This window comes from Oncorhynchus tshawytscha, linkage group LG06 (assembly GCF_018296145.1).
Source record: "Oncorhynchus tshawytscha isolate Ot180627B linkage group LG06, Otsh_v2.0, whole genome shotgun sequence".
NCBI lineage: Eukaryota > Metazoa > Chordata > Actinopteri > Salmoniformes > Salmonidae > Oncorhynchus > Oncorhynchus tshawytscha.
In genome coordinates, this window is record NC_056434.1 from 9,173,761 (window position 1) to 9,237,892 (window position 64,132).

Sequence of the window (64,132 nt, forward strand, 5' to 3'; positions counted from 1 at the left end):
ATGTATTGGTCATGTTCATGTGATTTCATGCACTGGCTGCATACCAGTCTTCTCACAGATGATATATCAAATTGAAAAAAAATTGAAATATTAAAAAAATGGCACCCTATTTCCTATAGTCCCTGGTTAAAAGCAGTGCACTACAAAGGGAATCAGGTGCCATTTGGGACGTATCCCATATAAAAGGAGCAAAGATAGAGCAGGTAAATTAGGTTGTTACCCCGGTACCTGAGGTTGTTACCATGGTACCTGAGGTTGTTATCATGGTACCTGAGGTTGTTACAGTACCATGGTACCTAAGGTTGACAGCATGGTAGCTGAGGTTGTCACCATGTTACCTGAGGCTGTTACAGTACCATGGTACCTAAGGTTGTTAACATGGTACCTGAGGTTGACAGCATGGTAGCTGAGGTTGTTACCATGGTACCTGAGGTTGTTACCATGCTACCTGAGGTTGTTACCATGGTACCTGAGGTTGTCACCATGGTACCTGAGGTTGTCAGCATGGTATCTGAGGTTGTCAGCATGGTACCTGAGGTTGTCAGCATGGTACCTGAGGTTGACAACACGGTACCTGAGATTGTTACCATGGTACCTGAGGTTGTCAGCATGGTACCTGAGATTGTCAGCATGGTACCTGAGGTTGTCAGCATGGTACCTGAGGTTGTCAGCATGGTATCTGAGGTTGACAACATGGTACCTGAGGTTGACAACATGGTACCTGAGGTTGTCAGCATGGTACCTGAGGTTGTTACCATGGTACCTGAGGTTGTCACCATGGTACCTGAGGTTGTTACCATGGTACCTGAGGTTGTCAGCATGGTACCTGAGATTGTCAGCATGGTACCTGAGGTTGTCAGCATGGTACCTGAGGTTGACAACACGGTACCTGAGGTTGTTACCATGGTACCTGAGATTGTCAGCATGGTACCTGAGGTTGTCAGCATGGTACCTGAGATTGTCAGCATGGTACCTGAGGTTGTCAGCATGGTACCTGAGGTTGACAACACAGTACCTGAGGTTGACAACATGGTACCTGAGGTTGTTACCATGGTACCTGAGGTTGTCAGCATGGTACCTGAGATTGTCAGCATGGTACCTGAGATTATCAGCATGGTACCTGAGGTTCTGTCGTGTAAAAAAAGCCTGCTGATCTAGACGTAAACATTAGATCACTCGCAATGTATTATTCTGTCACGTTAATATGAGGATGATTCAACTGAATGTGTCCCAAATTGCACCCTAATCCCTATATAGTGCACTACTTTGGACCCTTGCCTATATAGCTCTGGTAAAAAGTTGTGCACTATGAATAGCATGCCATTTGGAACGCATCCGTAGTCTTAGGCAGCTGTCATGGAAAGACTGTTTTAATTGGCTCATTATATAGAGCGCTCTGTTCCTTCAATGCTATCCCCTTCACCGCTAGATATTATTTACTGCATTAGCATGTCAAGGACCATACAAGGAAGTCAAGCTCTGTGCAACCCTCAAAATTGAACTCTAGCCTACAGTATACTCGATTGACTACGCAAGCCACACTTAATACCCTGTCACCCCTATGTACCTACTACACTGAATATGTTTACATACACACTAATAATTCAATATTAAACTGATTACGGCACTAGGCCGAGTATGGCATTTTTTATTTGTATCCTTTATTTTGCGCAAGTGAAGTGAGTTCGAAAAAACTTAAAATATCCATCTTAGAAAAAGTTTCCACATACGAACTTTATATGTCCGAACTCAGAATCAAATATGCTTCCCAAAAACAACACGATCACTGTGGAAGAACGTCTATTGTGATTGGCGATTTTCTGCATTTATCAACGTCCCATCAGGTAGCCTGATTTCAGATGTGTCCATGTAAACAGGATTATTAGGAAAATCATTCTTCTTGCAAAGCATTTAACGTTTAAATCAAACTGTTATGTTAATCTGACTATTCACAAAAATCGTATTATTGTGTGCATGTGACCATACTCACTATGTCTAGTGTGCCTAACATTCTGCTTAGAGTTGAAGTGTAGCAATTGAGGGGCGAACAGCTGGCAAGGGAATTGAACCAGTAACAACTATTTTACATGGACAGGTGCTCCCCTGTACCATAAGAGCCCAGGGACTTCACAGTATGTCTCTGAATATGAGTGCTGATCTAGGATCAGTTTGACAGTTTAGATCATAAGGAAGTTAAGTTTAAATTGACATAAGGTACTGATCCTAAATCAGCATCCCTACTCTGACATGCTTTATGAAAACAAGCTCAGACAGAGACTGTAGTCACTTACATACAGGGAGCCTACTGTAAGTTTCATTCCAGTCACCTCTCTTAGGTGACTCAGCAATGCACAGGCTAATTCAGATGCCACCAACAACAGTCAAACCAAGTTGATCCCTTCATTGCACAATCTGGGAATTATAATGCGTGCTGGAGGGGACTCCCATGCATTACCTACTAATTGCATCGCATCTCTTCCCCCCGTCAATGCTTGGGATGCGTTAGCAGCCAATTACCGGTGACCTTCTGTCTTTAGCAGCCAATTACTGGTGACTTTCTGTGAACTTTGAACTCACCTCATCGGAAAAGATTTGAAAACACTGGGTTTCTGTTTTAGCTCACGCTGCGAAGCAGGGTTTACAGTGATTTCATTTTGATCCTCTGTCAGTCCCAGAAGTCGACTGGTAATGACTCAGGTATTTGTGTGTGTCCTTGTGGGGTTTTTGTCAGTCAGATACCAATATACTCTGTGTATTTTCAAACACAAACAATTCAGACAGTCTTCTCAAGGTTTTTCACTCAAAAAAGCTAACAAAATCAATCCCAATAATCCAAGGATAAGCGTATTGGTGATTTTAGATACCAGTTCCTCTCACAGCAGGGGGCAAGCTTGAATTGAGTTGAATATACATCATCAGTCCCACTTCCTGTGTATCTTTCAGTCTGAGCTGAAGAAACAATGAGGTGTGTTACAAAGGCAAAAACACACCGATGCCATTCAAATGTCAATAATGATACACTGTGCTGTAACAGTTTGTGGTGAGACTGAGGCATTCTCTGCCATAGGAGAACAATGTGACAAAGTGCCGAATGCAATCCAAGGAGATGCTGGTGCCATGTGAATTTATAGAAAAATACAATATTATTACCATCCCAAAAACATTGGCAACCTTGTCCTATTGCTTCTGCAGGGAGGCCGCCGTTCCGCTCAGTTCTTTCCCAACAAGCCTCTGGGGAGAAAGTGTGACAAATTCCCCCCTCAAAAACAGGAGGCCGCTGGCTGTTGTCTGCAGATAGAGAAAGGGCTGTTTATATGATCATTGTCTCTCTTAACAACTTATCTAGTAGGTTCATTCAAACAATTGTCCGGGGTTCTTCTGGGGCCCATGATTTCACAGTGGACCACAATGCCTTTATGGATATGTGGTATTAGAAAATACATAATTGCACAGTCATGTCAGCTCATCCCATGTCATCTCCCAATCTAATTGTGTTGGTTTAATTCACTTATACTCGTTGTCATTACAGCTGCACAGCATTGTATATTTCTATGGCCTGGTAGGTAAAGACCTTTAATGAAATGCCTGAATTGTATTACAGGGAACTCTGAAATGCTAATCTCTTTGGCAACAGACCAATAGCTGCACAAATAGACAGACAGACAATTGGATTAATCAGCATCTGTCCCTGACTACAGTATTAAATAGGATTAAATATTTTTTTTTTTTTTACAAATCTTACCACTGTGCAATTAGAGCTCCCTTTCTTTTGTGTAGAGTGACACATTTACATTTGAGTCATTTAATAGACAATTTACCCAGAGCGATTTACAGGAGCAATTAGGATTAAGTGCCTCTCACAAGGGAACATCAACAGATTTTTCACATCGTCATCTCAGGGAATTGAACCAGCGATCTTTCAGTTACTGGTCCGACACACTTAACCGCTAGGCTACCTGCACCCCTTATTCCCTATGTAGTGGGAGCCATAGGGCTCTGGCCTAAAAGAGTGTGCCATGTAGAGTGGGGTGCTATTTGAAACAGAGGAAAGTGGTGAGTGATTCATATCTTCTCAGTGCTAGAAGGGGTGTTACAAACACAATCTGTGCTATTTACATTTACAGTGAGCTCCAAAAGTATTGGGTCATTGACACATTTATTGTTGTTTTGGCTCTGTATTCCAGCACTTAGGATTTGAAATGATACAATGACTGAGATTAAATTGCAGTAAGACTGTCAGCTTGAATTTGAGGGTATTTTCATCCATATCGGGTGAACCGTTTAGAAATCACAGCCCTTTTTGTACATTAGTCCCCCCCATTTTAGGGGACCTAAAGTATTGGGACAAACTCACTTACAGTGCATTCGGAAAGTATTTAGACCCCTTGACTTTTTCCACATTGTGTTACGTTACAGCCTTATTCTCAAATAGATTATTATTTTTTTTAAATACAAAGCAAAAACAGGTTTTTAGACATTCTAAAACATGTACTAAAAAAAATGAAATACGACATTTACATAAGTATTCAGACCCTTTACACAATACTTTGTTGAAGTACCTTTGGCAGCGATTAGTCTCGAGCCGTCTTGGATATGACTCTACAAGCTTGGCACACCTGTATTTGGGGAGTTTCTCCCGTTCTTCTCTGCAGATCCTCTCATTCTGTCAGGTTGGATGGGGAACGTTGCTGCACAGCTAATTTCAGGTCTCTCCAGAGATGTTTGACCAGGTTCAAATCCAAGCTCTGGCCGGTCCACTCAAGGACATTTAGAGACTTGTCCCAAAGCCAATCCTGCATTGTCTTGGCTGTGTGCTTAGGGTTGTTGTCCTGTTGGAAGGTGAACCTTTGCCCCAGTCTGAGGTCCTGAGCACTCTGGAGCAGGTTTTCTTCAAGGATATCTCTGTACTTTGCTCCGTTCATCTTTCCCTCGATCCTGACTAGTCTCCCAGTCCCTGCCACTGATGCTGCCACCACCATGCCTCACCGTACGGATGGTGCCAGGTTTCCTCCAGACGTGACGCTTGGCATTCAGGCCAAAGAGTTCAATATTAGTTTCATCAGAACAGAGAGACTTGTTTCTCATGGTGTGAGACTCCTTTAGGTGGCTTTTGGCAAACTCCAAGCTGGCCACTCTACCATAAAGGCCTGGTTTGTGGAGTGGGGCAGAGATTGTTGTTCTTCTGGAAGGTTCTCCCATCTCCACAGAGGAACTCTGGAGCTCTGTTAGAGTGACAATCAGGTTCTTGGTCACCTCCCTGACCAAGGCTCTTCTCTCCTGATTTCTCAGTTTGGCCGGGCGGCCAGCTCTAGGAAGAGTCTTGGTTGTTCTTCCATTTAATAATGATGGAGGCCACTGTTCTTGGGGACCTTGAAATGTTACCCTTCCCCAGATCTGTGCCTTGACACAATCCTGTCTTGGATCTCTATGGACAATTCCTTCAACCCGATGGCTTGGTTTTTGCTCTGACATGCACTTTCAACTGTGGGAAACTTATATAGACAGGTTCCAAATCATGTCCAATCAATTGAATTTACCACAGGGGGACTCCAATCAAGTTGTAGAAACATCTCAAGGATGATCAATGGAAACAGAATGCACCTGAGCTCAATTAAAATTCTCATAGCAAATGGATCTCATTGTATAACACGTGATGTTGTCAAAAAAACTCCACATAGCAATCATATGTTATAAGTCTATATAAATCTATAGATTTTTTTTTATCTGAATGGAACACGTTAGGTGTCCAGGATATTGCATTTCTCATCACTCTGTAACCGGGTGTAATTTGCCCAATATTATGCATGTGTATCCATTGCATTACACCTTTTTTAAATGTGGAGATGTATTGTCTTTTACTTTCTAATACATGGGTAAAATGAATATGTGGTGTTTTCTGTCTGGACTGCATTGAAAACAGGTATATTTGGGGGAGAAGTGTCTGGTGTTTAGACTTGGTAACAGGATTCTATCTGTTTTTTTTTCTATTTCTCTTGATTTGTTTGTCTTTCGATGCAGTGCACCCAGTTTGTGACCCAACTCAAGAATGGAACCCTGGCAAAGTAAACCTTCAATTAGAGCTGGCAGGTCGGAGACTTGACAACAAGCGAGAGAGAGGATAGACTGGTCTCGTCTCGCCTAACAGTTACAAATGAAAGAGCTGAGCTGTGAAACAGTGATCCATCCCCTTAGATTCCACTTCCCGTGGCACAACCAGAAGGACAATAAAGAACCTCCCCATTTTTGATCTCGCTTGTAGTCCCCCGTGGATATCACTACGCCAAGGGGTCTCTAATGCCTGCGGCGGATAGCCTAGTGGTTAGAACGTTGGGCACATAACCGAAAGGTTGCTGGATCTAATCTCCTGAGCAACGTAGTTATTCTTTTTTAGCAGCTGGTGTCTTTTTTTTTTTACATTGAGGAATATTTCACTTTCTCTGGTCATAGAAGTAACAACATCAGTAGTTGACTTGGGCAGGAGCTCACTAGAGCTGAGTACCGGCACCTCAAATATTCTACTGCTTGAGCTCTAGTGCCTCAAAAGTAATTCAACAAATGCTCTATTACCAGTGTGATCATATACCATTTTTTTTGTTTATATATAATTTCTAAATTATCTGAGAAGAACAACATTGGCAGGGCAATGAATGTATAGCCAATATGCAGTGATAATATATTGGGCCTATAGCCTACTGCACTAACCTCATTGCTACAGAACTGTTTTTAATTGGTTAATGTTGAATAGGCTTATGTTTTTTTTAAGTCATGTTTTAAACAAATCACAGCGGTAGATCTCGGCTTGCATTTTGACTCAGAAAGTGATCTTGACTCAGAAAAGGTTGGTGACCACTGTATTAGCCTCATGACAAAATGCGTATGATAGTATAATAATAATATAAAATATTCATTTTTTTTGGCTGATACCTTCCACCCTCCAACCACCCCCCCAAAAAAGGGGAAGTTTTATATTGCTATTTTACACTATTTATCATGAGGCTGAGAGAAAATGTAGCAGTTTTAAAGCTAATTTCCTGTAATTCTACACTTTTTGCCATGGGGCAGAGAGAAAAATACCCTGTGGCCCCAAATGCAGTCATCCGACCCTGAATAGCAGTAAAGACAAGAGAATAATACCAGCTATGTCATTTACATCCATTATCTAGACAGTGTAATTGTTTCTGAGTTGTCCTACTCCAAGTTGAAGAGCCCAATTTCCCTTTATATTGCCACTTACCGTGACCGCCCCAGCGTGAGGTCAACCCTAAATCCGCCCTGATACCACAAGCAGAACTCCTTTAAAACATTGAGTGAACACAGTCACATTCCACGTTTGGCCACTAGCAAGGTTTTTCACCTGGATCAATGAGTCCTCATGGGTCAAGTGGCTCTCACTCTGAGGTAGTGGACTGTTAATCTCTTTGGGCTCATATTCAGTTTTCACTGCTATGTACTCTCGCAATTAACAACCCTAACCACAATAAACAGCCATTTTGAGAATGAGAACAGTAGAAAATGTCATGGGCTGCGTTAACACAGGCAGCCCAATGCTGATCTTTTGCCGAATTATTGGCAAAAGATCTGATCATCTGAAAGGCCTATTAGTTGCAAAAAGATCAGATTTGGGTAGCTTGTGTAAACATAGCCATGATGTCATCCACATCAGAGAGCTGAGACCAGTATAATCAGATATCGGTCCCTCTTTCACATCATTTGTAAACATCTTCCACAGCATTCTTTTTCCCCCCTCATTTTTAAGGACATGACCTTCTGGAAGAAGTATCTTTCCGACTGACATTTCATTTCTGATGCGTAATTAAACAGTTGTCAGAATCCCAAGAAGCTGTGTGGTTCTGGCCTGACGTTGCCTTTTACTCGCGGGAATTGAAAACCCCAGGCGTCTAGACGCCTCGGAGCTCTCATTTTGGAAGACTGAAGAACCAGGGTTTTGATTATGGAAGTCCTTTCAGTACAAGTCTTTTCTTCAGTTTTCACATGACATATTGTCCTGCCACAGGAGCATTCTTCATTTCCACCCCACCAAATGTGGTATTGAACTTTTTGATGCAGTTACAGTCAACCCTATGTGTATTGGCTGCAACAGTGAAGCTAAAATATTCAATTTGGCTCTATACTCCAGCATGTTGGCTTTGAGATTGAATGTTTCATATTCGGCGACACTACAAAATGACACTTTTTATTTGAGGGTATTTTCATACATACTCTATCTGTTTTACTGTTTAGAAATGAAAGTACAGTATTTGGTCCCATATTCCTAGCACGCAATTATGCAATTATTACATCAAGCTTGTGACTCTACAAACCTGTTGGATGCATTTGCAGTTTGTTTTGGTTGTGTTTTGCCCAATAGGAACTGAATGGTGACTAATGTCTTGTGTCATTTTGGAGTCATTTTTATTGTAAGTAAGAATAGAAGATGTTTCTGAACAAATCTACAGTACATTCATGTGGATGCAGCCATGATTATGAATAATCATGAATGAATCGCGAACAATGATGAGTGACAATGTTACGGAGGCACAAGCTGATCATAACTCTCCAAAAAATGCTAACCTCCCCTGTTATTGGTATTGGTGAGAGGTTAGCATGTTTTGGTGTCGCCTCTGTATCATCCTCACTCTCAACTAGACTTCACTGAGCTTCCTGGTTATACATTTAGACAAATACTCTGAATTCTTCCCAATCATCGGTCATGTCATCAGATGACTGCTCTGTAATCATTCTGATCCAGGCTGTATCACATCCGGCCGCGATTGGGAGTCCCATAGGTCGGCGCACAATTGGCCCAGGGTAGGCCATCATTCTAAATAAGAATTTGTTCTTAACTGACTTGCCTAGTTAAACAATTTTTTAAAACAAAAAGACAGTGGCCTCATGTAAGAGGTGTCCCTCCTCCAGAGCCTCACGCTCAAGGTCCTAAACGACATCATAACCGCCATCGATAAGAGACATTACAGCGCAGCCGTATTCATCGACCTAGCCAAATTTTTCGTCTCTGTCATTCACCACATTCTTATTGGCAGACTTGACAGCCTTGGTTTCTCAAATGATTGCCTCGCCTGGTTTACCAACTACTTCTCTGATAGAGTTCAGTGTGTCAAATCGGAGGGCCTGTTGTCCGGGACCTCTGGCAGTCTCTATGGTGGTGCCACATGGTTCAATCCTCGGGCCGACTCTCTTCTCTGTATATATCAATGATGTTGCTCTTGCTGCTGGTGATTCTCTGATCCACCTCTACGCAGACAACACCATTCTGTATACTTCTGGCCCTTCTTTGGACACTGTGTTAACTAACCTCCAGACGAGCTTCAATGCCATACAACTCTCCTTCCATGGCCTCCAACTGCTCTTAAACACAAGTAAAACTAAATGCATGCTATTCAACCGATCACTGCCCGCACCTGCTCTCCCATCCAGTATCACTACTCTGGACGGCTCTGACTTAGAATACGTGGACAACTACAAACACCTAGGAGTCTGGTTGGACTGTAAACTCTCCTTCCAGACTCACATTAAGCATCTCCAATCCAAAATTAAATCTAGAATCGGCTTCCTATATCGCAACAAAGCATCCTTCACTCATGCTGCCAAACATACCCTCGTAAAACTGACCATCCTACCGATCCTCGACTTCAGTGATGTCATTTTTAAAATAGCCTCCAACACTCTACTCAACAAACTGGATGCAGTCTATCACAGAGCCATCCGTTTTGTCACCAAAGCCCCATACAATACCCACCATTGCGACCTGTACGCTCTCGTTGGTTGGCCCTCGCTTCATACTAGTCGCCAAACCCACTGGCTACAGGTTATCTACAAGTCTCTGCTAGGTAAAGCCCCGCCTTATCTCAGCTCACTGGTCACCATAGCAGCACCTACTCGTAGCACGCGCTCCAGCAGCTATATCTCACTGGTCACCCCAAAGCCAATTCCTCCTTTGGTCGTCTTTCCTTCCAGTTCTCTGCTGCCAATGACTGGAACGAACTACAAAAATCTCTGAAACTGGAAACACTTATCTCCCTCACTAGCTTTAAGCACCAGCTGTCAGATCAGCTCACAGATTACTGCACCTGTACATAGCCCACCTATAATTTAGCCCAAAAAACTACCTCTTCACATACGGTATTTATTTATTTATTTATTTTGCTCCTTTGCACGCCATTATTTCTATTTCTACTTTGCACATTCTTCCACTGCAAATCTACCATTCCAGTGTTTTACTTGCTATATTGTCAAATCAAATCAAATCAAATTTTATTTGTCACATACACATGGTTAGCAGATGTTAATGCGAGTGTAGCGAAATGCTTGTGCTTCTAGTTCCGACAATGCAGTAATAACCAACAAGTAATCTAACTAACAATTTCAAAACTACTGTCTTATACACAGTGTAAGGGGATAAAGAATATGTACATAAAGATATATGAATGAGTGATGGTACAGAGCAGCATAGGCAAGATACAGTAGATGGTATCGAGTACAGTATATACATATCAGATGAGTATGTAAACAAAGTGGCATAGTTAAAGTGGCTAGTGATACATGTATTACATAAGGATGCAGTAGATGATATAGAGTGCAGTATATACGTATGCATATGAGATGAATAATGTAGGGTATGTAACATTATATTAGGTAGCATTGTTTAAAGTGGCTAGTGATATATTTTACATCATTTCCCATCAATTCCCATTATTAAAGTGGCTGGAGTTGAGTCAGTGTCAGTGTGTTGGCAGCAGCCACTCAATGTTAGTGGTGGCTGTTTAACAGTCTGATGGCCTTGAGATAGAAGCTGTTTTTCAGTCTCTCGGTCCCAGCTTTGATGCACCTGTACTGACCTCGCCTTCTGGATGATAGCAGGGTGAACAGGTAGTGGCTCGGGTGGTTGTTGTCCTTGATGATCTTTATGGCCTTCCTGTAACATCGGGTGGTGTAGGTGTCCTGGAGGGCAGGTAGTTTGCCCCTGGTGATGCGTTGTGCAGACCTCACTACCCTCTGGAGAGCCTTACGGTTGTGGGCGGAGCAGTTGCCGTACCAGGCGGTGATGCAGCCCGCCAGGATGCTCTCGATTGTGCATCTGTAGAAGTTTGTGAGTGCTTTTGGTGACAAGCCGAATTTCTTCAGCCTCCTGAGGTTGAAGAGGCGCTGCTGCGCCTTCTTCACGATGCTGTCTGTGTGAGTGGACCAATTCAGTTTGTCTGTGATGTGTATGCCGAGGAACTTAAAACTTGCTACCCTCTCCACTACTGTTCCATCGATGTGGATAGGGGGTGTTCCCTCTGCTGTTTCCTGAAGTCCACAATCATCTCCTTAGTTTTGTTGACGTTGAGTGTGAGGTTATTTTCCTGACACCACACTCCGAGGGCCCTCACCTCCTCCCTGTAGGCCGTCTCGTCGTTGTTGGTAATCAAGCCTACCACTGTTGTGTCGTCCGCAAACTTGATGATTGAGTTGGAGGCGTGCGTGGCCACGCAGTCGTGGGTGAACAGGGAGTACAGGAGAGGGCTCAGAACGCACCCTTGTGGGGCCCCAGTGTTGAGGATCAGCGGGGTGGAGATGTTGTTGCCTACCCTCACCACCTGGGGGCGGCCCGTCAGGAAGTCCAGTACCCAGTTGCACAGGGCGGGGTCGAGACCTAGGGTCTCGAGCTTGATGACGAGCTTGGAGGGTACTATGGTGTTGAATGCCGAGCTGTAGTCGATGAACAGCATTCTCACATAGGTATTCCTCTTGTCCAGATGGGTTAGGGCAGTGTGCAGTGTGGTTGAGATGGTTGTATGGCTGTTGCTGAGGTCCTGGTTGGTTGTAGTGTGGAGGAGGGGGTCCTCCTCTTCCTCTCCCTCTTCCTGGTGCTCCTCCACGTCCTCTTCCTCTCCATTGTTGTTGCTGCGGGGAGAGTGGTTTCCTGCAATCTCTGGCAAAGTGACCGGGAATCCCGCAGTTATAACACTGGTAGTTTCCCCCTCTGTATGGTCCAGTGTAGGGGCCCCGTTGATACTGCCCTTACGGAGTCGTTTTTTGGGTCGCCGCATAGGATCCATTCCGTTGTCCTGGTTGAAAGGCAGAACACAGGATCCGCTTCATGAAAATCATATTCTTGGTCGTACTGATGGTGAGTTGACGCTGATCTTATATTCAGTAGTTCTTCTCGACTGTATGTAATGAAACCTAAGATGACCTGGGGTACTAATGTGAGAAATAAAACGTAAAAAAACAAACAACTGCATAGTTTCCTAGGAACGCGAAGCGAGGCGGCCATCTCTGTCGGCGCCGGTATTTACTTCGCCACCTTGGCCTTTTTTTTGCCTTTACCTCCATTATCTCACCTCATTTGCTCACATTGTATATAGACTTATTTTTCTACTGTATTATTGACTGTATGTTTGTTTTACTCCATGTGTAACTCTGTGTTGTTGTATGTGTCAAACTGCTTTGCTTTATCCTGGCCAGGTCGCAATTGTAAATGAGAACTTGTTCTCAACTGGCCTACCTGGTTAAATAAAGGTGAAATAAAAAAATTTTAAATGAAAAATGTAAGACGTGTCCCTCCTCCAGAGCCTGATCTGATTTCAACAAAATCAGCTATCACTCTGCCATCGCCCAGCCTTCTGTGCGCACAACTGTCCTTTAATAAAGGTGAAATATATATATATATTTTTTAAAGCTCAAACATGCCCATTGAGGAACATACTACATACTGTATAGCTGTGGGCATGGTTTATTGTAGTAAAATGACAGACTGTGATAGCGGTCAATACAGTTACAAGTATTGTTCACTATCTAAATCTGTTTGATGGTGACTGAACGCTTGGTTCCCAGCCACCTGCCTTTCCTCTATCCCCTGCAGCGCAGCATCACAAAGACAGGTGTGGAGCGACAATGTGAATTCACAGACGAGGCCGGAGATATCTTCATCAGCAGCACCCTGTGTTTGTGTGTGTCTGTGCGCGTGTGTGTGTGTGTGTGCATGCGTGCGTGCGTGTGTGTGTGTGTGTGTGTGTGTGTGTGTGTGTGTGTGTGTACACGTCCCTGCAGCAGTATGATATAATCAGCCAGATTTGCCATCAAAGGTTATTCAGTAGATGAGACTATCTGGATTGCTCAGAACATTTCTGAGGCTGTTTTATAACACTGAGCATGATGTGACAGAACGGTTTTTAGCTGAATTGTGTTCTGGACAGAATAGCTATTTTAACTCAAAGTGTTCTGGACAGAATGGTTATTTTAACTCAAAGTGTTCTGGACCAAATGGCTCTTTAAGCTCAGTGTTCTGGATGCAGGTTAGCTTTTTTCATCCAGAATATTGTTCTGGAGGCAGCTCTGCAGTGGTCACTAGCTGGCACAATATATCCTAGTTAGCTACGTTCTTCCATAAAGCATAGATAGTTAGCGAAGTAAATTTCACAGTCAGCACTAAACTTTTGGAAACTGCCATTATAATACATGATAGCTACAATCAAACTGGCTAGATTATCTATGTGTGCCAGATGTCCGTTTCACCACAAACACTGCTAGGTAGCCTACGTTTCCTCAACCAAGACCAGCCTCTCACAACAGAAACTGTAGCTATAAAACAAATTGTCTTGCTAAGAAACAATTAGCTATGTTGAATCTTAACCCGGCCAATACAAATGCAAGTAGCACATTGCAGTGAGCGTACATATGCTAGCTGTATATAGCTAACTAGCTAATTAGCTAGATCAACACAAGACAGACATGTCGCTGTTCAAGCATCCAGAACAAATTCCTTATGATACAGTGTATTCGGAAAGTATTCAGACCCTTTGACTTTTTCCACATTTTGTTACGTTACAGCCTTATTCTAAAATTGATTACATATTTTTTGTCTTCATCAGTCTACACACAATACCCATAACGACAAAGTGAAAACAGATTTTTATAAATGTTTGCACATTTTTTATTAAAAAACTGAAATACCTTGTATACATAAGTATTCAGACCCTTTGCTATGAGACTTGAAATTGAGCTCAGGTGCATCCTGTTTCCATTGATCATCCTTCAGATGGTTCTACAACTTGATTGGAGTCCACATGTGATAAATTCAATTGAATGAACATGACTTGGAAAGTCACACACCTGTCTATATACAGTAAAGGTCCCACAGTTGGCTGTGCATGTCAGAGCAGAAATTAAGCCATGAGGTCGAAGGAATTGTCCGTAGAGCTCTAACACAGGATCGTGAAGAATTGAAGGTCCCCAAGAACACATTGGCCTCCATCATTCTTAAATGGAAGAAGTTGGCACCAAAACTGTTCCCAGAGCTGGCCACCCGGCCAAACTGAGCAAGGGGCTTGGTCAGGGAGGTGACCAAGAACCCAATGGTCACTCTGACAGAGCTCCAGAGTTCCTCTGTGAAGATGGGAGAATCTTCCAAAAGGACAACCATATCTTCCCCACTTCACCAATCAGGCCTTTATGGTAGAGTGGCCAGACAGAAGCCACTCCTCAGTAAAAGGCACATGACAGCCCACTTGGAGTTTGCCAACAGTCACCTAAAGACTCTCAGACCATGAGAAACCAGATTCTTTGGTCTGATGAAACCAAGATCTAATTCTTTCACCTGAATGCCAAGCGTCACGTTTGGAGGAAACCTGGCACCATCCCCACCTTGGTGGTGACAGCGTAATGCTGTGGGGATGTCTTTCTGCGGCAGGGACTGGGAGACTAGTCAGGATCGAGGGAACAACGAACAGAGCAAAGTACAGAGAGATCCTTGATGAAAACCTGCTCCAGAGTGCTCAGGACCTTAGACTGGGGCGAAGGTTCACCTAAGCACACAGCCAAGAGTGGGGGAGGAGTGGCTTCGGGAAGTGTCTCTAAATGTCCTTGAGTGGCCCAGGCAGAGCACGGACTTGAACCCGATCAAACATCTCTGGAAAGACCTGAAAATAGCTGTGCAGCGACGCTCCCCATCCAACCTGACAGAGCTTGAGATGATCTACAGAGAAGAATGGGAGAAACTCCCCAAATACAGGTGTGCCAAGCTTGTAGCGTCATACCCAAGACGACTCCAGGCTGTAATCACTGCCAAAGGTGCTTCAACAAAGTACTGAGTAAAGGGTCTAAATTCTTATGTATATGTGATATTTCAGTTAATTATCTTTTTATACATTTACTACAATTTAAAAAAAAAAGTTTTTGCTTTGTCATTATGGGGAATTTAATCCATTTTAGAATAAGGTTGTAACGTAACACAATGTGGAAAAAGTCAAGAGGTCTGAATACTTCTCGAATGGACTGTAGATAGTTTGGGAACCTTCACACAGGTAGCATCTAAACAGGCCAAATCATCATCATCATCATCATCATCTCCATATGCTGGAGGAAGAGGAGGAGGAAGAGCAACATCTGAGGGACATTGCAATTTTAGGTGTTGCAGTGGAGAATACAAAACCCCTGGTGGTGGGGTTGGGGGCTGTGTAGGGGGAGCTGAGGAAGGGATCATTGCAGCTTGGTTTATTTAGTTCCTCATGGAGACTCTGATTAGCTTGGCGATGGTATTTGTCGTCGGAGGCGGTTTTCTTTGTCTGACACTATCTCCCAGACCTTTTAGACAGTCATACAGTGTTTTAACCTTCTCTTTATCACATATCCGTAAGGGGACCTCTCTGAACATTTCTCACAATATTTTTTACACTTCTTATGTTACGCCCCTGAAAACAGGGGAGAAATAATCACGAGAGTGATACGGTGTTGTATTCTCAATTCAACATTTAGTTCAATATTTCACAAAAGTAACACATTACAAAACAACAGAAAACCCATTATACAAATAACACAGCAAAATATCTTATTAACAACGTACATGTTCATTCACAATCGACATAAAATGGCAGCTACTCTCAGTACGATGCTATTCTTCACTTCAACCGAGCAGGGCTAATATTACTCTCTTCTAACTTAGCTCTAACTTCCTCAAGACGTTACTAAGACAGACCTTAAACACTCTTGACATGTTAGTGAGTTATAACATTTAAATTACTATTTTTATCATCAATAAAGTACCTGAAAACAGGGGAGAAATAATCACGAGAGTGATACGGTGTTGTATTCTCAATTCAACGTTTAGTTCAATGAGAAAAGACCGCGATTTTCCCCAGGAATATGGGTGGAGACCAGAGCAATCGATCTCCGGCTCATAGATTAAGAGCATTTCGTAGATGACAGATGAACACTTTTAGGCACCACAAAATAAAGTAATCAATATAACGTTTACACATTACTCTCACAATTCGTACCCTTTGACAGATTTTAACTTTAACACAATTATATGAATGTTATCAATCTCTATCAACTAATACTGAATGCATCTTCTTAACCTTAGATGTTTTAAGATCCTCACATACTATGAACTTACTAATACTTTTTAATGTATAACAGGCTATGAATATTTCCTTTACCCTGTTACACTTACGTACAATATGTGTGAGTGCACATGTTGTTATTCATATACTTTTACCAACTTCATTAAACATGCTCAATCCTTCAATTCACTTTTACCATTAAGACTCGGCTGGAAAACAGACAGTCCCTCACAGAGATCTTTTACCATTAAGACTCGGCTGGAAAACAGACAGTTACTCACAGAGATTTTTAAATAAGGTCTCTTACCTTTTTTTTGTTGTGGCCAGAAATATGTCGGGGTCCAAGCCGAGCGAAACGGGTCATAAAGTCAGGTCGCTCTCATCTGGGTCACGGCACCAAATGTTGTGGAAAACTCGATCCAAAGATTTAGGCAGAGACTAATTTAAATTATAATAGCGATTTAATACAAGCAGCTGCAAGGTAGATCCGTCTCTGATCTCAGTCAGGGAAGGAGCTTGAAGAGTAAAAGGTTCCATGTCCCATTAAAATCAGATTGTAAAGGACTGAAACTTTTCAGTAGTTTGCATGTGGAATAGGCCCTACTGTTTTCATTGTGCAAGCAACATCAAGTGTAGATATTCTGTTTGATTGCAATCTGACAGAAGTGTGAATCAAATCAAATCAAATCAAATGTATTTATATAGCCCTTCATACATCAGCTGATATTTCTAAGTGCTGTACAGAAACCCAGCCTAAAACCCCAAACAGCAAGCAATGCAGGTGTAGAAGCACGGTGGCTAGGAAAAACTCCCTAGAAAGGCCAAAACCTAGGAAGAAACCTAGAGAGGAACCAGGCTATGTGGGGTGGCCAGTCCTCTTCTGGCTGTGCCAGGTGGAGATTATAACAGAACATGGCCAAGATGTTCAAATGTTCATAAATGACCAGTATGGTCGAATAATAATAAGGCAGAACAGTTGAAACTGGAGCAGCAGCACGGCCAGGTGGACTGGGGACAGCAAGGAGTCATCATGTCAGGTAGTCCTGGGGCATGGTCCTAGGGCTCAGGTCCTCCGAGTGAGAGAAAGAAAGAGAGAAGGAGAGAATTAGAGAACGCACACTTAGATTCACACAGGACACCGAATAGGACAGGATAAGTACTCCAGATATAACAAACTGACCCTAGCCCCCGACACATAAACTACTGCAGCATAAATACTGGAGGCTGAGACTCCATAAATACTGGAGGTGAAACCATATGTATTTGGCATAAGTTGTGTTGTTGTGGCCTATGTCAAGCAAATCCACTTTGTTATATGTTGTGTATGTGTGATATCTGTATTTGGGGTATTGGGGAACTGTGGAATACAATAAATTCAGTAATTGTTTGTCTGACAGATGTGGTTTTCTATCTATATTCCACATAATAAGTAATAATAAGTAAATATTACTGTGTACTGAATTGGAGTCAGCCATCATTAGTTCCTGTTTAAATATCAGTGTCAGCTACATACCACATATCCACTGACTATTTTTGTCCCTTAACAGCTGTTTCATCATGACACTTCTTCAAGTATGAAAGGATGTTATTTTAGAGTCCAAAATATGCAATCTACCAGATCACACAAATCCACCAAAAACAAAATAATATTGACAGAACAATACAATAACACCTTTTCGCAAAAGAAAACCGGGAGTGAGGTTTTTATGAAACCAAAAAATTATGTTGGCGTTAAGAAAATAGCATTCTAAAAGTTTTACACGGTGAAGTAGATTGATAAAACCTGTGTTTGTCTGTCAGCGGTGAAGTAGATTGATAAAACCTGTGTTTGTCTGTCAGTGGTGAAGTAGATTGATAAAACCTGTGTTTGTCTGTCAGCGGCAGTAATTCAGTAATTCTCATTTTAAAAAATGGGTCTCTGTAAAAGTAAAAACAGCTATTTTTCAGCCAAACTATTTTTGCCTCTTGTGGTCATGCAGATCTCGGTAGAAGAACAATTATTTCCCATTGTTTTCGTACAGTTGCAGTGTCACAGATCTCATTAGTCAAACGTGTGTGATCTCGGCCTCAGCTTTGCTTTGGTGTCACCACCATTTGAAAAACAAAATCGTGTTTTCCTAACAGACTCAGTCTGGTTAAAAAACATTGAGGTCAGATTACTTTCAATGACTGTTGCAGTTGAACATATGGTGATTAATGCTGCAGGTGCTAGCGCCCCTAGTGGCTAAACCCAGTTTGACCATAACAACCTAACTAACAATTAAAAGGATTGGTTTTGTTAGGCTCTAAGTAGGTCCAGAGTTGTTCCTGGCCAGGTCACATGGTCGGGACAAAACCCCTAACCCTTATCATAGCCAGTACTGAGAGTCATCATTTTTTAATTGAACCCTCATTTGTCAATTAAAAACAAATCATAATTTACAAAGTCGACTATAGAGTCGACTTTGCTACCATGTTGTTGTCATGTTGTGTTGCTACCATGTTGTGTTGTCATGCGTTGCTGCCATGCTACGTTGTTGTCTTAGGTCTCTCTTTATGTACTGTTGTGTTGTCTCTCTTGTCGTGATGTGTGTTTTGTCCTATATTTTTATTTAATTAATTTGTATTTTTAATCCCAGTCCCCATCCCCGCAGGAGGACTTTTGCCTTTTGGGAGGCCGTCATTGTAAATAAGAATTTGTTCTTAACTGACTTGCCTAGTTAAACAAAGGTTAAATAAATATATTTAAATAAATAAATAGAGAGCCCCTGGTAGCAGTGACTGAGAGAGGGGCACGTAGCCAGGCAGAAATTTGACCTCAGGTGCCACTGTGGCACAGAAGAATCGGGCATTGACAATGGAGGCTCCCAGGAGGAGATGTATAAGCCAAGCTCCTACTGATTTCCAACTCTCCAGACAAGGCACCCCTCGACCAGGGGAAGATGGCATCTCTGAGCAAGCTGCTGCAGAGCGGCTCTCTGAGAACTAGAGGGCAGCAGTGGCACGAGGACAGAGCCAGCAGTGGGAACAAACTACTGTTGTTGAGTCAGACTGCCTAATATATCCCTGAGTGTAAAAGTGTGTATACTACCATTTCAGTTATCATTTTTTACTTCACACGGCAACAGAGCTTGTATTAAAATTCTAGCCGCATAACCCCTCTTGAGGTAAGAAAACTATTAAATTGCGTTAACACATGTTCTGGTTTCTGAAAACGATCTGTTTAACATGAGCTAGTAGTAAAACAGAAGGGATGAGCTTCGATCTGCAGCTGAGAATAAGTTTCTGGTCGTTTCCAGGCCTATCACTGATATGTGTCTGTGTTTTATAATTTTGTATTTATTCACTGCAGCTCCATAACTCTAGGTAAGGAGCCAGCAACATTCTGCTTCCCGACGGCAGCCATCTTTCAGCACTCATTATTTCTTTAGCTATAATGAGCTCATCTTAATTTTATGGCCTCTTATGTTCTCTCCCAAAGCCATTTTCACATACAATTATTTGTTCCTTCAAGAATAATCTATTTTTAATTTTTTTTTTAAAGCAGATTATTTCTTGTGGAGAATAAAAACCTTGTGATGCAAAGCCACAGGAGAGGACAAGTTGAGAGCACACAAGATAACTAGGAATTGAGGTTGACTGAGAGCAGGAATTCATATTTGAACGCTATGACTCAAAGTTTCTCTTAGTCACTATGCAAAGTTATTTCTTGTGACAAGTAGGGTCTTGTGACAGTTGCATAAAAGGACACGCCAGTTGTCCTTCTTGTACTTGCTGGATGTTAATTGCCTTGTCAGCCTATCTTGCAGCCTAAATCTGCATCTCTAGAAAATGTGAGATCGACAATATCAAGCACCTCCAATTGTTGTTGTCAGAGAGGAAGAGGCTAAGCGAGAGGTTTCACTCTCGACAACATCTGTCCAAAATAACCCCAATGTATTTTTATGGGCTTATTTTGGACCTAAGCTGGTTGCCTGCCTTCCTGCCTTTGGGACAACGATTTCCATTGTTCGAGGCTGAGACATGAGTATTTTCATCATTATATATAGATCTCTGTTGTTGTGTAAAGTCAAAATGGCAATTTCCTTACGCGACGCAGGCTGGCATAATTGACTATTTATCTTCACAAGAGGCACTTCTAAGGGGATCCATGTAAGCAGCTGCATCTGGACTGCTCAGACTAGGTCATCACATCTGATTACATTTGAACGTCCTTTGCATTGTTTTCTTCAGCTCTGCCCTCTGCCACTTAATCTCTTGAGGATAGCTCTTTTGGATTGGACATCAACGTAATTTTGTCACTTGCAAGAACGTGTCTGACGTGCTGTGCGATCCAAACAAGCTATAACTACCTAGAGATTGGTGTAGACATTTTGGAAGGACAACGGAACCCTGTAAAGATATATCAATTTAAAGGTTTCTGAAGTGACAAATACTACATTCTCTTACTGATTGGTCAGAGTGGGCTTGACTTTTTCAAATGTATTGGTCACCCATCAACTCTAATCATATCAAATCAATTACCTCTTTAAAGGCACAATATCTATCATTCATTGCGCAATCACAATTCCTTCACTCTTACCCTTACCAATTGACATGGTATTATTTGCTATAACTAACATGCTAGCTTCTTACAAGTACAGCATAACCTCTCAGCCCGAAACCATAAGCCTGAACACCTGATCAGCTTGATTTCTCTAAATACTTTGGATAGACATGTGACATGTGACATGTGAGTTACAAAGTCTCTCCTCAATTTCCCAGAAGGCTTACAATGCAGCAAGACGAGTCTAACATCTGTTTGATTTACAAGAACCCTATTACTCGTATAATGTTACGTGTGGTTTTTCTCACCTTTACTGACATCCAAGCGTAAGGCATTACGATGCAGTTATAATGCGTCGTAAGACTAATCATGGGCAATATATACACATAATGAGCATCCTTTATTATTTATCAAAGTCATCTCACAATGATCCGGGTTTAAATAAATAGTATGTTTGACACAATTGAAAATGCCATACATAGAAAGACATGACATGGCCAAATGACACAGATGCTACGCTACAGGACTGTTTTGCTAGCACAGACTGGAATATGTTTCGGCTTCATCAATGAGTGCATCGACGATGTCATCCCCATAGCGACCGTACGTACATATCCCAACCAGAAGCCATGGATTACAGGCAACATCCGCATCGAGCTAAAGGCTAGAGCTGCCGGTTTCAAGGAGTGGGACACTAATCCGGACGCTTTTAAGAAATCTCACTATGCCCTCAGAACAACCTTCAAACAGGCAAAGCGTCAATACAGGACTAAGATTGAATCCTACTCCACCGGCTCTGACACTCGTCGGATGTGTCAGGGCTTGCAAACTATTCCGGACTACAAAGGGAAACCCAGCCGCTAGCTGCCCAGTGGCACAAGCCTACCAGACGAGCTAAATGCCTTTTATGCTCGCTTCGAGGCAAGCAACACTGAAGCATGCATGAGAGCACCAGCTGTTCTGGACGACAGTGTGATCACCTCAGGAAGCTGAATAAATTAATCTTGGCCCCTAAGACCCTCACAAGTTTTTAGAGATGCACCATTGAGAGCATTCTGTCGGCTGTATCACAACCTGGTACGGCAAACGCAGGGCTCTCCAGAGGGTGGTGTGGTCAGCCCAACACATCACTGGGAGCACAATGCCTGCCCTTCAGGACATCTACAGCACCCGGTGTCACAGGAAGGCCAAGAAGATCATCAAGAACCTCAGCCACCCGAGGCAGGGCCTGTTCACCCTGCTATCATCCTGAAGGTGAGGTCAGTACAGGTGCATCAAAGCTGGGAAAGAGAGACTGAAAAACAGCTTCCATCTCAAGGCCATCAGACTGTTAAATAGCCATCACTTTCCAGACTCCACCAAGTACCCTGCTCTGAACTTAGTCACTGTCACTAGCCGGCTACCACCCAGTTACTCAACCCTGCACGTTAGAGACTGATGCCCTATATACATATGCATGGAACACTGGTCACTTTAATAATGGAACACTGGTCACTTTAATAATGTTTACATACTGTTTTACCCATTTCATATGTATATACTTTATTCTTGGGGGTGGCGGGGTAGCCTAGTGGTTAGAGTGTTGGACTAGTAACCGGAAGGTTGCAAGCTCTAATCCCTGAGCTGACAAGGTACAAATCTGTCGTTCTGCACCTGAACAGGCAGTTAACCCACTGTTCCTAGGCTGTCATTGAATTTGTTCTTAAAACTGACTTGCCTAGTTAAATAAAGGTAACAAAAAATAATAATAATTCTAGTCAGGTATATGCTACTCACCTATTGTTGTACATATACTATTCTTTCCTACGTATTCTACAGATCTACAAAATATTCTATTCACATACTGTCCATAATGTCTATACATACATACAGTTGAAGTTGGAAGTTTACATACACCTTAACCAAATACATTTATACTGAGTTTTCCACAATTCCTGACATTTAATCCTAGCAGAAATTCCCTGTCTTAGGTCAGCTAGGATCACCACTTTATTTTAAGAATGTGAAATGTCAGAATAATAGTAGAGAGAATGATTTATTTCAGCTTTAATTTCTTTCATCACATTCCCAGTGGGTCAGAAGTTTACATACACGTTTACATACACTCAATTAGTATTTGGTAGTATTGAACTTAAATTGTTTAACTTGGTCGAACATTTTGGGTAGCGTTCCACAAGCTTCCCACAATAAGTTGGATGAATTTTTGCCCATTCCTTCTGACAGAGCTGGTGTAACTGAGTCAGGTTTGTAGGCCTCCTTGCTAGCACACGTTTTCTCAGTTCTGCACATACATTTTCTATGGGATTGAGATCAGGGCTTTGTGATGGTCACTCCAATACCTTGACTTTGTTGTCCTTTTTGAGGTATGCTTGGGGTCATTGTCCATTTGGAAGACCCATTTGCAACCAAGCTTTAACTTCCTGACTGATGTCTTGAGATGTTGCTTTAATATATCCACATCATTTTCCAACCTCATGATGCCATCTATTTTGTGAAGTGCACCAATCCATCCTGCAGCAAAGCCCCAAAACAACATAATGCTGCCACCCCCGTGCTTCACTGTTGGGATGATGTTCTTCGGCTTGCAAGCCTCACCTTTTTTCCTCCAAACATTATGATGGTCATTATGGCCAAACAGTTCTGTTTTTGTTTCATCAGACCAGAAGACATTTCTCCAAAAAGTACGACCTTTGTCCCCATGTGCAGTTGCAAACCATAGTCTGGCTTTTTTATGGCAGTGCCTTCTTCCTTGCTGAGCGGCCTTTCAGGTTATGTCGTTACAGGACTCATTTTACTGTGGATATAGATACTTTTGTACCTGTACTTTTGTACCTGTAGATACTTTTGCACCTGTAGATACTTTTGTACCTGTAGATACTTTTGGACCTTTACCACAAGGTCCTTTGCTGTTGTTCTGGTATTGATTTTCACTTTTCGCACCAAAGTACGTTCATCTCTAGGAGACAGAACGTGTTTCCTTCCTGTGCAGTATGACGGCTGCGTGGTCCCATGGTGTTTATACTTGCATACTATTGTTTGTACAGATGAACGTGGTACCTTCAAGCATTTGGAAATGGCTCCCAAGGATGAACCAGACTTGTGGAGGTCTACAATCTTTTTTTCTGATGTCTTGGCTACTTTCTTTAGACTTTCCCATGATGTCAAGCAAAGAGGAACTGAAGGTAGGCCTTGAAATATATCCACAGGTACACCTCCAAATGACTCAAATGATGTCAATTAGCCTATCATAAGCTTCTAAAGCCATGACATAATTTTTTGGAATTTTCCAAGCTGTTTAAAGGCACAGTCAATGTAGTGTACGTAAACTTCTGACCCACTGGAACAGTGAATTATAAGTGAAAAAATCTGTCTGTAAACAACTGTTGGAAAAATTACTTGTGTCATGCACAAAGTACATGTCCTAACCAACTTGCCTTAACAAGTAATTTGTGGAGTGGTTCAAAAACGAGTTTTAATGACTCCAACCTATGTGTATGTAAACTTCCGACTTCAACTGTATATTTATACTCCGAACTTTTAGATTTGTGTGTATTGTTGTGTATTGTTAGATATTTCTACACCCGCATTAACATCTGTTAATATGTGTAGGCGACCAATACAATTTGATTGAATTTGATTGCGTTCCCAACGTTAATATTTTTGTTCTGAGTTCTACCCCCGCCTGTCTTTCTGTGAAATGATTCAGGTATGCTTGTTATTTTTTCCTGCTTTCCCGGGTTGGCCTCGTTACAGTGCCTCTTAATTAACTGAAGACGATGTGGGCGATGAAACTATGGAAAGCCATTAATTTCCAATGGAAGATAAGTGAAGTGGAATGGGGACCGTTGGCCGGACCAAGCATTTGCGAGGGTCGTGAACAGTGCGGGACTAAAGTTGGGGAAAGCTGAACTTTATGCAAATACACTGCAACGTTGCGGCGTGCTTAACCAATCGAAGCTCACAATAGCTTCCAGCTCCTACTGGATTGGCTGTTGATACCTAGCACTACCTAGCTTGATTGCTAGCTTGATAGCACCCACATGAGGGCAAAGCGGAATACAAGGGCTAGTTAAAACGCACTGTTAGCAGAGCTGTCATTCACCACTCTGTCCAGTCAGATGACTGGCTATACAGTAGCAAGGGCGCTGGCTACTGTTGTCAGGACAGGTTCAAATAAAATGGACGATATGGAATGGACAATCACAACTGTCCAGGAGTTTCATCCCTTTGTCATGGACAGTGGTTTCAAGTTTGTATCCATCAAAGTTCATCAGAGCGAAAAAGAAAACACTTGGCATTTCCCACTGTGTAAACACATTGCAAATGGGCTCACAATAACTCCTGATAAAGCTGGGAAGCTGATATTCAGAGCTTAAATAGAAAATTGGAATCAGGACTAATAAAGCTAATACAACAGCCTGTTTTACAAATGGTGGGCCTAACACATGGATGGGCGTTCATAAAATTCTGTTGCGTCTGACATGGTAGGCTACACCCAAGTAAGCATGTTTTTATATCACTGCATCACTGAATACATTTATAAAGGCTTGTATAAGGAGAACCTGTCCGGAAAACCTGTTGGTTGGGATTTTTGTTTCAGTTCCAGCCCAGCTGGCACATTTGGTTAATTGGAAGTTGCGGGAGCGTATGTTTTTGGTCTCCCATTGGTTCTGGGAATGTAGCCATGAGTTTCCTGACCGGTAAAACTGAAAGATTTTTTAAAACGTTCTGAGAATGGAAGTGAATATTTTGTCTGTTCTGGGAACATTCATTTCTAGGTTGCAGGGAGGTTCTGAGCATGTTTCACTATGGTTTCCTGAAAGTTTTTCTGGGAAGAAAAGCAGCCAACAAACTGTTGGAAAAGCAATCCAGGTGAAGCTGGTTGAGAGAATGCCAAGAGTGTGCAAAGCTGTCATCAAGGAAAAATATATAAATATATTTTGACTTGTTTAACACTTTTTTGCTTACTACATGATTCCATATGTTATTTCATAGTTTTTTTGTCTTCACTATTATTCTGCAATGTAGAACCCTGTAAAGAGTAGGTGTGTCTAACCATTTGAATGGTACTGTATGTACCTGTAAAAGGATCTCCAAAAGGATCACATTCAAATAAGTGTCATACCCTTTTGACATGTATTGCATGTTAAAGTTGCAATATGTCACTTTTTGGTTGACCCAACAAAATTCAAATAGAAATGTCAGGTATAGATCTGTCATTCTCATTGAAAGCAATTTTAAGAAGCACATAGAGCTGTGCTCTAGAGGAGATCTGCATGGAGGAATGGGCCAAAATACCAGCAACAGTGTGTGAAAGCCTTGTGAAGACTTACAGAAAACGTTTGACCTCTGTCATTGCCAACAAATGGTATATAACAAAGTATTGAGATAAACTTTTGTTATTGACCAAATACTTATTTTCCACCATAATTTGCAAATAAATTCATTAAAAATCCTACAATGTGATTTTTCTGGATTTTTTTTCTCATTTTGTCTGTCATAGTTGAAGTGTACCTATGATGAAAATTACAGGCCTCTCTCATCTTTTTAAGTGGGAGAACTTGCACAATTGATGGCTGACTAAATACTTTTTTGCCCCACTGTACATTATAGTGTGTTGTTCAATGTGCATTTGCTCTCTTGCAAACAAGTTCTAAAAGCTCAAAAGGAAAGCATTCAGATATTAAATTAATTATTAGGCTTACTATCGTCATAATATCCTGAGGGTTACTGTAGCACAATCCTTAAGGGTTAGCAGGTAGCCTAATGGGTAAAGCGTTGGACTAGCAACTGAAAGGTTGCGAGATTGCATAGCTGAGCTGACAAGGTAAAACTCTGTCGTTCTGCCCCTGAACAAGGCAGTTAACCCACTGTTCCTAGGCCGTCATTGAAAATAAGAATTTGTTCTTAACTGACTTGCCTAGTTTAATAAAAATAAAAAAGCATTTGGACCGTCTTGATATGTCAAAACAGATTTGTATTTAATCTATAATTATTATTGTACAACTGCAGCTCCAACTAATGTTTAAACAATACCACCACCGAGTTTTCAAAACAACTGCAGCTCCAAAACTAGAAGTATGTGACCTTTTAGGACGAAATGAGAAGGGATCCAACAATCGCAGCGTTACAGAAATATTGAGAAAGGAAGGAAAGGAAATTTAGTATGACATGGTCCTAGTTCTAGTTCGATTTCAGCGTCATCCACTCCCTGAAACATTTACTTAAAATATTTATGTTGGTCTTATTACTTCCATCTTCCTCAGACCTGACCACGTTTGCACATGCAGAGGTGAAGTTATCCAGCTACGAAAAATCTGGATAACGATGCACTCGTTTCAAACATTGAGGAGGTATGTTGACAATCTGATTTTATCTCTTGTCTGTCTTCTCCCTGTCTGTCAGACCAAGGTGAAGACAGATTCAGGTTGGATATTCGACGGATATTCGCCTGTAGTGTTCCTTACGTCCACGAACAGCAGTTAGGGACCGTCAACATAGTGACAAATCACATTTTTCTAATTTCAATAGCTCTTTAACCATTACTCCTAACACTTTCAAACCTGGTTGTAGCTAACCCGAGCCTTGTCGATTTACATCTCGCACTATTTTATATTATTTATTAACATTTTTGAATTTCAATAGCTCCTTGGTCATGTGACCTACTGACCTCAAACAAACAGGGTTCAGAATGTACACACAGTGGTTCTACACATTGCACACCCTTTAGTTTGCCCATTTTCATCATACATTTTTACATTAATTTAGTAAACATTCTCATTTCAATAGCTCCTGCCTGACCTCCAGGCAGGCCCCCATTGTCCTGGTGACCTCTGACTCCTGGCATCTAGGCCTACACTCCCTGCCCGCCTGCCTGCCCTCTCCCTGGGCCTGAGAGTATAGCTTACTCCCTGAAATTACTAAGACGTTTACAGTCTCACTGTCAGCCACCCTTGCTCGGGCTCTAAGTGACTCACCTGCCAAAAGAAACTATCCCGGTGGCCGAGGTCTCCCACTTATTCTACACCTCTCATGTCTCTTCACAGTGCCAGACTAGAGTCAAGCTCAACAGGGTCTTCTTTCCCCGCTGATTTGGTCAAGCCCGTTGCCTTGGCTGTGGTTTAGCTAGATAGTAGGTAGGGACAGTGGGAATCTCGTTCATCCATTCATGCACGTCACTAATTAGAATCATCCTCTTTCAATCATTTGCTTACCCAGTCAACCCTCCGGGACAGGGCCATATATAACCACCTTCACCAGTGCTTCATCGATATTCCTCACTTTGACATGAGGGGATCACAGTCACCCCACGGATGATTTGAGTGCGAATGCGACAGGCGGGTACACTCCTTTGAATTTCATCAAGTTGACATTCAGTGATCCGTGCCCAGTGGGAACCTAGGCTTCTTCCATCAGTTTTATGGTTCCGAAGTAAATCAATGGGCGTGGATGGTACTACCCACATCAGATGTAGGACTCCCTCCCCAGACAAGCTGGAGATGCCTCTCCCCACTTCATAGGGCATGAGCCAGATCAATGCAATACCCTATCACTGCGGTGCCAATGGGTTTAGTCTCCGCCTCAAGTCTAGTGAGCGTAGAGGAGACCTCCCTACAATGTGTGGGGCCGGCGAGTGCCGTAGCTGGGGAGATCCGAGAGAAGATCGACGCACGTTCAGAGTTGCCGCCGCCAACCGTCAGACCCAACCCCCCACCGGTCCGCCTTCGGCCTGCCGATGGACAACACCCCGACGAACCCCGGCACGCAGCCCCTTGCGAGACCACAAATGAGGGACCGCGAGTCGGGTCACACAACGAACTTCCAATGGTGGCGAGAGGAGGGCGATGGAGAGACTGCTCCCCCAGCCGCAGTTCGAGCCCAGCCCCGCTTCGCACCCCAGCCCGATCAACCCAGCCGTTAGAGCCAATCCTTATCCTGAAGTTACGGATCTTTTTTACCAACTTCCCTTACCTAAATTGTTCTAACATGCCAGAGGCTGTTCATCTTGGAAACCTGCTGCGGATATGGGTACAGCCCAGCGTGAGATTTACACCCTCTTACACCCCCTTACACCCCTTATACCCTGGACATTATATGGTGATCAGGCTGGTTCAAGCAGGCTAAGTTATACCCTGGATATTATAAGGTGAACACAGTGATCAGGCTGGTTCCAGCAGGCTAAGTTATACCCTGGACATTATATGGTGATCAGGCTGGTTCCACTTGGCTAGGTTATACTCTGGACATTATATGGTGATCAGGCTGGTTCCACCAGGCTAGGTTATACCCTGGACATTATATGGTGATCAGGCTGGTTCCACCAGGCTAGGTTATACCCTGGACATTATATGGTGATCAGGCTGGTTCCCCCAGGCTAGGTTATACCCTGGACATTATATGGTGATCAGGCTGGTTCCACCAGGCTAGGTTATACCCTGGACATTATATGGTGATCAGGCTGGTTCCGTCAGGCTAGGTTATACCCTGGACATTATATGGTGATCAGGCTGGTTCCACCAGGCTAGGTTATACCCTGGACATTATATGGTGATCAGGCTGGTTCCACCAGGCTAGGTTATACCCTGGACATTATATGGTGAACACAGTGATCAGGCTGGTTCCACCAGGCTAGGTTATACCCTGGACATTATATGCATCTAAGTAGTAGAAAATAGACAACAAATAATGTCCGTTTACCTGAATAATGTTTGACAATTGGGTTACCACATGTATCAAAGTAATGAAGTGGGTTACCTCAATATAATAGCCATATCTTGAAAAACCAAAGTTCCAAAGACTGGACCTAAAATTGTGTATAAGCGATCCTGCAAGAGCTTGTGCAATGATTCCTATGTCGAAGATGTGAAACATATGTGTTGGTCTAATGTGTGTAATGAGGAACAACCCGACGCTGCACTTGAAGCATTTACTAAACTGGTTATTCCGGTTACTGGTAGGAATACACACATCAGGAATCTTACTGCCAAATCCACATGGATAGATGATGAATTGAAAAACTGTATGGCTGAGAGGGATGAGGCAAAGAGAATAGCAAATCAGACAACACAGAAGACTGGCCAACATACAGTAAAGGAGAAATCACATAATTACACTGAATAAAAATAAGAAGAAACTATACTATGGAGCAGAGATAAATTCTATAAAGAACGGTAGTAAAAAGGCTCTGGAGTACTTTAAATGAAATTGTAGTGTAACGGCCATCGTCGGTGGAAGAAGGTGAGGACCAAAGCGCAGCGTGTTATGTGTTCATGATGATATTTATTTAAACTCAGAACACTAAACAAAATAACAATGTTACGGGTTTCTTCTGGTGAAAGAGAGGCAGACCAAAATGCAGTGTGGTTATTTATAAACATGATAACGTGAACAATATACTTATATAAACCAGGAAACCCAAAAACAGTCCTAACTGGTGCAAAACACAGAGACAGGAACAATCACCCACAAAATACCCAAAGAATATGGCTGCCTAAATATGGTTCCCAATCAGAGACAACGATAAACACCTGCCTCTGATTGAGAACCACTCTAGGCAACCATAGACTTACCTAGAATACTATATTAAACACAACCCCATTAATCTACAACACCCCTAGACAAGACAAACACATAATCACCCATGTCACACCCTGGCCTAACCACAATACTAAAGAAAACACAAAATACAGGCCAGGGCGTGACAAACAAAGAGAACGAAACAAAACCGAAACAGTTCTGTAAGGTGACAACACACACTAGACAGAAAATAAACACCCACAAAACACAGGTGGAAAAAGGCTACCTAAGTATGATTCTCAATCAGAGACAACTAACGACACCTGCCTCTGATTGAGAACCATACCAGGCCAAATGCAAAATACAACATAGAAAACGGAACATACACAAACCCACCCAACTCACGCCCTGACCAGACTAAAATAAAAACGTAATAAAAGAACTAAGGTCAGAACGTGACATCTAGGCAAAATAAGCAAACTTGGCTCCATCCTTCATTGAGACAGATGGCTTGTTCATAACAAAACCCTTTGATATTGCCAAGTACAGTTTTTCCCAATCGTTTACACACTAAAACTGGCCCATGACGCATAATGACCCAAATCTGTAACTCATTTAGCAGAACCATACACCAAATCTGCAATACTACTGGCACATGTTTGTGCTTTACACACAGATTGCAATTCAATAACAAACATTTGGCTAAACACAACACACAATTCTATACCTTCGGCACAACCTTCACAACTAAAATATATTGTGTGCAAATGAAAAGCAACACTATTCAACAAGCTAAGCTCAATTACTAATTGATCACATTCACTCTTCACATGTGCAAACACTAATTGTGTAAATGTTCACTTCGCAATCAGAATTTTGGTGTGGATAAAAAGGCCCCAGGTGAGTAATCCTGTGTTTATAGAACAATGGAAGCAAACTTGGCAGAGAGAAGTGGAGGTAGAGGTAGAGGAGGCGGAGGCGAAGGCGAAGGTGGAGGAAGAGGGGAAGGTGGAGGAAGAGGTGGAGGCGAAGGAAGAGTTGAAGGTAGAGGTGGAGGTGGAGGAAGAGGTGGAGGTGAAGGAAGAGGTGGAGGAAGAGGTAGAGGTGGAGGAAGAGGCGAAGGTGGAGGAAGAGGTGGAGGTAGAGGAGGCGAAGGCGAAGGAAGAGGTGGAGGCGAAGGTGGAGGTGAAGGAAGAGGTAGAGGTGGAGGAAGAGGCAAAGGTGGAGGTAGAGGTAGAGGTAGAGGAGGCGGAGGTGGAGGTGAAGGCAAAGGTGGAGGAAGAGGCGAAGGTGGAGGAAGAGGCGAAGGTGGAGGAAGAGGTGGAGGCGAAGGTGGAGGCGAAGGAAGAGGTGAAGGAAGAGGAAGGTGGAGGTGGAGGAAGAGGTGGAGGTGAAGGAAGAGGTGGAGGAAGAGGTAGAGGAAGAGGCGAAGGTGGAGGAAGAGGTGAAGGTGGAGGAAGAGCGGAAGGTGGAGGAAGAGGAAGAGGTGGAGGAAGAGGTGGAGGCGAAGTTGGAGGTGGAAGTGGAGGAAAAGGAAGAGGTGAAGGTGGAGGTGAAGGAAGAGGTGAAGGTGGAGGCGAAGGAAGAGGCAGAGGTGAAGGAAGAGGTGGAGTCGAAGTTGGAGGTGAAGGAAGAGGTGGAGGCGAAGGGTCCAGGCCAATCTGAGCCGCTTCACCGTAGCATCCATCATTTGAACGTTCCAAAATGAGAATATGTACGTACTGTAGACATTGGACTTATCTACTACTTTTACTACGTGACAGTAATGCAACGTAAAGCAAAGTAAAAACTGTAGACTCAAATACATAATATTAAGGAAAAAAGTAATGTATGAAATTGGGAGCTATACTACTTTGTAACATGTTTATCTTGTATACTGTATTACTGTAGTGTTTACTGTACTGTATGCTATTTTGTTTTTGCAGAACTGAACAAGGATTACGATGTGGTGGTAGAATGTGTCTATTTACAGACTAACAGGAGGCTGCCATTGTGCAAAATGGTAGTTAAAAATAATGCCATAAAACTGCAGGAAATTCAACAACAGATTAGTGAAAACCCTGCCATCTTTCATAACATCAGAGTGAGCTTATCAACCATAGCCCGCATCCTTAAGAAACACCATCTCCGGGGTGAAGCAAATCTGTCCCATTTGAAAGTAATTCCCAAAGAGTGAAGGATAAAACGGTACGAATATGTGCAAGTAAGTACTGTGCTGTATTACACTCCTGAAACATTAGAGACTGTTAGGGTTTTCTTCCGATGAAGGAGAGTCGGACCAAAATGCAGCGTGGTAATTTTGATACATGTTTAATAACGAAATAAACACGAACAATACAAAACAAGAAACGTAACGCAAAAACCTATACTGCCTATCTGGTGACAACTAACACAGAGACAGGAACAATCACCCACGAAACACTCAAAGAATATGGCTGCCTAAATATGGTTCCCAATCAGAGACAACGATAAACACCTGCCTCTGATTGAGAACCACTCCAGACAGCCATAGACTATACTAGAAAACCCCACTAAGCCACAATCCCAATACATACGAAAAACCCCAAGACAAAACACACCACATAATAAACCCATGTCACACCCTGGCCTGACCAAAATAATAAAGAAAACACAGAATACTAAGACCAGGGCGTGACAGAGACTCATTGATGTTGCCGGTGAACTTTACTATACAGTAATTACTGTATGTACTGTCATTTCAGAGAATTCTGGAGTTGGATGCAAGTCCCATCCCCCAGAAACTCATATTCATAGATGAGGCTGGATTCAATTCAACAAAGACAAGGACGAGGAGAGGAAGTAACATCCTTGGTCAACGAGGTACCTGGCCAGCGCGGTGGAAATATCACCATATGCGCAGCTATGAGCCACAATGGGATCCTCCACCGCTATGCCGCCCTTGGACCACACAACACTGCCCATCTCCTTAATTTCCTGAACACCTTACATGAGAATCTTTTTCAGCCAGAGCAGAGAGGGCCAGGTGATCCTGAGCTGCAAATGTATGTTCTAACTTGGGACAACGTGAGTTTCCATTTGGCTGCTCAGGTCCGCAACTGGTATCCATGACCATCCCAGGTTAAAAATTCTCTATCTCCCACCATATTCCTCATTTCTCAACCCATTGAGGAGTTGTTTTCAGCATTGCAGTGGAAGGTGTATGATCGCAAACACATGAACGTATGGCTCTTCTCCAGGCAATGGAGGAGGCCTGTGGTGTGTGATAGAAAAATTACATATTTACATGATTTTTTTAAATATTAATAGTTAACGCTTATATACTTAACAAATAGTAGGACATTTCTGTTCTGTTTAATTCTGTGTTTCTGTAAAGAGGTGGTTTACACTCTAGCTTCCTGCAGTTAGTCTGTGCGAATGGTCAAGGAAATGAGTTTTGACTTGGTGACTTGGTGATAAAAACCTAAAGCTGGCATTCCATGTACAAGATGTGGCGTGTGTGAGCCGAGATAGAGATAGCCTGGAAGAGTTTAGAACAATGCCTCATTGTCTCATGTCGTGTCTTTACTATCACTAAATGAAGACTTTTAGTTTTTATTAAAGATACTCTGTAAATAGTATTACGCAATCAAATTGATTAATCATGTAACTGTAATTAACTAGGAAGTCGGGGGGACCAAGGAAAAATATTCAGATTACACAGTTATATTTTCCTAAAATAACTTTTCAGATATTTTATCTGATCAATTAATCTTCAAATTAATGAATTATTTACTTTACCTCACGTTAGTCTCATTCCAAAAGTCATAAATTGTTGGTTATCTGCACGAACCCAGTCTTCACTATCAGTCATCCATACATCAATTGTCTTAAATCCTTTATTTATTACTAACTAAGTAATTCACAGAAATGCATAAACAAACAGTAAATATGGTTACAAGAAATGATAGGAGAATGTGGCCTAGTGGGCTAAACCGGCATGGCGGCTTGTTAGACAAAAGGGGAAGTGGGGGTCCTAAGAAGTCCCTACAGAGTGATAATTATAACAATTGAAATGCTAATCCTTTACACATGAACGCTCACTCATTGGGGAACAATTGCAATCAATGTATATATTTATGTTCAATGTGTCGTTTTGATCGCTGGTGAAAAGTTTGTTTCCATTGGAGAGTTTCGTCCTCTCTCTCTCTCTCTCTCTCTCTCTCTCTCTCTCTGTCTTGGTTAGAGGGGATAGTTCAGAGTGACATTCATTCATTTGTTATAGAATGGATGTATCGGCGGTTGTCGTTCGCGTTCAATGATACCGGATTCCTAGCTGCAGACTAGTAATTAATATCAAAGACTTGTTCTTATTCTGTCGGTATCGATAGTCTAAGAGTTTAACCATGTGGGATGGTTAAAAGATTCAGCAATGGTTTACAACCTTTGTCCTCTCCTAATGGAGAAAAACATGGTCTGGTGATAATTTCTCAAAGTTGGGTTTTATTCAGAATTGCAGAAAAGGACTGTCCCAGGATGCCTGACCCTAACTGGGCTCAGGGGCTGTCCCAGGATGTCTGACCCTAACTGGGCTCAGGGGCGGTCCTCTGATTTAGTTAACTCCAATTCCCTTTTTGAGTTTTCCTTCATTAAACAGTCCAAAATCACATTGTAAAATTGTGTAAACAGTATTATACTCACTCATTCATCTTACACCACAATTAGATGTAAACCTCATAACTGAGGCTATTATATAAACAGCGTTATGGTAATGTGGCCACACCGTCTCCCAAGTTGTAACAAACGGACCAGTTCGTAGCTGGATTCTTCACCGATCTTCTATACTTTCTCCGGAACATGAAATTTGTTCGGACCTCGAGTTCTGTGAGGTGGAAGAAATTCCCCTGTTCTCTATGAAAATGTACTCTCTCTATACTGTGTGTCCATGATCCTCAGGAATTTACGACGTCTCTCCTACCACAGCAACCTAGTTGAAGGATGGGGCCCGCCACACCCAAAGAGGGCAATGTCATGACACTCATCATCTTGGCATCTGAGAAACTAAGCGGCTTGGAAGTTAAACAAGATCTCGTGCAGATATAACCAGCAGTTGGACAAAGGTGGCTTCTGGCAGGGGTTGTAACCAGCCTTTGTAGGTCCTATATAATATCTGTTTTTTCATTTTCGGTTAGGCCACTCAGCCCAACAGTCAAGACTGTTGAGATGACTGATTTCATTATTGCAATAATTAATCAATATTGAATAAAGATGATTGTTTGAAGAAATGGTCTCTCTAACTTGAATAGAATATTCCACCACAGGTGACATTCCAGCAGAGTTCTGTCAGGGGTGGATGCGTCATGCCAGAAGATATTTCCCCCGCTGTCTGGCCGAGGAGAGTATCACCTGTGATGTTGATGAAAAGCTGTGGCCCGGAACAAAACAAAATCAAATCAAATCAAATCAAATTTTATTTGTCACATACACATGGTTAGCAGATGTTAATGCGAGTGTAGCGAAATGCTTGTGCTTCTAGTTCCGACAATGCAGTAATAACGAACAAGTAATCTAACTAACAATTCCAAAAAAACTACTGTCTTATACACAGTATAAGGGGATAAAGAATATGTACATAAGGATATATGAATGAGTGATGGTACAGAGCAGCATAGGCAAGATACAGTAGATGATATCGAGTACAGTATATACATATGAGATAAGTATGTAAACCAAGTGGCATAGTTAAAGTGGCTAGTGATACATGTATTGCATAAGGATGCAGTCGATGATATAGAGTACAGTATCAACGTATGCATATGAGATGAACAATGTAGGGTAAGTAACATTATATAAGGTAGCATTGTTTAAAGTGGCTAGTGATATATTTACATCATTTCCCATCAATTCCCATGATTAAAGTGGCTGGAGTAGAGTCAGTGTCATTGACAGTGTGTTGGCAGTAGCCACTCAATGTTAGTGGTGGCTGTTTAACAGTCTGATGGCCTTGAGATAGAAGCTGTTTTTCAGTCTCTCGGTCCCAGCTTTGATGCACCTGTACTGACCTCGCCTTCTGGATGACAGCGGGGTGAACAGGCAGTGGCTCGGGTGGTTGATGTCCTTGATGATCTTTATGGCCTTCCTGTAGCATCGGGTGGTGTAGGTGTCCTGGAGGGCAGGTAGTTTGCCCCCGGTGATGCGTTGTGCAGACCTCACTACCCTCTGGAGAGCCTTACGGTTGAGGGCGGTGCAGTTGCCATACCAGGCGGTGATACAGCCCGCCAGGATGCTCTCGATTGTGCATCTGTAGAAGTTTGTGAGTGCTTTTGGTGACAAGCCGAATTTCTTCAGCCTCCTGAGGTTGAAGAGGCGCTGCTGCGCCTTCCTCACGATGCTGTCTGTGTGAGTGGACCAATTCAGTTTGTCTGTGATGTGTATGCCGAGGAACTTAAAACTTGCTACCCTCTCCACTACTGTTCCATCGATGTGGATGGGGGGTGTTCCCTCTGCTGTTTCCTGAAGTCCACAATCATCTCCTTAGTTTTGTTGACGTTGAGTGTGAGGTTGTTTTCCTGACACCACACTCCGAGGGCCCTCACCTCCTCCCTGTAGGCCGTCTCGTCGTTGTTGGTAATCAAGCCTACCACTGTTGTATCGTCCGCAAACTTGATGATTGAGTTGGAGGCGTGCATGGCCACGCAGTCGTGGGTGAACAGGGAGTACAGGAGAGGGCTCAGAACGTACCCTTGTGGGGCCCCAGTGTTGAGGATCAGCGGGGAGGAGATGTTGTTGCCTACCCTCACCACCTGGGGGCGGCCCGTCAGGAAGTCCAGTACCCAGTTGCACAGGGCGGGGTCGAGACCCAGGGTCTCGAGCTTGATGACGAGCTTGGAGGGTACTATGGTGTTGAATGCCGAGCTGTAGTCGATGAACAGCATTCTCACATAGGTATTCCTCTTGTCCAGATGGGTTAGGGCAGTGTGCAGTGTGGTTGAGATTGCATCGTCTGTGGACCTATTTGGGCGGTAAGCAAATTGGAGTGGGTCAAGGGTGTCAGGTAGGGTGGAGGTGATATGGTCCTTGACTAGTCTCTCAAAGCACTTCATGATGACGGATGTGAGTGCTACGGGCGGTAGTCGTTTAGCTCAGTTACCTTAGCTTTCTTGGGAACAGGAACAATGGTGGCCCTCTTGAAGCATGTGGGAACAGCAGACTGGTATAGGGATTGATTGAATATGTCCGTAAACACACCGGCCAGCTGGTCTGCGCATGCTCTGAGGGCGCGGCTGGGGATGCCGTCTGGGCCTGCAGCCTTGCGAGGGTTAACACGTTTAAATGTCTTACTCGCTTCGGCTGCAGTGAAGGAGAGACCGCATGTTTCCGTTGCAGGCCGTGTCAGTGGCACTGTATTGTCCTCAAAGCGGGCAAAAAAGTTATTTAGTCTGCCTGGGAGCAAGACATCCTGGTCCGTGACTGGGCTGGGTTTCTTCCTGTAGTCCGTGATTGACTGTAGACCCTGCCACATACCTCTACTGGAGCTGACCCTTTATATAGCTTCTTGCTTTCTTGTGTTCTTCTTATTTCTATTTATTATGTGTGTTTTTTTCAACCCTGTTATTTGTAGCGCTACATTGATATTGATTACTGCATTGTTGGGTTTGGAGCTTACAAGAAAGGCATTTCACAGTACTTGTGCACGTGATGTTAAAACTCGAAACATAATTTTCTAAACGTGGCTTTGTCATTAACGCTGGTATGGCAGAAGCACACTTTTGAGAACAGCCATAATGATGACACTACGCTGTCATTGTAATGATGCATCTAATGATGTACCTAAAAAAATGAGCTCTTGCATAGCATGACATGAATGCGCTATAGATATGCTATGGATATATTTAATTAACCTTCAATAATGTGGTTGGGACCTGTTATGACACGTCCATGAAACGCCTACAGATGTGTTATAAATGCATTATGGATATGTAGTCAAAGTAAATTGTTACCAAATACTTTGCCGATAATGTGGGCATGAAATGAAAAACATGTTAGGTGGGAGATTGTGACCGTCCTTATTAAAAGAAGGAAATGAGAAAATAAATATTAAAAACTGCCTGTCTCCTGCCTGTCTCTTGCCTGTATCCTGCCTGTCTCCTGCCTGTATCCTGCCTGTCTCCTGCCTGTCTCTTGCCTGTATCCTGCCTGTCTCTTGCCTGTATCCTGCCTGTCTCTTGCCTATCTCCTGCCCGTATCTTGCCTGTATCCTGCCTGTCTCTTGCCTGTATCCTGCCTGTCTCCTGCCTGTCTCAAGCTTGTCTCCTGACTGTCTCTTGCCTGTCTCTTGCTTGTGTCTGTGGCTATTGGAGCTAGAGATATCCTTTTTTAATATATATATATTGGGCAAACACATTTGATTTTTTTTGTATGTATGTACGCAACCTCCAAAATGATCACATTTTAATATGTTTTATACTCTTTTGAAATGTATTACATGTTAAAGGAGCGCAGACCTTCAAAATTCCGACTTGGTACAAACCCTTGGTACACACACACACATGTAAACTGCCTCTATTAACGCTATGTTTGCTTCTGCTGCCAGAAAAGTAATCTGAACTATACAAGGAAGAAGGAAGAAATTTAAAATCTACACAGAGAACCTGTCTGTTAACATTCTGGATTCAGTGCCAGTAATTCACCTTGCCCTTAGAAACAATGCACTGCATGTTGCAGTTATTCAAGATTGTATAGACATTGGCTAATCCTTTACTTGGGAAATGAACAAATACCAGTTTTACGCCTAGAACTTCCCATTGTTCTATATAGAACCTTTCGGTTCTTTGGTCAAAATGTAAGAACTCTTTTCAGAAGAAGATTCAAATCATTGATGGTTCTGGTAAAAAAAAAATATATATATATATATATATATTTAGGGTTCCATATATGAACCCTTTTTGGTTCTCTATTGGTTCTTCTGTATGCTCCAAAAGTATTGGGACAATGACACTGTACTCCAGCCCTTTGGATTTGAAATAATACAATGACTATGAGGTTAACATGCAGGCTATCAACTTTACTTTGAGGGTATTTTCATCCATATCGGGTGAACCGCTTAGAAATTACAGCACTTTTTGTCCATAGTCCCCTTTAGGGGACCTAAAGTATTGGGACAAATTCGCTTATTTGTGTATTAAAGTAGTACAAATGTAACTATTTGGTCACATATTCATAGCACACAATGACTACATCAAGCTTATGACTACACATTTGTTGGATGCATTTTCTGTTTGTTTTGGTTATGTTTCAGAATATTTTGTGCCCAATATAAATTAATAATAAATAATGTATTGTTATTTTGGAGTCACTTTCATTGTGAATAAAAAATATATTATATTTCTAAACACTTCTACATTAATGTAGATGCTATCCTGAATGAATCGTGAATAATGATGAGTGAGATATTTAGCACAAATATCATACACCCAAGACATGCTAACCTCTCACCATTACAATAACAGGGGAGGTTAGTATTTTATGTCATAACCCCAAGACATGCTAACCTCTCACCATTACAATAACAGGGGATTTTAGTATACAGGGGTATGATAGTTGTGCCTCTGTAACTTTCTCAATCGTCATTATTCACGATTCATTCAGGATTATTGTATAATTTCAAATCCAAAATGCTGGATTACAGAGCCAAAACTAGAAGAAAAAAATCGTTGTCCCAATTCTTTTGGAGCTCACTTTTACGTAGCACCTTTGTTTTGATGGGACAATTAACATTGAATTCCACATGCCCGTGCAACGTCTCTCCCAATGTTTTAATCACAGGTGAAAAGAGAGAAGGAGGTATCAGATTTCTAGATGACCAGACCACTCCCACTTTCAACCAGTATAATACTACACAGACCTGCAAAAAAATTAAACAGACACTGAAATAAATACGTTTGTTTGTGTTGCTAACGAACCCTTCTCTACTGCCCACATTCACAATGCTTTATTTGATTCTCTTTGTTGGAACTTTCGTCCTGTCCTCGGGGCAATTCACGAGTAAGTAGCCACTTCTGAATCCTATTTTTTGTGTAGTCAATATATATCAATGTAGGTATTGGTATGTTGAGATTCAATCAAGGCTATTGTGTCTTATCTAGCGAGCCTATACACCGTGTTTTATTGGTCGAAGTGAGCTTTACAAAAAAATCGCTTTGTAGGAATTACGACCCAAATTGTGTTAATTGATAGCTATTTAATTACTTTTGTCCAGTTGATGTGCACGTTAAATTGGTAATTGGTTGCAGAAAATGAAGATTATTTTAACAATAAACGTTGACGTAATCTTATCATCAAATAAAGTGTGTACACATCTATGATATGCTTCTGATATGACGCACAAACCGATCTATCAATCTACATTGGAATCTTTGTCAGGTTTGAGCATATCCGAGTTGCTTACATTATGGAAATAGGTTGTTAAACATAGGCTAAATACTATTCGCGCTGATATAGGGGCTAGACCTAGTGTAAATTGCAGTCTGGACATGGACATGCCAAACGTAGTCAATAAGCAATATTAAATTCCCTAGGTTATTGATAAGGCCTAACAATACAGTGTATAATTCCAATCAAATTCTAATTAAAACCCAAAACAACTTGCTTTAAATAGGCCATGTCTATAAATATAGTTACAGGCACCGTCATTACTCCCGAGGGCGTAGGCATATAATACAGACAAAGCTATTTAGACTATGGAGGGTTTTACACACATCCAAAGTTTTCACAGGAGCTGGATAAATATCCAATATAACGAGTAAGGGGGAACATCCACTGACCGGTATACCACTCGCAAATGTAATGCTGGCTACCAAGTGCAAGCTAGCTAGCTAAATTACCATAAATGTTTAATGCTTTTCGACCTGTCCCCAAATGAATGTCATTGGTTCAGAGTTTGTTTTGATATTTTAACCTGCGTGTCGTGATCGCATTTGGTGTGGGGGGACAAAATACATTTACGCACGATGGCGCACGCGCGCAGCTGGTTTGGGTTCTGTGTTAGTGCACTGAGCAGCAGCTGAAAGGACTCGGAGGAGGGGGGGGGCACAGCGGATCCTACACATGTGCAGAAATGTCTGTTTCTTTAGTCCAAAACTTCTGTGTTCCAGAAGAACCAGAACCACAGCCACTCCTTATTTCAAAATAGGATTTTTATCAGAAGCATGACATCATAAATTGCATCTCTCGTTCCATGAGCATAAGGCACTCAATGCACACATAGAACTAAGGGCTCTTCTATTCACTGAATATAGATTATTAAATAGCAGACAGTAACCCTACAATAGGTCTAGTTATAACAACAATATAATATTTTTTAAAATTTGTATTGGCTTCAATGTGGAAACATCCATCTACACACATTTCAGTCTCATTTTGAAAATGCTCTGCATGTTTGAGCCATGGACAGTTGGACGTTGCCCAAACGTTATAATAAGATTCACCTACTATCACTGTGGTTATGGCCTGTTAGTGACTTTGCCACGCGAAAGGTAAACAAACTAACAGGCCAATAGCCATGGCAACAAGCGGATTCAGCACCAAGGAATTACCGCGATTTAACAGTTAGGTCCTAAAGCTTGAAAGTGTAAGATGCCATTTTTTTTTTAGAAAATGATGAAGGAAAAACAATATGCATTCTAATAAGCAATTCCTAAACAGACTTGCTACAGTCACTGACACCGTTCATTCTATTGTGATAACTTGACCTAGACAGACTTCCTACAGTCACTGACACCTTTCATTCTATTGTAATAACTTGACCTAGACAGACTTCCTACAGTCACTGACACCTTTCATTCTATTGTAATAACTTGACCTAGACAGACTTCCTACAGTCACTGACACCTTTCATTCTATTGTGATAACTTGACCTAGACAGACTTCCTACAGTCATTGACACCTTTCATTTAATAGGCATCGCACATAGACCTAATGAGTCGCAGAGACAAAAATTATGTCCAATATAAAGAAAAACCGTGAATGCCTGTTTTGCTGCTTGTGATATTTAAATAAAACATTGGTTAAAGGCTACTGATTAAGCTACTCTGTGCGTCTGCTGGCAAGATCAATACCAAAACCAATTGTGTTACTGCTAAGACCAGCTTTTGGTGAGTCTTAAATATAAACAGTAGCGCTGCTTGAAATTGGCACATTGGCCAATGTTTTTAAGGACACACCTCAAATATGTCCAAGATAGCTGATATAAGTCAGGTAAATTGGCGCCAGGGTTGTAAAAGCCAGCGCTCTGATATTTTCTAAATTGAAATTAGCCAAAGAGTGTGCGTTTGACACTAGCGCCGCCTTAACACTGGGCTCCCGAGTGGCACAGCGGTCTAAGACACTGCATCTCAGTGCTAGAGGCATCACTACAGACCCCCTGGTGCAGCAGTCTAAGGCACTGCATCTCAGTGCTAGAGGCATCACTACAGACCTCCTAGTTTGAATCCAGGCTGTATCCCATAAGGCGACGCACAATTGGCCCAGCGTCGTCCGGGTTTGGCCGTTGTAGGCCGTCATTGTAAATATGAATTTGTTCTTAACTGACTTGCCTAGTTAAATAAAGGTTACATTTTTATTTTATTAAAAACGCCAGGCAATCATAGAGCCTTATATGTGTTGTTCAGAACCTAAATTAAATGTCAACTTTTTTTCTAGTCAACTTGTGGTGGTAGAGATGCAAGCTTGTTTGCATTCAGTCAAACAGCATCCAATGTTGCAATGACATGACTGTTACAGTCGTCCGTTTTTGTTATTACAGTATTAACTTATTATTGGACATTCAGGCTATATTTCCTGTGGCAACACATCCTCCACTCTATTCAAAGTCCACAGCATTGCAAACATTTGGGATTGAGTGGTAAACACCAAGTCTTTCACAAAATTGTGCAACAGGCTGTACATTTGTTTAATCAGCATTGATGATAATCTGTTTGTGCTACATCAATTCTTTCTTCACAACCACAACAGCTAGCCCATCGTTTACAACATCAACCACAAGTTCCATAACCTTAACAGCTAACCCGTTGTTGGCACCATCAACCACAACACCTACAACCACAACTACTGTCCCTGGGGATACAAGTACTGTCCCTGAGGAAATAACAACCACAACACCTACAACCACAACTACTGCCCCTGGGGATACAACTACTGCCCCTGGGGATACAACTACTGCCCCTGGGGATACAACTACTGCCCCTGCGGATACAACTACTGTCCCTGGGGATACAACTACTGCCCCTGGGGATACAACTACTGCCCCTGGGGATACAACTACTGCCCCTGGGGATACAACTACTGCCCCTGGGGATACAACTACTGCCCCTGGGGATACAACTACTGCCCCTGCGGATACAACTACTGCCCCTGGGGATACAACTGCTGCCCCTGGGGATACAACTACTGCCCCTGGGGATACAACTACTGCCCCTGGGGATACAACTACTGCCCCTGGGGATACAACTACTGCCCCTGGGGATACAACTACTGCCCCTGGGGATACAACTGCTGTCCCTGGGGATACAACTACTGCCCCTGGGGATACAACTGCTGTCCCTGGGGATACAACTACTGCCCCTGGGGATACAACTGCTGTCCCTGAGGAAATAACAACCACAACACCTACAACCACAACTGTTATCGCGGATTTTACAACAACACCCACAGCTGGTGTCCCAGAGGATTCATCAACACCCACAACCGTTCAACCAACAACAATTCCTACAGCAAGTACGTGGGAATTTAGTTTTTATGTCAAATGTACATTGTGGGCGAAATGTGACAAACAAAGTTTGCTTGCCATCAACTTAGTTCATTCTTAATATAGATTTTATTAGGCCAAAGTGATTTACAGTACTAAGATACAGCCCAGATGTTATTGTATTCAATTCCATTTACTTCCTGAGCATGGCATGCAATTCTTTCTGTCTGTGATCTTAACAATCCTAGCTCATGATGCCCTTTTGAACATTCCCAATCATCGTTATGTTATTCATGTACAGTACCAGTCAAAAGTCTGAACACACCTACTCATTCAAGGGTTTTTCTTTATATATTTTTTTACTATTTTCTACGTTGTAGAATAATAGTGAAGACATCAAAACTATGAAATAACACATATGGAATCATGTATCAAATGAAACTTTGTGTGTCATATGCGCCAAATACAACCGGTGAAATGCTTACTTACAATCACTTAACCAACAATGCAGTTCAAGAAAGAGTTAAGGAAATATTTACCAAATAAACTAAAGTAAAGAATTATAAAAAGTAACACAAAATAACAATAACAATAACAAGGCTATATACGGGGGTACTGGGTCTATGTGCTGGGGTAGAGGTTAGTCAAGGTTTTTTGGACATGTAGTCTAGGTAGAGGTAAAGAGCAACAGTGGCTCCTTAACAGCTTCTACCCACAAGCCATAAGACTGCTGAACAACTACTCAAATGGCCACTCGGACTATTTACATTGACCCCCCCCCCTTCACACTGTTGCTATTCGCTGTTGTAGTTACCAAAAAGGTGTTAAACAAATCAAAATATGTTTTATATTTGAGATTCTTCAAAGTAGCCAGACTTTGCCTAGATGACAACTTTGCACACTCTTGGCATTCTCGAAACCAGCTTCCCCTGGAATGCTTTTCCAACCGTCTTGAAGGAGTTCCCACATATGCTGAGCACTTGCCTGCTTTTCCTTCACTCTGGTCCAACTCATCCCAAACCATCACAATTAGGTTGAGATCAAATCAACGTTTATTTGTCACGTGCCCCGAATACAACAGTAAAAAGACAATGAAATACAGTAGTGAGGCTGAATACAGTAGTGAGGCTATAAAAATAGGGAGGCTACATACAGACACAGGTTAGTCAGGCTGATTGAGGTAGTATGTACATGTAGAGAGATGAACAGAGAGTACCAGTAGCGTAAAGAGGGGATGGCAGGACACAATGCAGATAGCCCGGTTAGCCAATGTGCGGGAGCACTCGTTGGTAGGGCCAATTGAGATAGTATGTACAGTGGGGCAAAAAAGTATTTAGTCAGCCACCAATTGTGCAAGTTCTCCCACTTAAAAAGATGAGAGAGGCCTGTAATGTTCATCATAGGTACACTTCAACTATGACAGATAAAACGAGGGGAAAAAAATCCAGAAAATCACATTGTAGGATTTTTAATGAATTTATTTGCAAATTATGGTGGAAAATAAGTATTTGGTCAATAACAAAGTTTATCTCAATACTTTGTTATATACCCTTTGTTGGCAATGACAGAGGTCAAACGTTTTCTGTAAGTCTTCACAAGGTTTTCACACACTGTTGCTGGTATTTTGGCCCATTCCTCCATGCAGATCTCCTCTAGAGCAGTGATGTTTTGGGGCTGTTGCTGGGCAACACAGACTTTCAACTCCCTCCAAAGATTTTCTATGGGGTTGAGATCTGGAGACTGGCTAGGCCACTCCAGGACCTTGAAATGCTTCTTACGAAGCCACTCCTTCGTTGCCTGGGCGGTGTGTTTGGGATCATTGTCATGCTGAAAGACCCAGCCACGTTTCATCTTCAATGCCCTTGCTGATGGAAGGAGGTTTTCACTCAAAATCTCACGATACATGGCCCCATTCATTCTTTCCTTTACACGGATCAATCGTCCTGGTCCCTTTGCATAAAAACAGCCCCAAAGCATGATGTTTCCACCCCCATGCTTCACAGTAGGTATGGTGTTCTTTGGATGCAACTCAGTTGAGTTTTTACCAAAAAGTTATATTTTGGTTTCATCTGACCATATGACATTCTCCCAATCTTCTTCTGGATCATCCAAATGCTCTCTAGCAAACTTCAGACGGGCCTGGACATGTACTGGCTTAAGCAGGGGGACACGTCTGGCACTGCAGGATTTGAGTCCCTGGCGGCGTAGTGTGTTACTGATGGTAGGCTTTGTTACTTTAGTCCCAGCTCTCTGCAGGTCATTCACTATGTCCCCCCGTGTGGTTCTGGGATTTTTGCTCACCGTTCTTGTGATCATTTTGACCCCACAGGGTGAGATCTTGCGTGGAGCCCCAGATCGAGGGAGATTATCAGTGGTCTTGTATGTCTTCCATTTCCAAATAATTGCTCCCACAGTTGATTTCTTCAAACCAAGCTGCTTACCTATTGCAGATTCAGTCTTCCCAGCCTGGTGCAGGTCTACAATTTTGTTTCTGGTGTCCTTTGACAGCTCTTTGGTCTTGGCCATAGTGGAGTTTGGAGTGTGACTGTTTGAGGTTGTGGACAGGTGTCTTTTACACTGATAACAAGTTCAAACAGGTGCCATTAATACAGGTAACGAGTGGAGGACAGAGGAGCCTCTTAAAGAAGAAGTTACAGGTCTGTGAGAGCCAGAAATCTTGCTTGTTTGTAGGTGGCCAAATACTTATTTTCCACCTTAATTTGCAAATCAATTCATTAAAATTCATACAATGTGATTTTCTGAAGAAAAAAAAACATCATTTTGTCTGTCATAGTTGAAGTGTACCTATGATGAAAATTACAGGCCTCTCTCATTTTTTTAAGTGGGAGAACTTGCGCAATTGGTGGCTGACTAAATACTTTTTTTGCCCCACTGTACATATGAACATGAATGTATAGTTAAAGTGACTATGCATATATGATAAACAGAGAGTAACAGCAGCGTAAAAGACGGGTTTGGGCGGGGTACACAATGCAAATAGTCCGGGTAGCCATTTCATTACATGTTCAGGAGTCTTATGGCTTGGGGGTAAAAACTGGACAGGTCATCTGATGCAGCACTCCATCACTCTCCTTCTTGGTAAAATAGCTCTTACACAACCTGGAGGTGTGTTGGATCATTGTCCTGTTGAAAATCAAATGACAGTCCCACGTAGAGCAAGCCAGATGGGATGGCGAATCGCTGCAGAATGCTGTTTTAGTCATGCAGGTTAACTTTGCCTTGAATTCTAATTAAATCACTGACAGTGTCACTAGCAAAGCACCATCACACTCCATGCTTCACGGTGGGAACCACACATGCGGAGATCATCCGTTCACCTCCTCTGTGTCTCACAAAGACACAGCGGTTGGAACCAAAAATCTCAAATTTGGACTCATCAGACCAAAGGACAGATTTCCACTGGTCTAATGTCCATTGCTTGTGTTTTTGGCCCAAGCAAGTGTCTTCTTCTTATTGGTGTCCTTTAGTAGTGGTTTATTTGCAGCAATTCGACCATGAAGGCCTTATTCACACAGTCTCCTCTGAACAGTTGATGTTGAGATGTGTCTGTTACTTGAACTCTGTGAAGCATTTATTTGGGCTGCGATTTCTGAGGCTGGTAACTTCCTTTCCTGTGGCGGTCCTCATGAGAGCCAGTTTCATCATAGCGCTTGATGGTTTTTGCGACTGCACTTGAAGAAACTTTCAAAGTTCTTGACATTTTACGGATTTACTGACCTTCATGTCTTAAAGTAATGATGGACTGTCATTTCTCTTTGCTTATTTGAGCTGTTCTTGCAATAATATGGACTTGGTCTTTTACCAAATAGGGCTATCTTCTGTTTACCACCCCTACCTTGTCACAACACAACTGATTGGCTCAAATGCATTAAGAAGGAAAGAAATTCCACTAATAAACTTTTAACAAGGCACCTACCTACACCTATTAATTTAAATGCAATACAGGTGACTATCTCATGAAGCTGGTTGAGAGAATGCCAAGAGTGTGCAAAGCTGTCATCACAGCAAATGGTGGCTGCTTTGAAGAATCTCAAATATAAAATATATTTTGATTTGTTTAACACTTGGTTACTACATGATTCCATATGTGTTATTTCATAGTTTTTTTAATCTTCACTATTATTCTATGATGTAGAAAATAGTACAAATAAACCCTGGAATGAGTAGGTGTGTCCAAACTTTAGACTGGTACTGTACAATATAGCGTGTTGTACAATGTAGAAAACAATCAAACAAGCTCTAAAAGCTAAACGGAAAGCAATTCCTTCAGATATTAAATTAATTATTATTCCTACCTGCCTCATATTACCCTGAGCGTTACTGTAGCCCAATCCTAAGGGTTAGCATTACTAAGACTGTTCATTTGGACTGGTGCCTCTTGATTTGTCATAACAGATTCCTATTTAATCAATAATTATTATTGTACAATCATTATCATATTGGCCCCTCCACCACACATTACTCAGTAATGTGTGGTATTGGATTTGCCCCAAACATAACACTTTGTATTCAGGACATAAAGTGAATTGCTTTGCCACATTTTTTGCAGTATTACTTTAGTGCCTTGTTGCTAACAGGATGCATGTTTTGGAATATTTTTATTATGTACAGGCTTCCTTCTTTTCAGTCTGTCATTTAGGTTAGTTTTGTGGAGTAACTACACTGTTGTTGATCCTCAGTTTTCTCCTATGACGGCCATTAAACTCTGTAACTGTTTTAAATTCACCATTTTCCTCATGGTGAAATCCCTGAGCGGTTTCCTTCCTCTCCGGCAACTGAGTTAGAAAAGACGCCTGTATCTAAGTAGTGACTGGGTGTATTGATGCACCATCCAAAGTGTAATTAATTACTTCTCCATGTTAAAAGGAATATTCAATTTTACCCATCTACCAATAGGTGCTCTTCTTTGCGAGGCATTGGAAAACCTCCCTGGTCTTTGTTGTTGAATCTGTGTTTTAAATGTACTGCTCGACTAGGGGACCTTACAGATAATTGTATGTGTGGGGCACAGAGATGAGAGAGTCATTCAAAAATCATGTTAAACACTACTATTGCACGCAGAGTGAGTCCATCCAACTGATTATGTGACTTGATCAGCAGATCTTTACACCTGAATTTATGTAGGCTTACCATAACAAAGGAATTGAATACTTATTTGACTCAAGACATTTCAGCTTTTATTTTTTATTAATTTGTAAAAATGTATAATTCCACTGACATTATGGGGTGTTGTGTGTGTGTGTGTGTGTGTGTGTGTAAGCCGATTACAATAAATCTCAATTTAATCCATTGTAAATGTAGGCTGTAACGCAACAACACGTGAGTGTGAATATTTTCTGAAGGCACCGTACAAGGGAAAAATCACAGCGTTGCAGAAATGTATAGTACATATTCATTGACCTTAACTATTTATGTGTCTCATCGCTTCCATCTTCCTCAGACCTGACCACGTTTGCACATGCAGCGGTGAATTTATCCAGCTACGAAAATCTGGATAGCGATACAATCGTTTCAAACATTGAGGAGGTATGTTGACAATATGTCTGTCTTCCCTCTGTCTGTCTTCCCGCTGTCTGTCAGTCAGGTTGTTATCAATTCAGAATTGAATGCTTGATCAATTCCTTTTGTAATGTGGAAATCAAAATAGTAAACAGGATGAATAATTGGAATTAATAAAGATGTATTTGAAAATTCCAACGTTACGGTAAATGGTTAAACTGTAAATCTATAGATTCCAGGTTCTATAGTATTCTATATTTTTTATTTTTTATTTTTTATTTATTTCACCTTTATTTAACCAGGTAGGCTAGTTGAGAACAAGTTCTCATTTACAACTGCGACCTGGCCAAGATAAAGCATAGCAGTGTGAGCAGACAACACAGAGTTACACATGGAATAAACAAATTAACAAGTCAATAACACAGTAGAAAACAAAGGGGGAGTCTATATACAATGTACAATGTGTGCAAAAGGCATGAGGAGGTAGACGAATAGTTACAATTTTGCAGATTAACACTGGAGTGATATATGATCAGATGGTCATGTACAGGTAGAGATATTGGTGTGCAAAAGAGCAGAAAAGTAAATAAATAAAAACAGTATGGGGATGAGGTAGGTGAAAATGGGTGGGCTATTTACCAATAGACTATGTACAGCTGCAGCGATCGGTTAGCTGCTCAGATAGCTGATGTTTGAAGTTGGTGAGGGAGATAAAAGTCTCCAACTTCAGCGATTTTTGCAATTCGTTCCAGTCACAGGCAGCAGAGTACTGGAACGAAAGGCGGCCAAATGAGGTGTTGGCTTTAGGGATGATCAGTGAGATACACCTGCTGGAGCGCGTGCTACGGATGGGTGTTGCCATCGTGACCAGTGAACTGAGATAATGCGGAGCTTTACCTAGCATGGACTTGTAGATGACCTGGAGCCAGTGGGTCTGGCGACGAATATGTAGCGAGGGCCAGCCGACTAGAGCATACAAGTCGCAGTGGTGGGTGGTATAAGGTGCTTTAGTGACAAAACGGATGGCACTGTGATATACTGCATCCAGTTTGCTGAGTAGAGTGTTGGAAGCCATTTTGTAGATGACATCTATCTATATCTATACTATATCTATAGTATTCTGCTGGTGACTTTCTCAAGAGAATCTGTAGATCTGAACTGAATGGGATGGCAGCGTAGCCTAGTGGTTAGAGCGTTGGACTAGTAACCAGAAGGTTGCAAGTTCAAACCCCAGAGCTGACAAGGTACAAATCTGTCATTCTGCCCCTGAACAGGCAGTTAACCCACTGTTCCTAGGCTGTCATTGTAAATAAGAATTTGTTCTTAACTGACTTGCCTAGTAAAATAAAGGTTAAAAAATTTTTTTAAATGTGTAAAGAGAAGCCTTTTGAACAGTGGTAGGCTAATGCAGGCAGATATTATCATGGATGTGCGTGCAAGATTACATTTTTGGGCCATCTTGGTTATTTTAGATCAATACAAAGCGATAGGTTAGATCCACCCAGGACAAGGACCTGCTTTTGTGGGTTTTTTAATCAGTTTTCTGCTTGCATGTGTTAGATTAATTACTTTTTAGTTTTAGTTTTGCTCACAAGAGTTAGCTATGAGGCATGCAGAGGAGCCTTGCTGGTGGAGAGTTTTGGTGAGAACTTGACACGAGAGCTAAAGCAACATGATTGATAGTGTTAGTTTGACCTAGATAAAATCCCAAAGTTACTTATTTGGCCCAAAATGTAACTTTTCCCCATACACACAGACTCATGCTACTATCTGCCTGCATAAAATCCTACTGATGTTCAAAAGGCCTCTTTACACATTTATCAAACATCTTTGTCTATATGGTAAATCTATAGATTCCCCTGTAAATGTGTAGATGAACCAATAAGATGGGGATCTATACATATACAGTGAGGGGAAAAAAGTATTTGATCACTGACAAAGAAATGATCAGTCTATAATTTTAATGGTAGGTGTATTTGAACAGTGAGAGACAGAACAACAACAACCAAAAATCCAGAAAAACGCATGTCAAAAATGTTAAATTGATTTGCATTTTAATGAGGGAAATAAGTATTTGACCCCTCTGCAAAACATGACTTAGTACTTGGTGGCAAAATCCTTGTTGGCAATCAGAGGTCAGACCGTTCTTGTAGTTGGCCACCAGGTTTATACACATCTCAGGAGGGATTTAGTCCCACTCCTCTTTGCAGATCTTCTGCAAGTCATTAAGGTTTCGAGGCTGACGTTTGGCAACTCGAACCTTCAGCTCCCTCCACAGATTTTCTATGGGATTAAGGTCTGGAGACTGACTAGGCCACTCCAGGACCTTAATGTTCTTCTTCTTGAGCCACTCCTTTGTTGCCTTGGCCATGTGTTTTGGGTCATTGTCATGCTGGAATACCCATCCACTACCCATTTTCAATGCCCTGGCTGAGGGAAGGAGGTTCTCACGCAAGATTTGACGGTACATGGCCCCGACCATCGTCCCTTTGATGCGGTGAAGTTGTCCTGTCCCCTTAGCAGAAAAACACCCTCAAAGCATAATGTTTCCACCTCCATGTTTGACGGTGGGGATGGTGTTCTTGGGGTCATAGGCAGCATTCCTCCTCCTCCAAACACGGCGAGTTGAGTTGATGCCAAAGAGCTCCATTTTGGTCTCATCTGACCACAACACTTTCACCCAGTTGTCCTCTGAATCATTCAGATCTTCATTGGCAAACTTCAGACGGGCATGTATATGTGCTTTCTTGAGCAGGGGGACCTAGCGGGCGCTGCAGGATTTCAGTCCTTCACAGCGTAGTGTGTTACCAATTGGTTTCTTGGTGACTATGGTCCTAGCTGCCTTGAGATCATTGACAAGATCCTCCCGTGTAGTTCTGGGCCGATTCCTCACCGTTCTCATGATCATTGCAACTCCATTAGGTGAGATCTTGCATGGAGCCCCAGGCCGAGGGAGATTGACAGTTATTTTGTTTTTCTTCCATTTGCGAATAATCGCACCAACTGTTGTCACCTTCTCACCAAGTTGCTTGGCGATGGTCTTGTAGCCCATTCCAGCCTTGTGTAGGTCTACAATCTTATCCCTGACATCCTTGGAGAGCTCTTTGGTCTTGGCCATGGTGGAGAGTTTGAAATCTGATTGATTGATTGCTTCTGTGGACAGGTGTCTTTTATACAGGTAACAAACTGAGATTAGGAGCACTCCCTTTAAGAGTGTGCTCCTAATCTCAGCTCGTTACCTGTATAAAAGACACCTGGGAGCCAGAAATCTTTTTGATTGAGAGGGGGTCAAATACTTATTTCCCTCATTAAAATGCAAATCAATTTATAACATTTTTGACGTGTTTTTCTGGATTTTTTGTTGTTATTCTGTCTCTCACTGTTCAAATAAACCTGCCATTAAAATTATAGACTGATAATTTCTTTGTCAGTGGGCAAATGTATAGAATCAGCAGGGGATCAAATACTTTTTTCCCTCACTGTACAGGTAATTCTATTTGATTTATTGTTTTTACACATTTACAGTAACATACATAAATGTATTTCTTGTATTTCAGTTCTTGAAGCAAATAAGCAATAATGCCCTTGGACCTCTGAAGATAACAGTGAAACGTTTCTCAAAATGTAGCGGCGCACAGTGTGGAGACCAGCAACCCTCTACTACCCCTCAACCCACCACTGGCCCTCAACCCTCTACTACCCCTCAACCCACCACTGGCCCTCAAACCTTCCCTGACACTCAACCCTCTACTACCCCTGAACTCTTCCTTGACACTCAACCCACCACTGGCCCTCAAATCTTCACTGACACTCAAACCTTCCTTGACACTCAACCCTCCACTGACCCTCAAACCTTCCCTGACACTCAAGCCACTACTACCCCTCAATTCTTCCCTGACACTCAAACCTCCACTGGCCCTCAACCCACATTTACATAGATCACCAGACATCTGTATAGCCTACTTGTTGATTTGTTAACTTGTCAATAATTTGAAATGGAGTGGGGTAAATTGAAATGTAGGTACATAAATATATGTCATACATGTTCATACTCTAACTTTGAAGGAATAGCTATGTTTTTTAAAAGTCAGTGATATTGGTAACACTTCCCATTGAGGTATCCTTTAAGTGAGTTGTAAAAGGTATATGAATACTTCATCAACCGTACTGACTGGGATTAGGATATGTATTTTACTGTATGACAGGGACTGGTAGATATTGCAATCAACAAGTTTAAATCAATCATGTGGAAATATCTCCATAGACCCTGAACTTTGATGTAGTAATTCAAAGACTCTGCTTTGTGAAGATTGAAACTGCTTTTTCTATAAAGTATGGCAGACTATTTAGAAATATGTTTTTTTTTTTAGCTAAATATTTTCTAGCTTTTTTATTCTGTTATTTTCATTACTTTTTATGATGTATTCTTTGTGTTGTTTTCCTTTGTCAGGTTGGGCCCCTCTCAATCAAACCTGTTTTCAACCCCATTGTTATTTATTGAAGCTTTATTTAACTAGGCAAGTCAGTTAAGCACAAATTCTTATTTACAATGACAGCCTACCCCTGCCAAATCCAGACGACACTGGGCCAATTGTGCGCAGCCCTATGGGACTCCAAATCACAGACGGATGTGATCCAGGCCTGGAATCAAATCAGGGTCTGCAGTGACACCTCTTGCATTGAGCTGCAGTGCCTTAGACTGCTGTGCCACTCGGGAGCCCAATTGTGGTATGTTAGATTGTGATCCTCTCAATCAAACCTGTTTTTCAACCCCATTGTGGTATGTCAGGTTGGGTCCCTCTCAATCAAACCTGTTTCTAGGTTCAGTCAAAACAACTTTCTTCTTGTGCTCATTTGGAATCATTGATTAAAAATAACATGCCAAATCTTCTCTTATGTTGATTATATTGCTAACTGACTTGATTTAAAATTATTTTCAGATGATGTGGGCATGACATGCTGTGTGGTTGATTGACTTTTTTTTAAATGCATTTGTTGGCAGTGGCTAGTTTAAAGGGGGCCTGAACATACTGATTTCACCTCTGTTTTCCTCATTAAGTAAAATGCATTTTCCTTTTGGGGGTGTGGTTTGATGTGGGTGTGTTATGTTCACTATATAAAATAATATAAAAAATGTGATTTGTATTTGTTTTGCCTCTTGGGCCCCCTATAGGGGCAGTAGGTAGCTATAGGGGCAGTAGGTAGCCTAGTGGTTAGAGTGTTGGGCAAGGTTGCTCGACCAAATCCCTGAGCTGACAAGGTAAAAAATATGTTGTTCTGCTCCTGAGCAAAGCAGTTAACCCACTGTTTCCCGGGTGCCGAAGACATGAATGTTGATTAAGGCAGCCCCCCCGCACCTCTCTGATTCAGAGGGGTTGGATTAATTCAGAAGACACATTTCAGTTGAAGGCATTCAGTTCTACAGCTGACTAGGTATCCCCCCTTTTACAGACTTGGGCCCAGAACCTGACTCACACAATTGACCAGTCACATGTATTTATAATGGAATAAAAACATATGGAAATATTAATCAGCTACCCAATCAAGGCAAGGTCACCCCAGTTACCTTATGTGGGTCCTCCTCCCCCCCATCTGACGATTAGCAGAGTGGCACAAGGCAGCGGCAGGTAGCCTAGTGGTTAGAGCGTAGGTGAAAATCTGTCATTCTACCCCTAAACAAGGCTGTTAACCCATTGTTCCCCATTACGCTGTCATTGTAAATAAGAATTTGTTCTTATCTCGCTTGCCTAGTTCAGTTTGAAAACATGTATTTTTTATATAATATAGCCTATACAGTATATTGCCAAAATACATACTTTTTAAAAATTATATTATTTATTTTGTTGTCTCTTGGGCCCCCCCATGGGCCTGGGCTCAGGGTCTTCAGCCCCGGTAAGCACCTGCATTAATCCGGCCTTGGACATGTGGGCATGATTGAAATCCCATACCCAACTATCAAACCCAACCAGGAAATCGGCATACCTATAGACATACCTATGCCACACTTCCATTTCAGTGATCTCCACCCTGAATGAATAGTGGGGTGAATAGAATGCTTTTCTCATGCGTAAGTTCAAGGTGTTATAGAATGCGTTTTTGTTGGTAGGTCACTCTGATAGGCCTACATTATGCTCCAATAGCCAGAGTAGTCTACTTGGCCACTGTCTACAACTGTAACTTAAAGTGGGTACAACCTCAGTGGTCACAGTAAACGTTTGCCAGAAGTTGCACAGAATGCTCATAGTGTTCAAGTTTCCAAGACCATAAAATGTGCTGACGAAAATGAGAGGGAACATTGGTTAACAGATACATAGATGTAGAGGTTGTTCTGCAGAAACAAAGTAGTGTGTTTGTACTTAGAACAGTTGTTTTGGATTTTTTACTGTTTTATGTCAACGCTGCATAAGACTACATAAAATATTTATATACTGTAGGGTATAATCATATGTAGGGCATCGTGACTCTATATGTCATGCCTATCAATGCTTTATGAAAGCTACATACAACCACAAAGTAAAGTGTTACTGGAGGTTGCATCAGTATTGATACAGAGCTTACTGTTTTCTAATAGTTTGGATAGACACCAACAATGTGCAGCCAAAAAAATGTCTGATGTTTTTTAAGTTACGCAAAGTATCTCTAGTTTCTCTTTGGCTCCAACGCAGCTAAACCTAAGATCTGAAGGAAAATGTGTTTGATTGACAGGAAGGAAACTACAAAATGTATCTGACTTGTTCAGATCCAGGCCAGGATTCACACTGCTCTGCACTGCGTAGACATTACATTGCACTTGACTTTGAAAATACATTTACATGAAGTTCGTGGCGGTCACATTCACGGTAAACTGTGAGAGAGAAATTACATATTTACCTTATTTGTTTGATATTAATAGTTAACTATTCATATTTAACAAATAGTAAGACATTTCTGTTCTATTAAAGCTGTGTTTTTGTAAAGGGATGGTTTACACTCTAGCTTCCTGCAGTTAGTGTGGGCAGATGGTTGTTTATTTAAATAGGCAAGTCAGTTAAGAACAAATTCTTATTTACAATGACAGCCTACTGGGGAATAGTGGGTTAACTGCCTTGTCCAGGGGCAGAACAACAGATTTTTACCTTGTCAGCTCAGGGATTCAATCCAGCAACATTTCAGTTACTGGCCCAACACTCTAACCAGTAGGCTACCTTAGGACATTGGTTTTACTATAGATAGCTTGAGCTGACAAGTGATCTATGACTTGGTGATAAAAACCTACAGCTGGCATTCCATAGATAAGCTGTAGGGTGTGTGACCCGAGATAGAGATAGCATGGAGGGGTAGAACAAAGCCTTATAGTTCCTAATCATCCTGGCATCTTGGAAACTCAGCCGGGGTGGGGTTAAAACAGCATCAGGTGCAGATAACCACCAGATAAACCTAAGATGGCTTATGATACCACCCGATCTGTATGCGAGGGGTGGAACCAGCCATGGCTAAGCATTTTTAGGTCTCCTATATAAGATCTCAGTTTTTTTTTTTCATTATCAGGGAACTTTCGGTCCAACCCTTAAGAGTGTGAGGTCGACAGTTTCATTATTGCAATAATAATGAATCGATATTAAATAAAGATGATTGTTTAAAAAGATGACAAAGTCTTTCTCACTTGATTAGAGTCTTCCACGACAAAACGCTGTGGATTTCTGCTCGAACGTAAATTACCTTTTAAAAGTCAAGTCCAGTGTGCTGTCAGCACAATGCAGTTTGATTGATTCCCGGCCCCCGTCAGTCTTTCGATCAGCTTTCCGTGGCGCTAGGAATACAGCCCCATTTGAGTAGTTCACAATTGATACCACCGCATGAAGATGTGTTTTATATATATTTACACACTATAATATGGGAATAATACTGTGAAATTGTGAAAATTAGGATAATGCCCTTTTAGTGTAAGAGATGTTTGAAAAGATCGCCTGAAATTTCAGCCTGTTTTGGCCATCCATGGTGGCATCACTATGCGGTAAATTAGTTAATAGACCAATAGAGTTCTAAACCTCTCTGCCAATAACAGCTAAGTTTCAATTTTCCACTCCCAGACAGTCCTAGCAAAATTCTTGCTTGAGAAATTGACCCTTGCTAACAAGCTATTGTTTCTTTTCTAACATTTTAATTGAAAATAATTGCAGTAAGGTACAGTATGGTAATGGTTACTCAGAAATGATTTGATATTGAGATTAAAATGGCTGTATTGAACCTTTAAAGACTCTTTCACACACACACCCAGTGCCACAGACAGGGCTATTGGAAAACATGTGGCAAGGCAGTATTTTCCACAACACTTTTCAATCATTTTAATAAAATAATGACGCAAAGTGTTAAAAACAGTGCTGGGTTTTTTTTCTCTCGATTTGCCAACTTGCACACAATTTCTCTGTCCTTCACATCAGAGTGCTACTGCATGTTCTTTGCCCGTCTTCAGATTCACGGAAATCGCAGGTCGCACAGGCTGGGCAAGGCAAGGCCCGCTCACCGTTTTCCTCCGACATTTATTTAGCATGGAAGATAACACATCCCTCCCTACAGACACAAACAACAGCTCTTAAATGTAGCAGCCTATACCCCTAAATACGAGTGATCTGACATGCTGTATTGCATGGAAAGACAATATTTTTCAGTCTGATCAACTGTCAGCTACTAACAACAGCAGCTGCATACAGTAGCTTAGCCTACTATGCACCCTGTCTCTCTGGCCAGGGTAAACAAAGCAGTGAGGTAGTCATTCAACAATCATGTTAAACACTATTATTGAACACAGTGAGTCCATGCAACTTATTATGTAACTTGTTAAACAAATGTTTACTCCTGAACTTATTTAGGCCATAACAAAGGGGTTGAATACTTATTCACTGAAGACATTTCAGCTTTTCATTTTTTTATTAATTTGTACATGGGGTATTGTGTGTCGACCAGTGACAAAACGTGTCATACATTTTACATTTATTAAAACATTTTAAGGTTCCGCCCCTTCTTTTCAATTCGCGCCTAAAATGACAGACCCAAATCTAAATGCCTGTAGCTCAGGACCTGAAGCAAGGATATGCACATTCTTGGTATCATCTGAAAGGAAAGACTCTGAAGGTTACGGAAATGTGAAAGGCATGTTGGGGAATATAACACATTAGATCTGGTAAAAGATAATACAAAGACGTTTTTTTTACCATCTTTGAAATGCAAGAGAAAGGCCATAATATATTATTCCAGCCCAGGTGCAATTTAGATTCAAATCAAATCAAATCAAATTTTATTTGATTTGCGAATTAGATTTTGGCAGTGTATGTGCAAAGTTTTATACTGATCCAACGAACCATTGCATTTCTGTTCAAGATTTTCTGTCAAGACTGCCCAAATGTGCCTTATTTGTTTATTAATAACTTTTCATGTTCAACATTGTGCACTCTCCTCAAACAATAGCATGGTATTCCTTCACTGTAATAGCTACTGTAAATTGGACAGTGCAGTTAGATTAACAAGAAGTTAAGCTTTCTGCCAATATCAGATATGTCTATGTCCTAGGAAATTGTCTTGTTACTTACAACCTCATGCTAATCACATTAGCCTACATTAGCTCAACCGTCCAATGGAAGGGACACTGATCCCGAATAAGTTTTAAGGGTGTGAATACTTTCTGAAGACACTATACTTGCCAAACAGGAAGAAATTCTTGTAATTACAGGTTCAAGTCAAGTGTTAACATTTAATCTCTAACAAAATGGAAATTCTCTTGCTCAGATTGCAATATTGCATGCACATATTGAAGGATTTTTTAATTTGTTTTTTTCTGTCTTACAATTTTGGCAGAACTTTCAACCTGTTTAGAACTGCATGCTCTTCTTATTTCATCGCTTTGCTATGAATCAAAAAAAAATTGGGGGGAGAATGCCAAGAGTGTGCAAAGCTGTCATCAAGGCAAAGGGTAGCTACTTTAAAGAATCTCAAATATAAAATATATTTTGATTTGTTTAACACTTTTTGTTGGTTAATAAAAAGAAACGTCCCTTTTTCAGGACCCTGTCTTTCAAAGATAATTCGTAAAAATCCAAATAACTTCACAGATCTTCATTGTAAAGGGTTTAAACACTGTTTCCCATTCTTGTTCAATGAACCATAAACCGTTCATGAACATGCACCTGTGGAACGGTCGTTAAGACACTAACAGCTTACAGACGGTAGGCAATTAAGGTCACAGTTATGAAAACGTAGGACACTAAAGAGGACTTTATACTGACTCTGAAAAACACCAAAAGAAGATGCCCAAGGTCACTGCTCATCTGCGTGAAAGTGCCTTAGGCATGTTGCAAGGAGACATGAGGACTGCACATGTAACAACACCTGTACAGGATCAGTACATTCGAAACATCACACCTGCGGGACAGGTACAGGATGGCAACAACAGCTGCCCAAGTTACACCAGGAACGCACAATAACTCGATCAGTGCTCAGACTGTCCGCAACAGGCTGAGAGAGGCTGGACTGAGGGCTTGTAGACAAGTTTTAAGGCAGGTCCTCACCAGACATCACCGGCAACAACGTCTCCTATGGGCACAAACCAGACAGGACTGGCAAAAAGTGCTCTTCTCTGACGAGTCACGGTTTTGTCTCACCAGGGGTGATGGTCAGATTCGCGTTCGTTAAAGGAATGAGCGTTACACCGAGGCCTGTACTCTGGGGTGGGATCGATTTGGAGGTGGAGGGTCAGTCATGGTCTGGGGCGGTGTGTCACAGCGTCATCGGACTGAGCTTGTTGTCATTGCAGACAACCTCAACACTGTGCGTTACAGGGAAGACATCCTCCTCCCTCATGTGGTACCCTTCCTGCAGGCTCATCCTGACATGACCCTCCAGCATGACAATGCCACCAGCCATACTGCTCGTTCTGTGAGTGATTTCCTGCAAGACAGGAATGTCAGTGTTCTGCCATGGCCAGCGAAGAGCCCGGATCTCAAACCTGTTGAGCACGTCTGGAACCCGGAGGGTGAGGGCTAGGGCCCTCACCCTCCGATCCAACAGATACTGACTGTTACTTTAGATTTTGCCCCCCTTGTTCAGGGACACATTATTCCATTTCTGTTAGTCACATGTCTGTGGAACTTGTTCAGTTTATGTCTCAGTTGTTGAATCTTGTTATGTTCATACCAATATCTACACATGTTAAGTTTGCTGAAAATAAACGCAGTTGACAGTGAGAGGACATTTCTTTTTTTTGCTGAGTTTATATGAATGCATTCTAAGAAATTGTTTGTTTTTCTTTACAATAAAATGAATACCTGAATTCGCACCAAAATCACTGAACTCCATTCATTATTTGTCCGTGCCAGTAAAATGTTTTATATTCTATAACCCCTCTAGGCCTATTCCTAGTTCTGATAGAAACCTATGTGTCCTTTCAAAGATCCATGGCCTAGCTCTACAAAGAGCTCTACAGGGCCCAACCCTAAGGAGGATCTACAAGAGCCTTAGTTCCCAATCACAGTGAGAGGACTTTTTTGTTGTTGCTGAGTTTACATGATTCCATATGTGTTAATTCATTTTGATTCAGTTTACATGATTCCATATGTGTTAATTCATTTTGATTCAGTTTACATGATTCCATATGTGTTAATTCATTTTGATTCAGTTTACATGATTCCATATGTGTTAATTCATTTTGATTCAGTTTACATGATTCCATATGTGTTAATTCATTTTGATTCAGTTTACATGATTCCATATGTGTTAATTCATTTTGATTCATTCGTTTTGATGTCTTCACTATTATTGTACTATGTAAAAATAGTAAATATAAAGAAAAACTCTGGAATGAGTAGGTGTGTCCAAACTTTTGACTGGTACTGTACTTCCCACTGTCGAACAGACCCTTGGCTCACTAGCTGTAGGGAAGATCTTCAGCAATCTCGATGTGAACATGGGCTTCTTTCAGGTCCCGCTAGCTGAGAAGTCAGTTAAGCTAACAACCTTCATCACACCTTTCAGACGTTACTACTTCAACCGCCTGCCTATTGGCATCGCTTCAGAACCTGAACACTTCCAGAATAGAAAGGTGACAGAGGTAACTGAAGGCCTGAATATGTGGTCTTTCACATGGATGATGTGTTAGTCTGGGGCCAAACACAAGATGAGCATGATGCAAGACTTCATGCCGCATTGCAGAAGATGGGAAATGGCCAGTGTAACTCTGAACATTAACAAATGGGACCTGTCAAAGCAGGAAGTTAAGTTCCTGGGCCAGATTATCTCGGACAAAGGAGTACAGCCCAACCCGACGAAGACAGAGGCTGTCAATGAGATGGCAGAGCCATACAATGTCAACTGGCTGCAGAGTTTCCTAGGAATGGTGAACCAGCTGGGAAAGTTCATCCCCCAGTTAACTGAAAAGGACAAACCTCTCAAAGACCTACTCTCAAAGAAAAACCACTAGTACTGAGAGGCCAACCAAGTCAGAGCCTTCAAAGAGCTTAAGGAGGAGATGACATCCACACCTGTTGTAGCCCTGTACAACCCAAACAAAGAGATAAGTTGTCAGCCAAGCATCTTCCTAAGGACTAGGAGGGGGGGCTGCTGCAAAAGTGGAGCAAGGAATGGAGACCCGTTGCCTGCGCTTCCCTGTCTCTCACACCAACCAAGCATAGATACGCTCAATTGGAAAAATAAGCTCTGTGACTGATGTGGGAATGTAAAAGATTTATAGACTTTCTCATTGGTCAACACTTTCAGTTCAAATCAAATCAAATCAAATCAAATTTTATTTGTCACATACACATGGTTAGCAGATGTTAATGCGAGTGTAGCGAAATGCTTGTGCTTCTAGTTCCGACAATGCAGTAATAACGAGCAAGTAATCTAACTAACAATTCAAAAAAAAAAAAACTACTGTCTTATACACAGTGTAAGGGGATAAAGAATATGTACATAAGGATATATGAATGAGTGATGGTACAGAGCAGCATAGGCAAGATACAGTAGATGATATCGAGTACAGTATATACATATGAGATAAGTATGTAAACCAAGTGGCATAGTTAAAGTGGCTAGTGATACATGTATTACATAAGGATGCAGTCGATGATATAGAGTACAGTATCAACGTATGCATATGAGATGAACAATGTAGGGTAAGTAACATTATATAAGGTAGCATTGTTTAAAGTGGCTAGTGATATATTTACATCATTTCCCATCAATTCCCATGATTAAAGTGGCTGGAGTAGAGTCAGTGTCATTGACAGTGTGTTGGCAGTAGCCACTCAATGTTAGTGGTGGCTGTTTAACAGTCTGATGGCCTTGAGATAGAAGCTGTTTTTCAGTCTCTCGGTCCCAGCTTTGATGCACCTGTACTGACCTCGCCTTCTGGATGACAGCGGGGTGAACAGGCAGTGGCTCGGGTGGTTGATGTCCTTGATGATCTTTATGGCCTTCCTGTAGCATCGGGTGGTGTAGGTGTCCTGGAGGGCAGGTAGTTTACCCCCGGTGATGCGTTGTGCAGACCTCACTACCCTCTGGAGAGCCTTACGGTTGAGGGCGGTGCAGTTGCCATACCAGGCGGTGATACAGCCCGCCAGGATGCTCTCGATTGTGCATCTGTAGAAGTTTGTGAGTGCTTTTGGTGACAAGCCGAATTTCTTCAGCCTCCTGAGGTTGAAGAGGCGCTGCTGCGCCTTCCTCACGATGCTGTCTGTGTGAGTGGACCAATTCAGTTTGTCTGTGATGTGTATGCCGAGGAACTTAAAACTTGCTACCCTCTCCACTACTGTTCCATCGATGTGGATGGGGGGTGTTCCCTCTGCTGTTTCCTGAAGTCCACAATCATCTCCTTAGTTTTGTTGACGTTGAGTGTGAGGTTATTTTCCTGACACCACACTCCGAGGGCCCTCACCTCCTCCCTGTAGGCCGTCTCGTCGTTGTTGGTAATCAAGCCTACCACTGTTGTGTCGTCCGCAAACTTGATGATTGAGTTGGAGGCGTGCATGGCCACGCAGTCGTGGGTGAACAGGGAGTACAGAGAGGGCTCAGAACGCACCCTTGTGGGGCCCCAGTGTTGAGGATCAGCGGGGAGGAGATGTTGTTGCCTACCCTCACCACCTGGGGCGGCCCGTCAGGAAGTCCAGTACCCAGTTGCACAGGGCGGGGTCGAGACCCAGGGTCTCGAGCTTGATGACGAGCTTGGAGGGTACTATGGTGTTGAATGCCGAGCTGTAGTCGATGAACAGCATTCTCACATAGGTATTCCTCTTGTCCTGACCACCACTGACCACCTTTCCTGAGCCTTCTGGGGAACCAACCCTTGGACAGCCTTCCCCCACAAATCCAGCGCTTCAGGGTGAGACTGATGAGATACTCGATTGCTCATGTTGCTGGAAAGAGTCTGTGTCACACCCTGATCTGTTTCACCTGTCTTTGTGTTTGTCTCCACCCCCTCCGTGTGTCGCCCATCTCCCTCATTATCCCCAGTGTATTTATACCTGTGTTCTCTGTTTGTCTGTTGCCAGTTTGTCTTGT

The 64,132-nt window shown here is 42.0% G+C and overlaps 1 protein-coding gene across 1 annotated transcript; it reads left to right on the top strand.

Annotated features, from left to right (window-relative positions):
- The first annotated feature begins 40,231 nt into the window (after positions 1-40,231).
- On the top strand, positions 40,232-54,745 carry LOC112252000 (mucin-2-like). Its single transcript, XM_042322925.1, has 4 exons — positions 40,232-40,386; positions 43,354-44,115; positions 49,548-49,633; positions 53,164-54,745. Exons 1-4 carry the CDS (start codon positions 40,329-40,331, stop codon positions 53,542-53,544), a joined length of 1,287 nt encoding a protein of 428 aa, XP_042178859.1. The 5' UTR covers positions 40,232-40,328; the 3' UTR covers positions 53,545-54,745.
- The last annotated feature ends 9,387 nt before the right edge of the window (positions 54,746-64,132 follow it).

Excerpts from the sequence above, each read along its gene's own strand:
- LOC112252000 (XM_042322925.1), top strand. The coding sequence starts at position 40,329 with ATGCTTTATTTGATTCTCTTTGTTGGAACTTTCGTCCTGTCCTCGGGG. Across the intron at positions 44,116-49,547 it reads AACAACAATTCCTACAGCAA|ACCTGACCACGTTTGCACAT; the intron begins GTACGTGGGAAT and ends CATCTTCCTCAG. Across the intron at positions 49,634-53,163 it reads TCGTTTCAAACATTGAGGAG|TTCTTGAAGCAAATAAGCAA; the intron begins GTATGTTGACAA and ends CTTGTATTTCAG.